This window comes from Triticum urartu, chromosome 7 (genome assembly GCF_003073215.2).
Source record: "Triticum urartu cultivar G1812 chromosome 7, Tu2.1, whole genome shotgun sequence".
Classification (NCBI taxonomy): domain Eukaryota; kingdom Viridiplantae; phylum Streptophyta; class Magnoliopsida; order Poales; family Poaceae; genus Triticum; species Triticum urartu.
Window position 1 is genome coordinate 513168013 of NC_053028.1, and position 72089 is coordinate 513240101.

The 72089-nt window shown below is 47.9% G+C and overlaps 1 long non-coding RNA gene across 3 annotated transcripts; it reads left to right on the plus strand.

The window, feature by feature from the left end:
• The first annotated feature begins 24709 nt into the window (after positions 1–24709).
• LOC125523032 lies at positions 24710–26925 on the plus strand. Of its 3 annotated transcripts, none has more exons than XR_007290086.1 (5): positions 24710–24990; positions 25109–25850; positions 26037–26192; positions 26302–26495; positions 26633–26925. It is a non-coding gene; the product is annotated as an uncharacterized LOC125523032 (long non-coding RNA). The 3 variants fall into 3 exon arrangements; XR_007290087.1 differs by having other exon boundaries at positions 24714–24990; positions 25109–25278; XR_007290085.1 differs by lacking the exon at positions 25109–25850 and having other exon boundaries at positions 24717–24990.
• Positions 26926–72089: the final 45164 nt, after the last annotated feature.

Below are 72089 nucleotides of genomic sequence, written 5' to 3' on the forward strand. Positions count from 1 at the left end.
TATTAAAAGGAGGCCTTAATATCCCTTAGTTTTCAATAGGACCCCGCTGCCACGGGTGGGTAGGACTAAAGATGTCATGGAAGTTCTTTTCCATAAGCACGTATGACTATATTTGGAATACATGCCTACATTACATTGATGAACTGGAGCTAGTTTTGTGTCACCCTATGTTATAACTGTTGCATGAGGAATCGCATCCGACATAATTATCCATCACTGATCCAATGCCTACGAGCTTTTCACATATTGATCTTTGCTTAGTTACTTTTCCATTGCCACTCTTACAATCACTACAAAACTAATAATGTTACTTTTGCCATCGTTACCGTTACTTCCGTATTACTTTGCTACTAAATACTTTCCTGCAGATATTAAGTCTTTCAGGTGAGAATATTATTTGGCTCCCCTTGTGTCGAATCAATAAATATGGGTTGAATACTCTACCCTCGATAACTGTTGACCTCCCCTATACTTGTGGGTTATCAGTCCTTGGCCCGATCCAGCTGGTCGAGAGATGACATGGTGAGTACCCCCTAGTCCAGGACACCGTCAGTAGCCCCCTGAACTGGTCTTCAAGTTGGGGATGCTCCTCGATTATTCCAAACTATTCTTCATCTTCGGTCGTCGGTCTTGAAAACTGGTTCAACAAATCTTCTCATCTTCGATCTTGAGGATCGCCAAAGTGAATCCAAAGAGTTTACACGTCGGGTATCCGAGGAGCCCCTTTAAGTTTTCGGCCTTTAGCAATGCCTTGTTATTTTTTGCGCCACACCGAGGGAGTCCTAGATTAAGGGGTCCTTGGGCGTTCGGGCTATGCAACATGGAACGGACTGATGGGCTATAAAGATACAAGACAGAAGACCTCCACCCGTGTCCGGATGGGACTCTCCTTTGCGCGGATGGCAAGCTTGGCATTCGGATACGTAGAGTCCTTCCTTTGTAAACCGACTCTGTACAACCCTAGGCCCATCCGGTGTCTATATAAACCGGAGGGTTTAGTCCGTAGAGGCAATCATAATCATATAGGCTAGACTTCTAGGGTTTAGCCACGACGATCTCGTGGTAGACCAACTCTTGTAATCCTCATACTCATCAATATCAATCAAGCAGGACGTAGGGTATTACCTCCATCAAGAGGGCCCGAACCTGGGTAAACATCGTGTCCCCTGCCTCATGTTACCATCAACCTTAGACGCACAGTTCGGGACCCCCTACCCGAGATCTGCCGGTTTTGACACCAACATTGGTACTTTCATTGAGAGTTCCGATGCGTCGTCACCAGAAGGTTCGATGGCTCTATCAATCATCTACAACAATGTTTCCCTAGGGGAGGTTTTCCTCCCCAGTCAGATCTTTGTGTTTGGCGGCTTCGCACTGCGGGCCAATTCGCCTGGCCATCTAGAGCAGATCGACAGCTACGACCCAGGTCACTAGGTCAGTTTTGGAAACTTGGATTATGTCGCTGACATCCGAGGAGACTTGATCTTCCAAGGATTCACGACCCCAACCTCCGCTCTGGCCTTAGAGCCGGAGCGCATCGCCAAGTCCGAAGACGGGATTTCTAAACCCGCGGGACTATCTGTGGCCACCAAGCCCAGTACGGGAGAGTCGGAGGAAGCAGTGTCGCTGGCAACCATCACAAAGCCGGACTCCTCCCCGGACACTAGCTCCAAACTCTCGGAGTCAGCATCGTGTGAGCTCGGCCGAGGAATCCCCTTCCCGCCGTACTCCACGGACTGTCTTCTCCCTGGCCAAACCTCGCCTTTAAGCGAGGCTCTGGACTTGATGTGATCCCTCGTCATTATGAAGGAGCAACATACGAACTACGCCCAGCCCAGACTAGGGGCCAAGAACAGGGAATTTTACGTCGCACCCACCACCCACTTCATCGCCACTGTCGAGGACTTAACTGACATGCTTGATTACGGCTCCGAAGACATCGACGGTATAGACGACGATGCTGGAGAAGAGCAGGCCCAAAACCCGCCATTTACCGGACGCTGGACGGCCACATCTTCGTATGACGTGTACATGGTGGATACACCCAAGGAGGGTGACGGCGATAATGAGAAAAATCCAGTAGAGGATAAACCTCCCGAGATACAACCAAAACACCGACGCTGCCGCTCTAAATCACGCCGCAGCAAAGACAACAATACCGGCACGAGAGACAACAATACTCCGGACGATGCCGAAGACTAAGAAAACCCCATCGAGCAAAACTCTGAACAAGATGATCGAGAGGATGGACAAGCTAGCCCTGATGAATAGGCCGCAAACAAAGACTCGGAGGATAGTAATTACCTTCCACTCTCCGAGGATGAGGTGAGCCTCGGCGACGAAGACTTTATCGTGCCTGAGAAACCTCTCGAGCAGGAGCGCTTTAAGCGCTGGCTAATTGCCACTGCAAGGAGCCTAAAAAAGAAGCAGCAACAGCTTCAAGCTGATCAAGATCTGCTCAATGATAAGTGGACTAATGTCCTGGCAGCCGAGGAATATGGCCTCGAGCACCCAATCAAAAGTTACCCGAAGCATGAACTGCTACCCCAATTTGACGGCGAGGCCCTCGAGCCCACGCCATCAGCACGTAATGCGGCTAGCCGACCACCTCGTGGCCGAGACAAAACGGCAACTAAAGCCGAGCACCAGCCCATACTACCTCGCCGTAAAAGTAGAGACATTACAGCTCATGGATATACATATGACCTACGGCAAGACCTGGACAATAGAGCAGGTCAGACCAGATCGATCTACGGATCACGGGGGCGTGCACCGATGCGTGACGATGGCTATCTAGCCAGACGTGACAAGCATAATCATGCCCGGGCCAAAAACCGTAGACGGACTCCATCCGAGCTGCGTCGCGACTTGGCCTGATATAGAGGCGTCGCACACCCCCTCTACTTCACTGATGAAGTAATGGAGCATGAATTCCCAGAAGGGTTCAAACCTATGAATATCGAATCGTATGATGGAACAACAGATCCCGCGGTATGGATTTAGGATTTTCTTCTCCATATTCATGTGGCCCGCGATGATGATCTTCATGCCATCAAATACCTCCCACTAAAATTAAAGGGACCAGCCTGGCACTGGCAAAACAGCCTCCCAGAAAACTCTATTGGCAATTGGGAAGACCTGTAAGACGCCTTTCGCGACAACTTCCAAGGTACATATGTTCGGCCTCCGGATGCTGATGACCTCAGTCACATCATCCAGCAGCACGGAGAGTCCGCCAGGAAGCTCTGGACTAGGTTCTTAATTAAAAAGAACCAAATCGTCGATTGTCCGGACGTCGAAGCCTAGCGGCTTTTAAGCACAGCATCCAAGACGAATGGCTGGCTCGTCACCTCGACCAAGAAAAACCAAAGTCTCCGGGAGCTCTTACCGCACTGATGACCCGCTTCTTCGCGGGAGAAGACAGCTGGCTGGCTCACCAAAACAATAGCACCACCGATCCTAGCACCTCTGAGGTCAGGGACGGCAATGGCAAGCCTCAACGCAATAAAAAAAGCGTCGAAACAATAACGTAGGAACCCAAGACACGGCGGTCAACGCCGGATTCAGTAGTCCCAAATCCGGTCAACGGAAGAAGCCATTCAAGGCAAACAAAGATGGCCCATCCAGTTTAGACAAGATACTGGATCGGCCCTGTCAAATTTATGGCAGCCCTGACAAAACCGCCAACCATACCAACAGAAATTGTTGGGTTTTCAAACAAGTAGGCAAGCTCAATGCCGAACACAAAGGCAAGGGGCCGCCTAGTGATAGCGAAGACGAGGAAACTCACCAGCCAAACACTGGGGAACAAAAGCAATTTACCCCCGAAGTAAAAACAGTAAACATGATATATGTGACGCATATCCCTACGAGGGAGCGCAAATGCGTACCATGAGACGACTACGCCATAAAGCCGGTCGTACCAAAATTTAACCCATGGGAAGCCCGTCCGATCACTTTTGATCGCAATGACCACTCAACATATACCCGTCACAAAGGTTCGGCAGCTTTGGTCCTCGACCCAATCATCGATGGATTCCATCTCACAAGAGTCCTTCTGGACAGCGGCAGTAGCCTTAATTTGCTCTATCAAGACACTATTCGCAAAATGGGCATTGATCCCTCAAGGATTAAGCCCACCACAACCGCCTTCAAAGGTGTAATACCTGGCGAATAAGCTCACTGTATGGGCTCAATCACACTGGAAGTCGTCTTCGGTTCGCCGGACAACTTCCGAAGCGAAGCCTTGATCTTCCATATTGTTCCATTCTACAGTGGATACCATGCATTGCTTGGGCGGACAACGTTAGCTCATTTCAATGCGGTCCCACACTACGCCTATCTAAAGCTTAAGATGCCCGGTCCACGGAGCGTGATAACGATCACTAGAAAAAAGGAACAACCCCTTCGTTCCGAGGAGTATACCACGGCCATCATAGCCGAAGTACTAAGCCAACTCGTTAAACCGCATAACTTATCAGCCATTAAGCCACCGGCCTCTACTGCACAAGACCGGTAAATTTTCGAGCTGGATTAGTAGTTCTGCCTCCATCGTTTGCCGCATATGCCAGCGAAGGTTGCATCACGCATGCATAATTATGCACTTAAAATACCTTGGTCGTCGGTGGAGGCACAATGTGGACAGACCTACGGCACGGTTCATCCTCCTACAGCTTTTCTCCCTTCCTTTTAAATTATTTCTTATCTTTTGTCACAGATGAATCAAAACCTGCTTGTCCTATGGACCTGCAAGGACTCTTTCGGAGCCCAGTTTCGTCCAGGCAACCAAAGATTGCTCCTTTGAAGGAATCCTCTTCGCTAAGGCAAAGGCAGCGCAGACGTGCGACATGAGGTCCAAAAGATTTTTTGTAGACCAAACACTCTATTTAAAACCCGATATAGCCTTTTTCCTCAACCTTCGACCCCTGGCATGTAAAATGACCCAGGTAGATGTGTTATAATCTGCAAGATTGCGCTCGACGTATCAATCATATTCCGGTGGACATAATCCGTCTTCAGTACTTATGTTTTCCTCATAGAACTGTATTTTACATTTTCGGTGGTTTCACATATACACCTCGGCACCAATCGCCAGGGGCTTGATACGACAACATATTCAAATTGCCAGCAACTCCGAATAGCTATACAGCATACTTCGGCGTCACGAGTTTTTGCCTTATATGCATCAGCTCTGAATCATGTCTTTGGTCAATAGTTGGGTTGCCCGGCTCCTATGCTTACTACCTTATGTTCCGCTCTATCGGCTAGGGTAGTAAAGGGAGAACTACTGCGATTGTGTTTCCGGTTCACCTGGTTAAGCACCTCAGTAGAGAAAGCCGAAAACTGACTATCATGATGTGGCCAGAGCTGGTCAACCACTTGGTGACTTATTAAAATCTTTTGTGTTTTTTTCCATATAACATGAAGTACCGTTTCCCGGTAACCTATGTAGCGTAGCCGTATTCGGATAACCGTGTACATACAAGGGGCTATATCGTAGACCCACCGTCAAACTCCTATCGCCAAGTGAAGGTGTTAAAGCCCAATAGTCTCATTGCCTAGTTCGCCGCGCTGACACCTCCTTCACGGACCAAGACATTGGGTCAAGTGTAGTCAGTTGCTATTCCGAACACCCCCGCATTATATGTGAGGGGGTTGAAGCCAACGATTGACAAACCTTCTGATCATATAAAAAAGGCTGCACAGGAGGAAATGCCTTTCAGGCAAAAGCCATAAATATAACACAGCCTTAATATATCATAATATTGTTATCACAATTCCGATACATTCACTCGAACATAATATTCTTCGAGCACTGACCCTCTATCAAGCAGGCACCTTCTAGGACATCTTCAAAATAATGCTCCGGCGTGCGATGGTCCTTGCCCTCGGGTGGATTGTTTGCTGCAACATCGACGGCCTTCATTTTCGCCCAGTACGTCTTGACGCGGGCAAAGGCCATCCATGCACCTTCAATACACGTCGACCATTTTATGGCATCGATACGCGGCACCGCATCAACAAGTCATTGCACGAAACTGAAATAACTGTTCAGAATTGGCTCAGTTGGCCACAGCCGAACCACGACTTCCTTCATATCAGCTCCAGACACCTTGTGGAGCTCGTCCCACTGGGCCATTTGTTCGTTCAGCAACGGACACTTTGGCACGTTGAACTGTGACCAGAAAAGCTTCTCCACTGCACATCCGTCTTGCTTTTGATAAAATTGTGCTTCATCGGCGACACTCTTCGGCAGGTCCAGGAATGAGTCTGGAGAACTCCACAATTGATCAAGCAGGGCATACTTCGGGTCACCGAATTTAGTCTGTAATAGAAAGGGCTTACCAGCCGCTACCTCCCCAGCTTGCCGGATCTCCTCCCGAGCCGCTCTAGACTCAGACCGTGCCTCTCGCGCCTCTTGTAAAGGCTTGTTGAGTTCGGCTGCCTTGGCTTTGTTATCTTTCTCAAGTGATTCACATTGGCTTTTGGCATCCTTCAGCTCTCGCACTATGGTAGATATTCTCTCCTCGCACTTGCACCGAGCAGCTTGTTCGGCCTTTAACTCAGCAGCTGCCTTCTTGACAGCCACATTGCTCACTCTGGCTTGCTCCTTGACCCAGGCAAGTTCAGCCTGAAGGGTCTCAACCGCAGCAGCACCATCTGCAATTATGCATGTCCCAGTATATAATTTTCATCTTTGTGCTAATATTAGTATACATGCATAAGATGACGGCCCCAAAACATACCTTGTGCCTCGTCGAGCCGCCTATTGATAATAGTAATGTCCTCATCCCTGACTCAAGTTTCTGCTTTAAATCTACAACTTCCGCAGCATGGGCAGTCGTCGTTGACATACCAGCCTGTTTTCAAATTAATCATGTCATTTCCTGAGCATACCTTTTTGATTCGTTGATTGCCTCCCTGTGGAGGCAGACCAGAGTCTCAAGGGCTACTATCTATACACAGGCACATTCTGCATGTAAAGAGCGGTTAAGATATTACATTACATACCCCAAAGCCTCTTAACTGGCCCGTGAAGGCTTCATTCAATCTGCTTCTTGCGGACAGAATCCTCTCAACTACCATACCCATTAAGGTACGTTGTTCCTCTGAGATGGACTCATTCTGCAACATGCCCGTTAATGTATCCGGCGCCTCCGGACTCCTGGAAGCGGCTGCAGGAGTTCGAACTCCCTTCAAAGGGATATGTTCACTCGACCCTAGAATCGTCTTCGGCTGTAAACCGGAAAGTCTAGGGCCTTTATTGTTGATCTCCATAGGGGCTGCACACCCCAGACGATTGACGACCGAAGTATCACCTTCGGGCGCTGCCTTCATTGCCCCCCGTGCCACTTGATGATCGGGGGAAACCCTCCAGGATGACACCTCGAAGTCGTCTGCCCTAAGGGGCAAGGAGGCATGTGGAGGCGTCTCGCTTTCCATCATCTCCGGAAGCAGGTCACCTAAGGAGGAGGACTGTTGAGGAAGACTGTGGGCCGGACTGCAAACATATATTTAAAAGGTTACCCTTGTGACCTGGAAAGAACGGGATATGTCTAGAATACCCTTGTTCACTTAGGATTCGGCAAAAGGCTTATCCTTATGGGGGAACTATGCGGTTACGTCGTCTTCCGAACCCGAACCATCTGACAGGGACATTTTCCCTCTCTTGGAAGCCTCCACCTTCAAATCTTCGGAGGCAGTCCTTTTCTTCCCATGGGGAGAAGGGATGTCAGCTTCTTATTCCCCTTCGTCTTCTGAAGAGGGAGTTTCGGTCTTCCCGGACATAGCGTCCGGTTTACCTTTAGAGTGGGAGTCACCCCTGGCCTTTTTGCTCTCCTCTTTGTCCTCCTTCACCGGCACTTGAGTCTTCGGGAAGTGGGGCCGAACACCTAATTCATTCTGCTTTCTTTATCCATCCCTGGTCGAAGACATGTTTCTCAGTATATTGATACAGGGTAATTAACTAAGCTGTGTTCAGGGGTCGAGTACTTACCGAGGTATCCGGATGGTTGCAGTCGAGGACGATGTCCTCGGTTGTATACGGCCACTGCTTTCGGGTCCCGAAGAACAACTTCAACATTCCTCTGTGCGTTGTGCCGAGGAAGTGTTGAAGGGTCCGTGGTCATTCCGGATTGAACTCCCACATGCGGAGAGGCCGTCGCTGGCACGACAGGACCCGGCGGACTAGCATTACCTGGATCATGTTGATGAGGCCGGTGTCCTTTTCAAGGAGGCTCCGGATACGGCTTTGTAGCGTCTGCACATCGTCAATCGATCCCCGGTCCAGCACCTTATTAATCCATGATGCGAGTTGTAATGGAGGACCAGATCGGAACACATGTGTAGCTGCCCACTTGGTACCACGGGGTTTAGTGATGTAAAACCACTCCCACTGCCATAGGTTGGAAGTTTCCGTGAAGGAGCGCTTTGGCCAAAGAGTATTGGCGAGATTGCTCACCATAGCGCCGCCACACTCCTCTTGCTCCCCATCAACTACCTTCGGCTTCACATTAAAGGTCTTGAGCCATAAGCCGAAGTGTGGGGGAATGCGGAGAAAGGCCTCGCACATGAAAATGAACACCAAGATGTGAAGAAAGGAGTCCTGGGCCAGATCGTGAAAATCTAGCCCGTAATAGAACATGAGACCACAGACGAAGGGGTGGATAGTGAACCCTAGCTCCTGGAGGAAGTGGGAGATGAATACAACCCTCTCGCCGGATCTGGGTGTAGGAATAACTTGCCCCTTAGCAGGGAGCCTGGGGAGGATTTCCCCGGTCAGGACCTTGCCGCCCGAAGCTTCGTGATATCCTCCTCTGTGACAGAGGAGGCCACCCACTGGCCTTGAAGGCTGGGTCTGGACATGAGTGGGAGGCTTGGAACGATTAAGTTGAAACCTGGGTGCTGGAGCTCGAGGTTGGAAAAGTTGAGGAAGAGGTGGGCGTAGAGGAGAAGGATGGGTCTGTGCCCCTTTATAAAGGCGATGAATATCAAACGCCTCCTCATGAGCCTTAAAACTTTCCTATTCCCTAGGAATCGTACCAACAGGGCGGTTGGATTTCCCATGCCCGTATTGATGAAAATCCCATAATAAGGGGACACAATCTCTGCTTTGACAAGACGTGCCAATAAAACCGCGTCTTGAAACATGGAACAAGAGGCTAAAAAACGGGTCAAAATAAGGATCGGGCAGGGACAAGATGTCACGCTGCAGAAACTGTCAGTAGATTGGACTCGTGAAATATTATGCTCTCTGCGATTGTGCGTGGTATTTGCTTTCTAGAGCCGGATACATTTTCTATGTTTGAAAGCTGCTTTGAAGTATTCGAAGGAGGAACCTGCCTTGCAAAGCCGAAGACAATCTGCACGCCGGACACATCGTCATTGAAGCCTAGTTCAGGGGCTACTGAGGGAGTCCTAGATTAACGGGTCCTCGGGCGTCCGGGCTATGCAACATGGGCCGGACCGATGGGCTATGAAGATACAAGACAGAAGACTACCACTCGTGTCCGGATGGGACTCTCCTCCTTGCGTGGATGGCAAGCTTGGAGTTCGGATACGTAGATTCCTTCCTTTGTAAACCGACTCAATACAACCCTAGGCCCCTCAGGTGTCTATATAAACCGGAGGGTTTAGTCCGTAGAGGCAATCATAATCATAATCATATAGGCTAGACTTCTAGGGTTTAGCCACAACGATCACGCGGTAGATCAACTCTTGTAATCCTCATACTCATCAATATCAATCAAGAAGGACGTAGGGTATTACCTCCATCAAGAGGGCCCAAACCTAGGTAAAACATTGTGTCCCCTACCTCTTGTTACCATCGACCTTAGATGCACAGTTCGGGCCTCCCTACCCGAGATCTGCCGGTTTAGACACCGACACACACCTAGGGTTTGAAGTTGTTCCCGCGCGGCGGTGTCCTCTTGCGTCCGAGCTCCAAGGCCGGACTGCATCTGAGGTATCTTTTGCAGCCGAACACCAATGCCGGACCGCTTCCGAGCTCCAACGCTGGAATGTATCTGAGCTCCAACGCTGGACCATATTCAAAGTGTCATGGATTACCTCGTGTTCGAAAAAGTTTGAAGGAGGTTACCCGAGCTTAACACTAAAAAAGTTCTCTATGGAGCCGGTCGCTCGTAGCCGAGTTTTATGCCGGACTGCTTCCGAGGTGATGTACCACCTCGGGCTTGGGCTAATTGTTTGCAGAATTTATTTACGATTGATGCAATTTATTTACTGACGAGATATATAGCCATGAGCCCTCAAGGTGTGTGTCGGGCTAAAATCCGAGATGCACATTAGAGGAGATAGTGATCGGCGGACGAGCCCTTGAGAGAGGGTTTTGAGAAGTCACCATAATATATTAGCTTGACGTCGGATAAGTCTTCGATGGTACCTATTGTTCTCCGAAGACGTGTTTGCCCATAGTTCGGTCAAGGTGAACACTAAGCACTTTGAATTTTCTGCATTGAATAGGCAATGCAGTAACCCCCGAGACACTGGTCGGGTGGCAACACCAGATCAGGGGATCAATGTGCCCCTTTAATATTAGTAAATGATAAGCCTGAAGCCCAGTAGCCCTCGAGCTTTAATGTGGACATGAGTGGTCGAATTAAGGATCGATATCCAGAGTAAAATCATAAATTATGTGTAATGATTCTATGTATCCAAGTACTCTACATCATTAATGCTCGGATCCGCATTGTACAAAACTTTGTTGACCGACAATCGGCTTCAACCTCCTCGACCAGTAGTCGAGGAGTGTTTGTCCTACTTTATAAAGCCTTTATGAGGGCAAAGATTTACGGCAAACAAGGCAATCCGGTCATATGGTTTTATAAACAAAGGTACACAGAGAGGTATGTTATATTAAACCATCTTCCAAAGAAAATAGTCCCGCTGTCCGTTCCTTTCTTTGGGTTGTCATGCTGATCATGATCATGAAACCTCACCTCCGATCAATGTGGGAGGAAAATATCGAGGATTTAGTGTGGGGAAACTTTCTGAACTAATGAACCGAAATTTTCACTTCTGTCATTGCCGACCAATTATATTCTTAAGATAGCTAGCTTTCAGCTTCACCCAGTCTGAGGTACTAATCCAGATGACCCGGTAGTAACAATCACAGAGGTGCTCCCTTTACCCCCTAGCTAAACAATTGGGAGCGTAGGGTTAAACACAGGAGCCAGGCAACCCAGCTTGGCCAAAATCTTAAGTCAAATTTGATGCATATTTATGGCTTTATAACAATAACTACGGAAGGAAGCGCTTGTATACTGAATACAAACAATGATGATATATGCTTACTCTGATTCCGTTGCGACTGTTTATCAGTTGAAAGTGGCCCATCGTCGGCTTCTACCCCTTTGTAGATACTACGCGGGGTGTTTCTGCAGTAACAAGACAACCCTTAGCCGACGTCTCGGTGCCCGGAGGCGGTTGTGTTAGCAGAAACAACGCAATCGAATATGCGGGCTTTATAACTTTCACTTAGTCATATGAGCTTTAAACTGGGGAAACTAGCTACGAGCCCCCGGTTAGTGTTCGGCACCGACCAAAGTCTAGCCATTAACACTTCGGCCAATGTTATGAAATGCCCATCGTCTAACACGGGGTAATCAGTATCCATCTATAGTTTGACACCGTCATCGGATCACTGGCCAGTTTACGTCCATTGTGACAGACAGTTTTCGGCTTTCTCCACTGAGGTGCTTAACCATTTGAGTTGGAAGCACAATTGCAGTGGTTCTCCCTTTGCACACCTAGTCGAACAAAGCAAAACGTAGGAGGCAAGAACATGAGCCAGGAAACCCAACTATTGACCGAAGACACAATTCAAAACCGATGCATGTATAGCAATATACGAGAGTGTTTTTGCCAAATCTCTAAAGGTGTCCGGCGTTGCACTGCGAGACTTATGCTGGAAACACACAAATAGTTTAAAAGTGCCATAGGCTTGGAAAACCAAAAACTTCAATAAAAACTTTACGCCTGAACTAAATCAAGTCATCTGGTGTCAATTCGAAAATTGGTCTTATTTTTGTTCTTGTGTCCTGCATTAATATGACACATCCGATCTCAAGACTTCAAGCGGGTCAGCCCATGGCTGCAACCTCCTATCCCGAAGGCGGAGTACTGCTCATTAGGCCAGTTTAGAGAACTAAAATCGAGCGGCATTAAAGAGAAAATAGGCTATCCGGCTATTAACCACACACTCGAGTCGAGAAAGAAGTGGTAGAAAAAGACTTTGCAACGACTAGGAAGAAACCAATTATTATAGAATGGCTCGTACAAATTTAAGAGCCCCCAATTAACTTGGGTAAAGGAAGTTTTTTTAACAAATAATGTTTTTAACAAACTAAGTTTTTTGTTTAACATAAACATAAAGTTTGGTCGAACCGAACGAGAATTAAAAAAATTGAGCACGGAAGCGACTTAGCTGGTTAACGTGCTCGGTGTCGATGCGCGGCCCGAGCTTACAGCGGGACGAGGTCCCAGCCCCCAAGCCGGTCCCGAGGTGGCGGAGCAAAGAGCTCGGCATTCCAAAGTGGTGGCATAGCACGACCAATGTGGCAAGGTGGAACCCCCAGTCCGATTGAGGCGACGGAGCAGGCCGGCAGTATGACGCCGAAGTCCCCGGCGTGAGTTAATGAAGTGATGACGAAGCCACCGGTCCAGTCGAGGTGGCATGATACGTCGGTACACCAAGGTGAGAGTGCTGCCCAACCCGGATCATGTACCTGTGCACAGAAAATAGAGCAAGCCGAAGATAATAGTAATAATAGTAAATTAAAAAAACTCGTTGCATAATTAATAATTTATGCCAAGCGAGTAATAAAACAAATATGGCCCGTGTGCCGAACACTCGATGAGGTAGAGCTCTCTCAGTGATGTCGACATCCCCGAGGCAACCGAACATGTCAGTATGGCAATTCGACCAACAAGGTGATCACGCGAGCCGATTTATGCCGATTGGGACGATGATGTCGGCTTGCCGAAGTGACCGCGTGACGCAGTCGAAGTCGATTACCTACACGTGTAAAATAGTGCAGTAAAAAAATATAAATATATCAAAAAATCCTCGCATAATTAATTTATGCAAATTAATTTTTAAAGAGATGTGGCATGGCGTCGAAGCCAATGTCGATGCAGGGCGTCGGTCTAGCAAAGCCTGAATTCACAGGGCATTCCTAGTTCCCGATGTGGCATTCGCCGAATTGTGGACGGGAAACTGACCGAATCATCGCGCAGCCATCGTTAATGCGGCCAACATTTGCCAGTCCTGTGTACAAAGGATGGAACAAACCAGAGTAATATTCCTCAGAAAAAATAAGCCCATGCAAGCAAAAAAATAGTAGGAATAATAGCACCTGGTTTATTTATTGTAGCAATCCAAAGAGACACACGTGTGTGTTCATGGATTTACATCTAGTAACAGTACTAGTGCCAGTGCTAGCTTGATGTTGTGTGCACGTGCTCGGCCGGGACGCGGCGAAGCGATGCCCCCGGTCCAGCTAACGTGACGAAGCTGGTCGGCTGGTGACGCCGAAGTCTCCGGATTAGGTTGATGAAGAGATGGCGAAGCTCCCGGTCCAGCCGAGGTGACGGAGCAGGTCGATAAGGTGACGTTGCAGCCGCCGTGCCAGCCGAGGTGTTGTAGCGGTTTGGCGTGGCAGACATTGGTTTGAAGAACCTACGGCTCGGCCATGCCGACGCTGGTCATAACTTGTGGCGCGGTCAATGCCGGATTGATGAAGTGAACGAGCGGTGATGTCGGCGCGCCTGACCCGTGCAATCCGTGGGGCGATGGTGTTGGTGATGATTTAGCCTTCGCGATGTTGAACTCTTGTTCGGCTTGCCGAGCTTCAAAAAGGAGCAAAATTTGTGAGCATGTGTTCGGAACCAAAACACAATACCCTAAGGAGAGATTCTTCCAAAAAGGTTGTCCAATATCCCATTCATGAAGAAAGATGAACTCAGGTCGGATTCATATTCGCGCAGAAAATAGATCCAAAAAGTGATGCACTAATCGGAAGGTTTCCGGAGTTTGAACGGTTGGATCGAGCTGAAATTTTGAGAGGAGGTAGATATCGAAATTCCGCAGAAAATGAACGGTTGGATATTCCAAATAACCTCCGAGCTAGGCTCTACAGACCATGCCCTAAACTTGTCCAGATTCCCGTCCAGACTCGACAAGACTCTGGTATATCATAGATCGCCGGGGATTTCTCCATCGGAAGGCGACGAAATTTTACAGGGTTGTTGTATACTCAATTCCGCACAATTCCACCAAAGGGTTCGTCAAATCGACTCCCAAGGAGACGGTGGCAGTGAAAACAAGTCTGTTGTACAAAAAAACTGTGCGATCGCACGAGGGCAATGTTGACGATGAGCCCCCAGGCTCCATGGACGACTTTTCCATGGTCTCGGTTGAGATTTGAGCTGATGATGATGAAAGTACCCGTCTGATCTTGATGATCTGATGTGGAGCACGGTCTTGAGTCCAGCCGAGGTGACCAGTCAAGCCGATGACAAAGATGCTGACATCGACTATAAAGCTTGGCTCTGATGCGTAGATCACGCCGGAGACGATCTGAATTCCCATCGCACCATGGTGACTGTCTGCAGGCTCTTCATGAAAGCACCAATGTCGGTTCTATATCCGGCATATCTCATAGTGGGGGTCCTAAGCTAGGCATCTTGGAGCAATGGTAACATGGACACAGGATTTTACCCAGGTTCGGGCTCTCTTGAAGAGATAATACCCTACGTCCTACTTTTGATTGTATTGATACGAGGATAGTACATAGTATAGGTATCTACCATGAGATTATAGTAATGAATGTCAGATGTTATATTGACTAGCCTGGCCTCAGTTTATATAACTCACCAGAGGCCTAGGGTTTAGAGGAGTCCTTGTCTTGTGTATCCTCCTTGTATGCGGCATGGACTGCTCGAAGTGGCCCATAAGTGAACCGTCATGGACATCCGCGGAGACTTGATCTTCGACGGGTTCAAGACTGCGGCAGTAGCCGCTCCCTGTCACCACGATGAACATGGCCTAAATCTGTCATCGAACTACACCCAGGAGATAGAACCTACAACTGCTTCGGCTCTAGATCTAGAGCAGGTCACGCCATCCGAGGACAAGAGGCTCAACTCCGCCACGGAGGCTACAGACTCAGCGGCAATTGAGTCGCACACAAACCCAACCTCAAGTAAGATCTGTGTTGCCAAAACCTCGGACACGCTTCGGGCTACAGGTTTCGGAGCATGTGCGTCCTCTCACGACAAGCTTAACCGGGCGTCGATCGTCGAATTCAGATCCATGGACATCTTCCAAACTCATTAAAAACACTCTCCTTAGTGGGGGGCTCACGACCGAATTATATCCGGTTCAAACTGGAGGATGATGACGAATTTCGCTTCCCACACCCGCCCACTTAATAGCCACTATCGAAGACTTAACTGACATGCTCGATTACGGCTCCGACGACATCGATGGTATGGACGATGATGCCGGAGAAGAAGAGGCCCAAAACCCACCGTTTACCGGATGCTGGACGGCCACTTCCTCGTATGACGTATACATGGTGGATGCACCAAAAGAGAATAGCGGCGATGACAAGGAAGATCCAGTTGAGGATAAACCTCCTGAGGTACAACCAAAGCACTGGCATCTGCGGCGCTGCTCTAAGTCACGCCGCAGCAAGGACAACAACACCGGCACAGGAGAAGATAACACTCCGGACGGTGCCAAGGATAATGAAGACCCCATTGAGGCAACTGTCGAACAAAATGAATGGGAAGACGGGCAAGTTAGCCCTGGTGAATAGGCCATGCACGAAGATTCCAAGGACATTAATTATCTTCCGCTCTCCGAGGATGAGGCGAGCCTCGGCACCGAGGATTTTATTGTGCCTAAGGAACCTCTCGAGCAGGAGTGCTTCAAGCGCCAGGTAATAGCCACTACAAGGAGCCTGAAAAAGAAGCAGCAACAGCTTCAAGCTGATCAAGACCTCCTCAATGACAGATGGGCTAACGTCCTGGAAGCCAAGGAATAGGGCCTCAAGCGACCACTCAAAAGTTACCCGAAGCGCAAATTATTACCTCAATTCGATGACGAGGCATTGGAGCCCGTGCCATCAGCACACAATGCGACTGACCGACTACCACGTGGTCGGGACAAATCAACAACCCAAGCCGAACACGAGCCCATACCACCTCACCATAAAGACAAAACTGTTCAGAGATACACATATGATCTCTGGCAGGGCCTGAAGAATAAAGCAGGTCCGGCCAGATCGATCTATGTATCATGGGGGCATGCCCCGACGCGCGATGATGGCTATCGAGCCGAACATGGCAAGTATAGTTACGTCCGAGCCGAAAATCGCAGACGGACTCCATCCGAAGTACGTCGCAACCTGGCCCGACATAGAGGCGTCGCACACCCCCTCTACTTCACTGATGAAGTACTGGAACATGAATTCCCAGAAGGGTTCAAACCCGTCAATATCGAATCATATGATGGAACAACATATCCTACGGTATGGATTGAAGACTTTATCCTCCATATTCACATGGCGCGTGGCGATGATCTTCATGCCATCAAATACCTACCCCTAAAACTCAAGGGGCCAGCCTGACACTGGCTGAACAGCCTACCTGGAAACTCTATTGGCAGCTGGGAGGACTTGGAAGAAGCCTTCCTTAACAACTTCCAAGGTACATATGTTCGACCTTCGGATGCCGACGACTTAAGTCACATAATCCAACAGCCAGGAAATTCTGGACTAGATTCTTAACCAAAAAGAACCAGATCGTCGACTATCTGAACGCCAAAGCCCTAGCGGCATTTAAACATAACATACGGGACGAATGGCTCGCTCGACACCTTGGCCAAGAAAAGCCGAAGTCTATGGCAGCCCTCACGGCACTCATGACCCGCTTTTGTGCGGGCGAAGATAGTTGGCTAGCCCGTAGTAATAACAATACAAGCGAACCTGGCACTTCGGAAGCCAGAAACAGCAACGGCAAGCCCCGACACAACGAACATAGACGATGAGGCAACGGTGATAATACCGAGGACACGGCGGTCAATGCCGGATTCAGTGGCTCCAAGTCTGGTCAGCGGAAGAAGTCGTATAAATGAAATAATCAGGGCCCTTCCAGCCTGGACCGCATACTCGATTACCCATGTCAGATCCACGGCACCCCTGATAAACCAGCCAATCATACCCACAGGAGTTATTGGGTCTTCAAACAGGCCGGCAAGTTAAATGTCGAAGACAAATAGAATGGGTTGCAAAGCGAGAACGACGAGGAGGAGCCCTGTCCACCAAACACAGGGGGACAGAAGAAGTAAATGCGTTCTCAGGGACGTCTATGCGATAGAGCCAGTCGCCCCAAAATTCAACCCATGGTCGTCATGCCCGATCACTTTCGATCGTAGGGATCATCCGACCAGTATCTGTCATGGCGGGTCAGCCGCACTGGTCCTCGATCCAATAATGGATGTATTTCATCTCACACGAGTCCTCATGGACGGCGGCAACAGCCTCAACCTGCTTTACCAGGATACAATGCGCAAAATGGGCATCGACCCATCAAGGATCAATCCCATCAACACCACCTTTAAAGGAGTTATACGAGGGGTAGAGGCCCACTGCTCGTGCTCAATCACATTGGAGGTCGTCTTCGGATCTCCGGACAACTTCCAAAGCAAGGAGTTAATCTTCGATATAGTCCCCTTCCGCAGTGGCTATCATGCACTGCTCGGACGAACTGCGTTTGCCTGATTCAATGTGGTGCTGCACTATGCTTATCTCAAGCTCAAGATGCCCGGTCCACGCGGTGTCGTAACAGTCAATGGAAATACGGAGCGCTCCCTCCGTATCGAGGAGCACACCACTGCCCTGGCAGCAGAACTACAGAGCGGCCTCCGCAAACAGAACCTTAATTTGGCAGCCGTACTCCCGGACACTGTCAAACGAGTCTGAACTACCATGCTCCAGGACAACCCAGCTTGTCAAGAGCTCAACTAGCAATTCGGCCTCCGTCCCAAACCACACCAAGTGGCGGCGTCCGCGCCGCACGTACATAACTACGCACTCAAAATACCATGGGCATAGACAGAGGCATAACTAGATTGTGATCCATAATAAGGCTCAACCACCCTTGGACACGCATACTTTCACTTTTTCTTTTTTCCCTCCTCAGGTTTCCTTTCCGCAGGTCCCTCTCGCCGGCTTCATAATCGGTCCTTTCAAAGAACGGACACACCAAGGTGGCAAGTAGCACAGACGTGTGGGGGAATCTCTAGATGTCCCTCTTGGCGATCACTCTACCTATTTTCAGGACCCGTACGCAGCTCCTCCTTGGTCTTGGCATGTCAAATAGCCACTGTCATTTCTTGTAATTTTTTGTTCACGTACGCTCTAACGTATTAATTGAAATTGCAATGGAACAGTTTGTGGCTCAACATACGTGGCACCTTCTTTTTCTTTATTTTCATTTTTTCTATTTTAATCTGCATCCGTACACCTTGGTACGCCGTAATCCGCCAGGGGCTTTATTGCACCCCACACTATGGCAACAAGTCCGAACACTTTTACAGTATAGTTCGGCACCCCAAATTTAGCATTATATGCATTGGCTCCGAATCATGTCTTTGGTCAATAGTTGGGTTGCCCGGCTCCTGTGCTTACTACCTTACGTTCCGCAATATCAGCTAAGGTAGTAAAGGGAGAACTACTGCGATTGTGTCCCGGTTTATCCGGATGAGCACCTCAGTAGAGAAAGCCGAAAACTGACTGTCATGATGCGGCGTGAGCCGTTCAGCTCTTCGGAGGTTTCAAATCTTTAGCGATTTTTCCCGCATTACGTGACGAATTGGTTCTCATCCGATCAAGTGTTTACAACACCCTAGTCTGGACATAGGGGTTGCGCCTATATTTTCATTATCAAACTCCTATGGCTAAGTGAGGGTAATAAAGCCACATAGTCCAATTGTCTGGTTCATTGTGTTAAACACCTCCTTTAAGGACCAAAATCTTGGATAAAGAGTGTTTAGATTCATCCCGAACACCCCCGTACTACCTATGTGGGGGCTGAAGCCAATGACTGGCCAACTCTTAGTTTTGATAAAAACGGCCGCTCAGGAGGTAAAAATTTTAACTAAAAAACAGCAAAGCATTGTATTACATATCAAGCCTTGTTTTTATCATACAGGGTGGGATTACATGAATGTATTCATTAGAAAATTATGTCCTTAGCACATTGCTCCACCACAATACGGGATCCCTTCAGTAAATCTTCAAAATACCGCTCGAGCGTGCGGTGCTCCTTGCCCGCAGGCGGTCCTTCGGTCGCAAGCTTGACAGCATCCATCTTCGCCCATTGTATCTTGACGCGGGCAAAAGCCATCCGCGCACCTTCTATGCAGACTGACCGCTTGATGGCATCAAGCCGCGGGCAGGCATTGACCAGCCGCTTCACGAGGCCAAAGTAGCTGTCGGGTATAGCTTCTGCAGGCCACAGCCAGATTATTAAATCCTTCATGGCTAGTTTGGCCACCCTATGCAGCTCGGCCAACTGTTTTAGCTGGTCGCTAAAGGGCACCGGATGTTCTGGTGCAAGGTATTGCGACTAGAATAGCTTCTCCGTTGAGCTCCCCTCTTCGGCCCAGAAGAATTCCGCAGCGTCAGAAACACTGCGCGGCAAATCCGCAAACACCCCTGGAGAACTCCAAATCAGAGTTAGTAAGAGATACCTCGGGCTCACATACTTGCTTTGCATAATGAAAGCCTTACCCGCCGCGATCTTCTTGGCCTCCTAGATCTCCTGGAGGGCGCCTTGGGCTTCAGCTCGGGCCTCTTGTGTGCTTTGGTGGGCCTTAGCGAGTTCGGACTCTTGGTCCGCATTTTGGCGCTCCAAGGATTCACATTTCTTTATTGCGTCCTGGAGCTCCTGCTGGACCTCACCAACCCTGGCCTCATGTTTCTCTCGGGCGGCCTTTTCATTTACCGCTCTCTCCTCGGCCTCGGTCAGTGCCTTTTTGAGGGCCTCTACCTTAGTCGCCGCCCCTAATAAATGTCATGGCATTGTGATCAGCCCACATTAATCATCCCTTCTGGACATACACAATATCATCACATACCTTGGGTATTCTCCAGCTGGTTTTTCGCACAGCCGAGCTCTTCCTCGGTTCGTTCCAGCTTCCGCTTCAGTTCGGAGACTTCGGCAGCATGAGAAGTCGCGGCCAGCAGCGACGCCTGCTCACTCACAAAGACATGTATGGTTAGTTTCCTGCGGATGGCTATTTGATCCTCTGTTCGGCTTTTCTTCCCGAACACCGGACAAAGTCTCAGGGGCTACTGTATATGCTATAACTTTCTTTTCACATAAATGCAGCGCTTACCTCAAAGCCTGTTAGAAGGCTCACACGGGCTTCGGTCAGTCCTCTCTTCGTGGACTGAATCTTCTCAATCACCGCACCCATGAGGGTACGGTGTTCCTCAATGATGGAAGCGCTTCGCAGCGCCTCTAGTAGAGTATCTAGCGCCTCTGGTTGGACAGAGGTCACCGGTGGAATGGACACACCTCCTTCCAATGAAGGAGGCTGCTGGCCGGATTCCGGAGTCGTATGTCTCCGGGACTGCATCCGGCTGGGGGCCGAATTGGACATAGCCCCCATCGTTGGTCTCCATGGGGATTTGCTCCCCCATGTGTTCGGCGGCCGAGGTCTCGCCCTCTGGCGTTGTCTTGACGACCTCCTGCTTCTCTCCCTGGCCGGGGGTCCTTCGGGACAACACCTCGGCTCGTCCGTAGCCTTGGGAGAGGAGGCCATTGGGAGGGAGCCGTTGTCCATCACATTTGGATCCAGCGAGTTCCCCGTAGACGAGGATCGCTCGAGGGGGGAATGAGTTGGACTGCAAATACATGATTCAACATGTTAGAATTATGAGGTGAAAGAGGAGGATGTATGAATACTTCAGGATCTCCGGATACTCACGATTCGGCCAGGGGCTTGTTTCGAGGGCGCCGCTCTGGGCTGCTATCGATGACCCACGGAGAGCTATCCGCGAGGGAAGCCTTTCCCTTCTTGGACGCCTCCGCCTCCAGATCTGTGGAGGCCGCCCTCTTCCCCCCCCCCCCCCCCCCCCCGCTCGGGGAGGGGGAAGTTGCTTTCTTCCTCCTCTTCCTCCTCCTCGTCGTCTTCGGCGGCGGAGTGATTTTCGGCATCTTCGGACGCCACGTCCGAAGTACTCTTGGGACGGAGGCCTCCTCTGGTCCCCTTGGCCTTCTTTTTTGCCATCTTCTTTGGTGCCACGTAGGGCGTCGGAACCAGCATCGTTGTCAAAAGTGGGATGGCTGGTTCCTCGGGCAGCGGAGCCGAACACCGAATCCGCTCTGCCTTCTTCTTCCAACCCTGAAAAGGCAAAATAGGGAAGTTGGGACATCCTCCTTGAGCAAGCCATAAAGAGATACACCTTGAAGCATGGAATACTTACCGAACTGGCGGAATGGGCCAGATCGTGTTCGCAGTCCTCGGTTGTCTCCGGCTACGTCTCGTTGGCCTTGAAGAGCACCTTCCAGATATCCTTGTGCATAGTTCCGAAGAAGTGTCGCAGGGTCTTGTGCTTGGCCGGATTGAACTCCCATAGATGGCAAGCCCGGTTCTAGCATGGAAGGATCTGGAGAATTAGCATCACCTGAATCACATCGACGAGCTTGACATTCTTGTCCATCATGCTCCTGATGCGCGTCTGAAGCGTAGTCAACACATCCGACGAAGGCCAATCCAGGCCCTTCTCCTGCGAGGAGGTAAGCCGCATTGGGGCCCCAGTCTTGAATTCGGGAGCCGTGGCCCAGGCAGCGTCGCGGGGCTTAGTGACATAGAACCACAGCTTCTGCCACCCCTTGACGGTCTCCATGAAGGTGCATTTGGGCCACAGGACGTTGGACATTTTGCTCACCATGGCGCATCCACATTCTGCGTGTTCACCGCCCACCACCTTTGGCTTCACATTAAAGGTCCTCAGCCACAGTCCGAAGTGGGGAGGGACGCGGAGGAAGGCCTCACACACGACGATAAACGCCGAGATGTTGAGGAAGGAATTGGGGGCCAGATCATGGAAATCCAGCCCATAGTAGAACATGAGTCCGCGAACGAATGGGTGGAGGAAATCCCATCCCGCGGACGAAATGAGGGACGAACACGACCCTCTCATGGGGTTCCGGAGTGGGGACGATCTGTCCCTTAGCAGGAATCTGATGGGAGATCTCCCTGGACAAATATCCGGCCTCCCGAAGTTGGGTGATGTCCTTCTCCTTGACGGTGGAGGCCATCCACTTGCCCTGCGCTCCAGTCATGGTTGGAGTGCTTTCTTGGGGGAGGAAGGATGAGAACTTGGGCGCTGGAGCTTGAGAGTGGGTAGGCGGAAGGAGAGAAGGCGTGGGTGGAAGAGATGACTCCTTATCTCCATATAAAGACGGTGAATATCAAAACGCCTCCTCACTTGCCATGAAACTCGCCTATTCCCTAGGGGGCGTGCAGGCGGCACGGTTGGATTACCCATACCCGTATTTATGAGGGTCCCGCAATAAGGGGACACGATCTCTGCTATTACAAGACGTGCCAATAAAACCGTATCTCAAAATATGAAGCGGCAGGCCGAAAAATGGTTCGAAATAATAATCGGGCAGGGATGTGATATCACGTTACAAAAAGTTGTCAGCAGATGGGACTCATGAAATATTATACTCTCTGCAGGGGTGTGTGGTACTTGTTTTGTAGATCCGGACACGTTCGTTGTTCGAAGACTATATTCGTCGGAGTATTCGGAGAAGGAACCCGCCTTGCAATGCTGAAGACAATTTGCACGTCGAACACCTCGTCATTGAAGCCAGGTTCAGGGGCTACTAAGGGAGTCCTGGACAAGGGGGTCCTCGGGCGTCCAGACTGTTGATATGGGCCGGACTATTGGGCCATGAAGATACAATATAGAGGCTTTCTCTCGTGTCCGGATAGGACTCTCCTTTGCGTGGATGACAAGCTAGGCGGCCGGATGTATAATTTCCTTTCTATGTAATCGACTTTGTACGACCCTAGTCCCCTCCGGTTTCTATATAAACCAGAGGGGTTGGTCCGTAGAGGGACTAGACAATCATAATGAGATAGGCTGGACTTCTAGGGTTTTAGCCATTACGATCTTGTGGTAGATCAACTCTTGTAACCCCATACTCATCAATATTAATCTAGCAGGACGTAGGGTTTTACCTCCATCGAGAGGGCCCGAACCTGGGTAAACATCGTTTTCCATGTCTCCTATTACCATCAACCTTAGACGCACAGTTCGGGACCCCCTACCCGAGATTCGTCGGTTTTGACATCGACAGGGGTCCTCAGCCCGATCTAGCTGGTCGGAAGACGGCATGGTGAGTACCCCCTAGTCTAAGACACTGTCACCCACCCATAAGGCATGTTGAATAAAGTAGAGCGCGGGGCAAAGAAATATAAACTACAACAAAAATGTTTGAAAACTGAATATAGAAACGTTCAAATACGTGTTCCCAGGCAATAATTTTAAATCCAAAAATAAAAATAATTTTAGCTCTGCACCATGGATGATAAAAAAGGAAAAATATACGATAGCAAAACAACGAAACTTTAAAAAGCGGAGAACTTAATAGGCTATCTGTTAAATGTACATAATTTAAACCAGCTATTTAAATATTACTTTCAAATTCAACTACTAAAATGCAAGAAGTTCAAATAAATATTGTTTGTCAATTCTACTAAATTTCTTATTTATATAAAGTCTGACTAGAGCTCACCTAACAATTTCGTCGTAAATAATCTCAATCCCAAACAAAACTCAGTTCAAACATATATATGACATCAGTACTACAAAACCAGGAAGGGTCAGGCCACTCATGCTACATCCACACACCACCGTGACACCAATTTTAAAAACCTTACGCTGTATGAAATTACAATTCAGTACCCACAACACTAAACCATAAGTACACTAAAAAGAAAGTACAAAAACTATAAAGGTCTAACTTAGGTGAAAAATGCGTTTGGTGGACGCGCTACAGGCAGGCCGCTATCCCTGCCGTCGCGCCACCATCTAGATTCCCGCTGCCAGTGTATAGAGGGTGTATTCGATTTATTTTTGGCTTGTATTCGCCCAGCGCTGGCCCACCCACATGCAAAGCACCTAGGGGCTCTTACAGCCCGTCTGACATGTACGCACAAGTCTTGACTTTCACAATGATGCTCCACACTTTCACAGATGTGTACCACACGGTCATGGCCCTCGTGGTCAAGTCCTGGCCAGATGAGAGCAAATGGAGGCAGAAGTGTAATCGTGGCACATCCCTGACCAGCGGAATCACCCAGGAGTGTTTCGAGAGCCCCTAATTAATCATTGTTAATGAAGTTTTTCACATTTTTGATGTCTTGACGATGGTGTTTTCAGAGGGTTGTATAATGAATCTATCGTGTTTTTCATGTGTCATAGCATCATTTAGCAGATTTCAGCAACTTAATTTCGTGTTCATTGTTGAACTGTTCTAAGTAGTCAGGTAACCACGCACTAAACCATGGTACACATGCACGATAATTTAAACTGTCCCTAATTAGCATTGGGTGCAGCAGAGATTATCGGAGCTGTGGTACAACTACCCGCCGTGCTATGTGTCCCACCTTTCCAGTCGTGTCACGTCTGGAAAATTACTATCCCCTCACATCACCCCCACCCTGTTGTCATCTACCTCCACCCGACCTAACGCAGCTCTGTGTCCCTCTGTTCTTCTCATCGGAAGGAGCTCGGCTCCCACAGAACCAGGTGCGGCAGCATGTTCCTCGCCGCCCGAGTTTCCCTACCACGGCGAGCCCCCTCATCCTCCGGTGCTGGGCGAGGACAGTCGGCGGGGAGCGAGGCTAGCCGGTGGGGATCCGGACCACAGGAAGAGGTATCGAGCGCCAATCCCCTAACATCTCAGTTTTCTCGCCGTCGGCATGGCCGTTCTTTGCACTTGTTTTGCTTGTATTCGTCCCCAATCTAAGTCGCCCTATATGTCTCATGGGCAGCATTTTTAGGCGGGGACGGATAAAATGTCAGGGCTTTTTAGTGGAGTACAAGCTGCGATGGTTATCAATCGGGTAGAAAACAGTGAGCAATCTCCTGAAGATTGGAATAGCGATGGTGATGGTTCAGGCTGTTCAACCGGAGTAGCTGGCACACCATGTTTCACCTCTAGGTTATCACTGCTCAAGGCTGGTTCAGTAATAGCACAATTTAATGAATTCAAGCGGCAGTTAGTTAGGGAAACCGGTTTTGGAGGAATGCTAGAGTTGAAGTCATGGCAGAAGATTAACTTGAAATATAGTGCTTTTTTGATGGATAGAGTTGATTTAGATTCCTGCTCCTTGAATCTGGAGGCACAGGGTGTGTTGGATTTGGTTGACAGGGATATGAACTATGTCTTTGGCATCCCATGTGGCAATCTAACCATTAAAGGGGAAGGCGTTGAGCCATCTGAAGCTTGTATTAAGTACACGCGTGTAGCAGCATCATTTAGCGAGAAAGGCACACACACAGCCTAAAAGCCGCTGAATCATTCTTGCTTGCACCCATATTAGAAGAATCAACAGAAACAAAGAAGGATTGTTTCAAAATTGCCTTCGTGATTTTCATCATTGGACACGTGCTCGCGCCGACCGCCAAACATGATTACATATCAGTAGATTTCTGGGCTGCACTCAACGATGTCAGCAAGATCAAAGATTGGAATTGGGGGGTGCTTATGTATGGAAGCATCTGTTACAAGCGGTGAGGAAGTTCAAAACCGATGTTTCAAAGCGGAATCAAACTATACACATAGTCGGATGTCATATGTTCCTGCAGGCACGGTTTTTTATAACCGAAACAAAAATACTTTATATATGAAGTAAACATTTTTTTCATGCATTTTTGCTCATGGGTCTTTTCTGACCACCCTCATTGGCTGCAAAACAGGTTTTTGTTCTCGACATGTTAGAGCTGGGTGTACTAAACAAGCCCCAAGGAGTAACACCAAGAATAGGCTTGTATGACTATGAGTCGATGAAAAAGATGCTCGAGCAAATCACGGTTAACTTCCCCGGTGGAGAAGTCACTTTCAACGGTGGCAAGGTAATTTTGAATTTCGCCTAGTCTACACTTTCCCAGCGGCACACACACTCAACACAACAATTTGTGTTCATCTTAACCCTGAAGGAGCTATCATGTTTTCAAAAAATAGGTCACGAGCGGTACGTCTGCGGGAGGGGGGGCTCGAGGCACATGGAAATGATCCGGCAAAAGAAAAAAATCGCTAAGCCAGCTATAGCCCCAAAAAGAGCAAGCACTCCATGCTCACCAATGCTACGATCTACTTACACCAAGAATGGCCCGCAGGAATTTTCAAATTATATACGCTCGCGGTACCCTAGCATAGTAAGCATTCCGATCGAACTTTTTTCCGTTTTGTGACAGATAATTCTGTTTTGTCAACAAAACCTGGTGCCAATTTGTTAGCAGCAAGCCCACACACTCACCACTTGATTTTTCCTTGTTTGTACTAAACTCTTCAGTCAGCACAGAAGCTTGGCATGATTCTTCGGCAACAAAATGCACATGGCCTAGCAAACATATCGCAAATGCGACAAGCGTTCCAATCAAACATGTTCACCTGACAAGCTAATGGTGTACCTCGGAGAAATGTGTACATGCTGTAAGGCACGTGGACGGAAAAGTGTATCCTGAAGTGTGAAGACACACAACCATCCACGCCCCGCCTCCTGATACGTCTCCAACGTATCTATAATTTTTGATTGCTTCATGCTATATTATCTACTGTTCTGGACTATATTGGGCTTATTTTTCACTTTTATATTATTTTTGAGACTAACCTATTAATCGGAGGCCTAGCCCAGAATTGCTGTTTTTTGCCTATTTCAGTGTTTCGGAGAAACAGAATATCAAACAGAGTCCAAACGGAATAAAACCTTCGGGAACGTGATTTTCTCACTGAACGTGATCCGGGAGACTTGGACCCTACTCCAAGGAGTCAAAGAGGAGGTCACGAGGGTGGGGGGCGCCCCCCCAGGGCGCACCCCTACCTCGTGGGCCCCTCGGTGCTCCACCGACGTACTTCTTCCTCCTATATATACATACGTACCCTCAAACGATCAGAACAGGAGCCAAAAAGCTAATTCCACCGCCGCAACTTTCTATATCCACGAGATCCCATCTTGGGGCCTGTTCCGGAGCTCCGCTGAAAGAGGGCCGTCATCACGAAGGGCTTCTACATCATCCTAGCCCCTCCGATGAAGTGTGAGTAGTTTACCTCAGACCTTCGGGTCCATAGTTAGTAGCTAGATGGCTTCTTCTCTCTTTTTGGATCTCAATACAAAGTTCTCCCCCTCTCTTGTGGAGATCTATTCGATATAATCTTCTTTTTGCGGTGTGTTTGTTGAGACCGATGAATTATGGGTTTATGATCAAGTCTATCTATGAATAATATTTGAATCTTCTATGAATTCTTTTATGTATGATTGGTTATCTTTGCAAGTCTCTTCGAATTATCCGTTTGGTTTGGCCAACTAGATTGGTAGTTCTTGCCATGGGAGAAGTGCTTAGCTTTGGGTTCGATCTTGCGGTGTCCTTTCCCAGTGACAGAAGGGGCACCAAGGCACGTATTGCATCATTGCCATCGAGGATAACAAGATGGGGTTTATTTCATATTGCATGAATTTATCTCTCTACATCATGTCATCTTGCTTAAGGCGTTACTCTGTTTTTAACTTAATACTCTAGATGCATGCTGGATAGTGGTCGATGAGTGGAGTAATAGTAGTAGATGCAGAATCGTTTCGGTCTACTTGTCACGGACGTGATGCCTATATACATGATCATGCCTAGATATTCTCATAACTATGCTCAATTCTGTCAATTGCTCAATAGTAATTTGTTCACCCACTGTAGAATACTTATGCTCTTGAGAGAAGCCACTAGTGAAACCTATGGCCCCCGGGTCTATTCTCATCATATCAATCTCCATCACTTTAATCTTGATTTGCCTTTTACTTTGCTTTTACTTTTTACTTTGCATCTTTATACCAAAAATATTATATCTATCAGATCTCACTCTCGTAAGTGACCGTGAAGGGATTGACAACCCCTAATCGCGTTGGTTGTGAGTAGCTATCGTTTTGTGCAGGTACGAGGGACTTGAGCGTGGCCTCCTACTGGATTGATACTTTGGTTCTCAAAAACTAAGAGAAATACTTACGCTACTCTGCTGCATCATCCCTTCCTCTTCGGGGAAAACCAACGCAAGCTCAAGACGTAGCAAGAAGGATTTCTAGCGCCGTTGCCGGGGAGTCTACGCAAAAAGTCAACATACCAAGTACCCATCACAATCCCTATCTCTCGCATTACATTATTTTTCATTTGCCTCTTGTTTTCCTCTCCCCCACTTCACCCTTGCCGTTTTATTCGCCCTCTCTCTCTATCCTCCATCTCTATTTGCCTCTTTTGCATGCTTGCCTTTTTGTTTGCTCGTGTGTTAGTTTGCTTGTTTGTCGCGATGGCTCAAGATACTACCAAATTGTGTGACTTCACCAATACCAATAATAATGATTTCCTTAGCACTTTGATTGCTCCTCTTGCTAATACCGAATTTTGTGAAATCAATGCTGCTTTGTTGAATCTTGTTATGAAAGATCAATTCACCGGCCTTTCTAGCGAAGATGCCGCTACTCATCTGAATAGCTTCGTTGATTTATGTGATATGCAAAAGAAAAAAGATGTCGATAATGATGTCGTTAAATTGAAGCTATTTCCTTTTTCGCTTAGAGATCGTGCTAAAGCTTGGTTTTCGTCTTTGCCTAAGAATAGTATTGATTCTTGGAACAAGTGCAAAGATGCTTTTATCTCTAAGTATTTCCCTCCCGCTAAGATCATCTCTCTTAGAAACGGTATTATGAATTTTAAGCAACTTGATCATGAACATGTTGCACAAGCTTGGGAGAGAATGAAATTAATGATACGTAATTGCCCTACTCATGGTTTGAATTTGTGGATGATTATACAAAAAATTTATGTTGGATTGAATTTTACTTCTAGAAATTTTTTAGATTCGGCCGCAGGAGGCAATTTTATGAAAATCACTTTAGGAGATGCTGCTAAACTCCTAGATAATATTATGGTTAATTATTCTCAATGGCATACTGAAAGGTCTTCTAATAAAAAAGTGCATGCGATAGATGAAATCAATTTTTTGAGTGGAAAGATGGATGAACTTATGAAATTATTTGCTACTAAGAGTGTTTCTTCTGATCCTATTGATATGCCTTTGTCTACTTTGATTGAGAATAACAATGAATCTATGGATGTGAATTTTGTTGGTAGGAATAATTTTGGTAACAACGCTTATAGAGGAAATTTTAATCCTAGGCCATATCCTAGTAATCCTTCTAATAATTATGGGAATTCCTACAACAACTCTTATGGAAATTATAATAAGATGCCCTCTGAATTTGAGAATAGTGTTAAAGAGTTTATGAATTCACAAAAGAATTTTAATGCTTTGCTTGAAGAGAAATTGCTTAAAGTTGATGATTTGGCTAGAAACGTTGACAGAATTTCTCTTGAGATTGACTCTTTAAAGCTTAGATCTATTCCTCATAAGCATGATATCAATGAGTCTCTCAAAGCCATGAGAATTTCCATTGATGAGTGCAAGGAAAGAACCGCTAGGATGCGTGCTTCCAAAGATGCCTTTATTAAAGCGTGTTCTTCCAATTCCTATGAAAATCAAGATGAAGATCTAAAAGTTATTGATGTGTCCCCTATTAAATCTTTGTTTTGCAATATGAATCTTGATGAAACTGAATATGACCTTTCTTTACCTAGAAGGCGTTCTAAAAATTCGGAGTATTTAGATCTTTATGATGAAATTGATGAAAGTGGGATTGAAAGAAATAAAAATCTAGATGTTGCTAAACCCACTATATTGGATTTCAAGGAATTTATTTATGAAAGTTGCTCTTTAATTGATTGTATTTCCTTGTTGCAATCCGTACTAAATTCTCCACATGCTTATAGTCAAAATAAAGCCTTCACCGAACATATTGTTGATGCCTTGATGCAATCTTATGAAGAAAAACTTGAGTTGAAAGTTTCTATCCCTAGAAAACTCTATGATGAGTGGGAACCAACTATTAAAATTAAAATTAAATATCATGAGTTTTATGCTTTGTGTGATTTGGGTGCTAGTGTCTCCACTATTCCCAAAACTTTATGTGATTTGCTAGATTTCCGTAATTTTGATGATTGCTCTGTAAACTTGCATCTTGTGGATTCTACTATTAAGAAACCTATGGGAATGATTAATGATGTTCTTATTGTTGCAAATAGGAATTATGTGCTCGTAGATTTCATTGTTCTTGATATAGATTGCAATCCTTCTAGCCCTATTATTCTTGGTAGACCTTTCCTTAGAACGGTTGGTGCGATTATTGATATGAAGGAAGGGAATATTAGATTTCAATTTCCATTCAAAAAGGGCATACAACACTTTCCAAGAAATAAAATAAAATTACCATATGAACCTATCATGAGAGCCACTTATGGATTGCCTACGAAAGATGGCAATACTTAGATCTATCCTCGCTTTTATGCCTAGTTAGGGGCGTTAAACGATAGCGCTTGTTGAGAGGAAACCCAATTTTATTTTTATTCCTTGATTTTTGCTCCTGCTTAGTAATAAATAAATTATTTAGCCTCTGTTTTGGTTGTGTTTTTGTGTTTAATTAGTGTTTGTGCCAAGTAGAACCGTTGGGAAGACTTGGGGAAAGTCTTGTTGAACTTGCTGTAAAAAACAGAAACTTTAGCGCTCACGAGAACTGCTGTAATTTTTATTTGAAGAGTGATATTTAGTTAATTATTTTTGCAGATGATTAATAGATAAATTCCTCATGTCCAGAAATTTATTTTATAATTTTTGGGGTTCCAGATCTTACGCTAGCTACAGATTACTACAGACTGTTCTGTTTTTGACAGATTCTGTTTTTCGTGTGTTGTTTGCTTATTTTGATGAATCTATGGTTAGTAAAATAGTTTATAATCCATAGAGAAGTTCGAATACAGTAGGTTTAACACCAATATAAATACATAATAAGTTCATTACAGTACCTTGAAGTGGTCTTTTTTTTCTTTCGCTAATGGAGCTCATGAGTTTTCTATTTTGAGTTTTGTGTTGTGAAGTTTTCAAGTTTTGGGTGAATTCTTGTGATGGATTATGGAACAAGGAGTGGCAAGAGCCTAAGCTTGGGGATGCCCATGGAACCCCCAAGATAATCCAAGGACACTAAAAAGTCAAATCTTGGGGATGCCCCGGAAGGCATCCCCTCTTTCGTCCACTTCCATCGGTAATTTACTTGGAGCTATATTTTTATTCACCAACATGATATGTGTTTTGCTTGGAGCGTCTTGTATTATTTGTGTCTTTGTGTCTTAGTATGCCACAATCATCCTTGCTGTACACACCTTTTGAGAGAGCCATACGTGAATTAAAATTTGATAGAATACTCTATGTGCTTCACTTATATCTTTTGAGCTAAGTAGTTTTGCTCTATGTGCTTCACTTATATCTTTTGAGCTAAGTAGTTTTGCTCTATGTGCTTCACTTATATCTTTTGAGCGTTATAATTTTGCTCTATGTGCTTCACTTAGATCTTTTAGAGCGCGGTGGTGGATTTTTTTAAGAAACTATTGATCTCTCATGCTTCACTTAAATTATTTTGAGAGTCTCTTAATAGCATGGTAATTTGCTTAATAATAATATGCTTGGTATTCAAGATTTGTGAAACTTTCTTTTGAGTGTGTTGAATACTAAGAAAAGATTGAAGCTTGATAATTGTTTTGAGATATGGAGGTGATAATATTAAAGTTATGCTAGTTGAGTAGTTGTGAATTTAAAGAATACTTGTGTTAAAGTTTGTGATTCCCGTAGCATGCACGTATGGTGAACCGTTATGTGATGAAGTCGGAGCATGATTTATTTATTGATTGTCTTCCTTATGAGTGGCGGTCGGGGACGAGCGATGGTCTTTTCCTACCAATCTATCCCCTTAGGAGCATGCGTGTAATACTTTGCTTTGATAACTTCTAGATTTTTGCAATAAGTATATGAGTTCTTTATGACTAATGTTGAGTCCATGGATCATATGCACTCTCACCCTTCCACTTTTGCTAGCCTCTCTAATACTGCGCACCATTCGCCGGTATCATAGACCTACCATATACCTTCCTCAAAACAGCCACCATACCTACCTATTATGGCATTTCCATAGCCATTCCGAGATATATTGTCATGCAACTTTCCACCATCTAATTCATCATGACACATTCATCATTGTCATATTGCTTAGCATGATCATGTAGTTGACATAGTATTTGTGGCAAAGCCACCGTTCATAATTTCTTCATACTTGTCACTCTTGATTCATTGCATATCCCGGTACACCGCCGGAGGCATCCATATAGAGTCATACTTTGTCTTAGAATCGAGTTGTAATCATTGAGTTGTAAATAAATAAAAGTGTGATGATCATCATTTAATAGAGCATTGTCCCAAAAAAAAGATAAAGGCCAAAGAAAAAAAAGAAGGCCCCCCAAAAGATAAAATAAATAAAAATGGGCAATGCTACTATCCTTTTACCACACTTGTGCTTCAAAGTAGCACCATGATCTTCATAGTAGAGAGTCTCTCATGTTATCACTTTCTTATGCTAGTGGGAACTTTACATTATAGAACTTGGCTTGTATATTCCAATGATGGGCTTCCTCAAATTGCCCTAGGTCTTCATGAGCAAGCAAGTTGGATGCACACCCACTAGTTTCTTTTGTTGAGCCTTCATACATTTATAGCTCTAGTGCATCCGTTGCATGGCAATCCCTACTCACTCACATTGATATCTATTGATGGGCATCTCCATAGCCCGTTGATATTCCTAGTTGATGTGAGACTATCTTCCCCACCTTTTTGTCTTCTCCACAACCACCATTCTATTCCACCTATAGTGCTAAATCCATGGCTCACGCTCATGTATTGCGTGAAGATTGAAAAAGTTTTGAAAAAGTTAGAGTATGAAACAATTGCTTGGCTTGTCATCGGGGTTGTGCATGATTTAAATACTTTGTGTGGTGAAGATAGAGCATAGCCAGACTATATGATTTTGTAGGGATAACTTTCTTTGGCCATGTTATTTTGAGAAGACATAATTGCTTTGTTAGTATGCTTGAAGTATTATTATTTTTATGTCAATATAAACTTTTGTATTAAATCTTTCGAATCTGAATATTCATATCACAATTAAGAAGATTTGCATTGAAATTATGCCAAGTAGCACTCCGCATCAAAAATTCTCTTTTTATCATTTACCTACTCGAGGACGGGCAGGAATTAAGCTTGGGGATGCCTGATACGTCTCCAACGTATCTATAATTTTTGATTGCTCCATGCTATATTATCTACTGTTTTGGACTATATTGGGCTTTATTTTCGACTTTTATATTATTTTTGGGACTAACCTATTAACTGGAGGCCCAGCCCAGAATTGTTGTTTTTTACCTATTTCAGTGTTTCGGAGAAACAGAATATCAAATGGAGTCCAAACGGAATAAAACCTTCGGGAACGTGATTTTCTCACCGAACGTGATCCAGGAGACTTGGACCCTACTCCAAGGAGTCAAAGAGGAGGTCACGAGGGCGGGGGGCGCCCCCCCCCCCGGGCGCGCCCCCTACCTCGCGGGCCCCTCGGTGCTCCACCGACGTACTTCTTCCTCCTATATATACATACGTACCCCCAAACGATCAGAACAGGAGCCAAAAAGCTAATTCCACCGCTGCAACTTTCTATATCCACGAGATCCCATCTTGGGGCCTGTTCCGGAGCTCCGCCGAAAGAGGGCCGTCATCACGGAGGGCTTCTACATCATCCTAGCCCCTCCGATGAAGTGTGAGTAGTTTACCTCAGACCTTCGGGTCCATAGTTAGTAGCTAGATGGCTTCTTCTCTCTTTTTGGATCTCAATACAAAGTTCTCCCCCTCTCTTGTGGAGATCTATTCGATGTAATCTTCTTTTTGCGGTGTGTTCGTTGAGACCGATGAATTGTGGGTTTATGATCAAGTCTATCTATGAATAATATTTGAATCTTCTATGAATTCTTTTATGTATGATTGGTTATCTTTGCAAGTCTCTTCGAATTATCCATTTGGTTTGGCTAACTAGATTGGTAGTTCTTTCCATGGGAGAAGTGCTTAGCTTTGGGTTCGATCTTGCGGTGTCCTTTCCGAGTGACAGAAGGGGCAGCAAGGCACGTATTGCATCGTTGCCATCGAGGATAACAAGATGGGGTTTATTTCATATTGCATGAATTTATCTCTCTACATCATGTCATCTTGCTTAAGGCGTTACTCTGTTTTTAACTTAATACTCTAGATGCATGCTGGATAGCGGTCGATGAGTGGAGTAATAGTAGTAGATGCAGAATCGTTTCAGTCTACTTGTCACGGACGTGATGCCTATATACATGATCATGCCTAGATATTCTCATAACTATGCTCAATTCTGTCAATTGCTCAACAGTAATTTGTTCACCCACCGTAGAATACTTATGCTCTTGAGAGAAGCCACTAGTGAAACCTATGGCCCCCGGGTCTATTCTCATCATATCAATCTCCATCACTTTAATCTTGATTTGCCTTTTACTTTGCTTTTACTTTTTACTTTGCATCTTTATACCAAAAATATTATATCTATCAGATCTCACTCTCGTAAGTGAACGTGAAGGGATTGACAACCCCTAATCACATTGGTTGCGAGTAGCTATCGTTTTGTGCAGGTACGAGGGACTTGAGCATGGCCTCCTACTGGATTGATACCTTGGTTCTCAAAAATTGAGGGAAATACTTACGCTACTCTGCTGCATCATCCCTTCCTCTTCGGGGAAAACCAACGCAAGCTCAAGACGTAGCACCTCCCACTCCATCAATTGACCAGCTAAGCACCCCACTAGTCAGCAAGACTGGACCACGCCTTCCTGCACCAGGGATGCATGAAGGTGTGTTTTTTCATACTCTTTCAATTATCTCAAGCCAAATCAATTTTCCATATGTACCAACCCGTGTTCTTACACATTTTTTACAGGTGCGTTGTCTGCCAGTAGTTCAGTCTCGAGGAAAAGGGATGGAAGCTTATCATCAAGTATACAATCTGGTTCATCGAAGAGGCTTTGTTTAGCCCCCCCCCCCCCTTGCAGAAGATGTCCTTGGGCAAAAACAGAAACCAATAGCCTAGGATTAGAGGGTTATGGAGATTTCCAGCAGCATCCTATCAATGCATGATGATCTAACAACCATCCTTGTCACTTATTATGCTGAGATTCGGCCACCCCCCATGGACATCTTGTTTGGCGCAACAACAGATGGAGCACCTGTGAAGATTGACCTCGCACAGTGCAACTTTTGTAGGGACCCATGGGTCACGGGTTCTGTCCCCCCGCCTCCCCCTAGAAAATGCCCTTAGGGCTATAAGAGACTGGATGTCAGCATCGTCCATGGAAAACCTGCAGAGGTAAGATAAAGCCAAACGCAACACATCAATTATCCTATCACCCCTCCATACTTTTTTTGGTATATCCTAACTACACGTCTTTTGTGAATGCTCCCATAGGACTTGGATTCTACACATTAAGCCAAGACTCATATCAATCGAAGGGGTCGAAATTCAATGGCAACTTGCATCTGGAGGCCCAATGTCACATGAGTTATGTACTGCCATTTTTCGGAGGCTTGCCCAACTGGATCAGGCATGCTCGAAGGACACACCCGGTAACATCTAGAGGAAGTACATAGAGCCTGACTTTGCTGTGAAACCCCCAATTGGCCCCGCACACTATACTAAATGTTTGAAGTATCTTTTCCATACTTGCATGGTTCAATTTACTTAGACGTAACCTTTTTCTCATGGTCGCAGACAACTATTTTGTCGAACACCGATCCATTGATTGTTCAATCTATCCGCACGGGGTTCCAAGAAGGAACACGTGTTTGCAACCCGGCTTCATGCCGAATGGTACGTCACACATTTTTATCTATTGGATTCTCCATGTTTGAAGGGTTAACATACCTAACCACTTTTTCATTATGTAGTGGTTCATCCTAGCTATACTCCCAGATGGGTGGGCTGTCGATATGTTTGATATGATGTCGAAACGGATCATTGTGTTAGACCCAGCAGTCGGCCCATTTGGGTATAGCAATCGCCGTGTAAGCATGCATGTGTTTGTAAGCAACAAACTGCATGCTGCCCTATTCAACTATCTACATAATTTCTTCAGCTCTTGGCATTGCGAATCCACTAACTGGGGATGCACATTCCCTATCATAATGCGGGAAAAATAGGAAAGTAAGTCTTCCTTTTTCTCTATGGCCACTTCATTTGATTTTCATGTCTCCATTTTGCCCTACTGATGGTCCGTCTATGTACCCATTTCCCCAGAGATGAAAATGGCTTGGGGGCTACGTTCTTTGCAAGGAATTACGATGGTGACAGGCTACAAATCCCATTGACAGAAGTAAATACACGTTTTTGCCCAACAAACGCAAGACATCTACATTTTGGTTCACTTTTCCCTGTGCTAATACACTATCCCCCTTGCAGGAGACATTGGCATCACATAGGAACGTCATGCTTTACGAGCTGATGCGGATGCAAGGGAACCAAACAAAGGCGGCACCGGATTCACTCGAAGCAATCAAAGGAACGTTCCTTGTTCTGTAGGGGAGCTTGAAGGACGAGCAGATATCCAAATCAGCAACAAATCATGTTTACCATCCCAGCTATGTCAATAACTTCCCTGTGGGACTCTTTGTCCCTACTAGATGTACCCTTTTAAGTATTTCAGAGATGAAGAAAACATTGTACTGCATGAAAACTAATATCTTAATTATGGGGAGTTTATGGGACGCTTTTCCCCCTGAAACAAGTACACTACTTCATCTCTCACATCTCGGCAAGGTAAGTCTGATTGAGGCAAGGATAAATTCTTGATAAAGCATCAGAAAATAGATCTAGGCAGTTGTTGCTGCCAACTAATCTGCATCTACAAGCAGAACACTTTGTACACAAGTGCTAGCACAAGAACGCACACAAAAATTTTCATCACATATGCACCATTGTGGCTGGCAAGGTTTGGCGCCGGCACTTGCTGTGCAACCTGCTGCCTGGTTTCTTGGAAATCTTGCATCACCCTTGCTTCCGAACGGAGCTCGTCATTCATCCGTTCAAGCAGATGCACCTTGTCCCGCAGATCGATCAACAATTGTTTCAGGTATCCATCTTCAATAGGATCATCATGCCAATCAAAGAATTCACACCCCCCATCTGCAAGAACATTTTGCCGCAAACCAAGTTGACATACCAAGAATCAAGCCCTCATACTAAAAGAAATGGATTTTTGGAAACACTAACCCTTGCCCTGGCGCACGTGTAGTACCTCCTCCCTGGATTCTCGTCGCTCCAGGAGATCCACATGGCTTCCTTTGGCTTGTGCTTACACGAGCAAGGCACAACTGGCTGGTAGTTCAATGGGCCAACTCTGTACCTCACCAGAGACCTTAGGCTCCCAGCGTTCGCACGCCTTGCGGAAGAAGACGCCCTAGAGTTTGAAGAATTGGAAGAAGACATGGATCACTGATCTGTCCATTGCTAGCTTGAAGGGGTCAATCATTATATAGTACAGGCCCGAACCCAATGGCTACTTTTGCGGGAGAGGATGCGGGCGCACCAACTTAGCTTGGAATTCAATTTTGCTATAGGCCCCCCCCACCGTCCCACATGCGCAGTGGGTGACTGATGACCCACAAGTGTAGGGGATCTATCGTAGCCTTTTCGATAAGTAAGAGTGCCGAACCCAACGAGGAGCAGAAGGAAATGATAAGCGGTTTTCAGCAAGGTATTTTCTGCAAGCACTGAAATTATCGGTAACAGATAGTTTTGTGATAAGGTAATTGGTAACGGGTAACAAATAGTAAAAGTAAATAAGGTGCAGCAAGATGGCCCAATCCTTTTTGTAGCAAAGGACAAGCCTGGACAAACTCTTATATAAAGGAAAGCGCTCCCGGGGACACATGGGAATTATCGTCAAGCTAGTTTTCATCATGCTCATATGATTCGCGTTCGGTACTTTGATAATTTGATATGTGGGTGGACCGGTGCTTGGGTACTGTCCTTCCTTGTACAAGCATCCCACTTATGATTAAGCCCTATTGCAAGCATCCGCAACTACAACAAAAGTATTAAGGTAAACCTAACCATAGCATGAAACATATGGATACAAATGAGCCCCTTACGAAGCAACGCATAAACTAGGGTTTAAGCTTTTGTCACTCTAGCAACCCATCATCTACTTATTACTTCCCAATGCCTTCCTCTAGGCCCAAACAATGGTGAAGTGTCATGTAGTCGACGTTCACATGACACCACTAGAGGAGAGACAACATACATCTCATCAAAATATCGAACGAATACCAAATTCACATGACTACTTATAGCAAAACTTCTCCCATGTCCTCAGGAACAAACGTAACTACTCACAAATCATATTCATGTTCATAATCAGAGGGGTATTAATATGCATAATGGATCTAAACATATGATCTTCCACCAAGTTAACCAACTAGCATCAACTACAAGGAGTAATCCACACTACTAGCAACCCACAGGTACCAATCTGAGGCTTTGGGACAAAGATTGGATACAAGAGATCAACTAGGGTTTGAGATGAGATGGTGTCGGTGAAGATGTTGATGGATATTGACCCCCTCCCGATGAGAGGATCGTTGGTGATGACGATGGTGATGATTTCCCCCTCCCGGAGGGAAGTTTCCCCGGCAGAACAGCTCCGCCGGAGCCCTAGATTGGTTCCGCCAAGGTTCCGCCTCGTGGCGGCGGAGTTTCTTCCCGAAAGCTTGCTTATGATTTTTTTCTCCACGAAAGACTCCATATAGCCAAATATGGGCGTCAGAGGGCCGCCAGGGGGCCCACGAGGCAGGGGGCACGCCCAGGGGGGTAGGGCGCACCCCCCACCCTCGTGGACGGTGGGTGGCCCCCCTCTGGTACTTCTTTCGCCCAATATTTTTTATATATTCTGAAACATGCTCCCGTGAAGTTTCAGGACTTTTGGAGTTGTGCAAAATAGGTCTCTAATATTTGCTCCTCTTTCAGCCCAGAATTCCAGCTGCCGGCATTCCCTCTCTTCATGTAAACCTTGTCAAATAAGAGAGAATAGGCATAAGTATTGTGACATAATGTGTAATAACATCCCATAATGCAATAAATATCGATATAAAAGTATGATGCAAAATGGACGTATCAACTTCCCAAGCTTAGACCTCGATTGTCCTCAAGCGAAAGCCGATATCGATAAATATTCCACATGTTTAGAGATAGAGGTGTCGATAAAATAAAATGCAGACATGAGGGCATCATGATCATTCTCAGAACAGCAACATATACATATATTGTCATATGATGTCTTATGCTAAAGTAACAATTCAATCACAATTTCAAGTATAAATCAGAAACTTCATGAGAACCAACATATACATATATAAATATTGGCATATGATTTCTTATGCTAAAGTAACAATTCATTCACAATTTCAAGTATGAATCAGAAAGTTCATTGAAAACTAACAAACTATAATCTCAGTCACTGAGGCAATTGCAATTTATCATAACATCAGAAAGAGTCAATAAGAGCTTTTCAGCAAGTCCACATACTCAACCATCATCTAGTCTTTCACAATTGCTAACACTCACGTGATATTTTGGTTATGAAGTTTTAATTGGACAAAGAGAAAGATAGGGGCTTATAGTTTTGCCTCCCAACCTCTTGCCTCAAGGGTAATGTCGACAAAATAGTTCATGAGAACTCACATCCAATTAACTATATATATCAGGATCTTTCCAACACATTGTGCTTGCCAAAGGATAAAATGTAAAAAAGGAAAGGTGAAGATCACCGTGACTCTTGCATGAAGTATAAGACAAGAATAGAAGATAGGCCCTTCTCAGAGGGAAGCAGAGGTTGTCATGTTCTTTTATGGTTGGATGCACAAAATCTTAATGCGAAAGAACGTCACTTTATATTGCCACTTGTGATATAGACCTTTATTATGCAGTCCGTCGCTTTTATTTCTTCCACATCACAAGATCGTACAAAGCTTATTTTCTCCACACTAATAAATCATACATATTTAGAGAGCAATTTTTATTGCTTGCAATGATGACAACTTACTTGAAGGATCTTACTCAATCCATAGGTAGATATGGTGGACTCTCATGGCAAAACTGGGTTTAAGGATATTTGGAAGCACAAGTAGTATCTCTACTTGGTGCAAAGAATTTGGCTAGCATGAGAGGGAAAGGCAAGCTCAACATGTTGGATGATCCATGACAATACAATTTACTTCAGATGTAAGAAAACATAACCCATTACGTTGTCTTCCTTGTCCAACATCAACTCTTTAGCATGTCATATTTTAATGAGTACTCGCAATCATAAAAGATGTCCAAGATAGTATATTTATATGTGAGAACCTCTCTTTCCTTATTACTTCCTATTAATTGCAACGATGACCAAAACTATGCTTGTCAACTCTCAACAACTTTTATTCATCATACTCTTTATATGTGAAGTCATTACTCTCCATAAAGATCCACATGATCCCTTTATTTCTTTTTATTCTTTTTCTTTCATTTTATTCCCTCAAGATCATAGCAAGATAATCAAGCCCTTGTCTCAACACTAATCTTTATTATATAGCTCACGGACTCGATTTCATATAAGGATCATAAAGCAAAACTCAAAACTAAATCATACTAAAACTTTATTCTACTAGATCAAGATATTACCAAAAGGATCAAAGTAAGAAAAACAGTAAAGATAAAAGTGTGATGGTGATATGATACCGGGGCACTGCCAAGGGAAGTGCCCATACCCATGTGTTTATGTCTCCTTCCTCGGAGGTGGTGATGATGGAGTTGTTGATGGCATGTGCTTCTTCCTCAATTTGCGCTGGAGGATAGAATTTTGCTCCCTTCAACAAAATATTTTCACTTGTCAGATACTTGTTTTGAATACGAGCTAACTCAATCATCTTGAAAGCCTCAATCTCCGTTGGGGTAAAGAGATTGTGGTGAGGTTGAAGGATGTCTTCTTCTGCTACTGCCGGAACTTGGTCCCCCATGGCCTTCCTGATCCCATCATCCTTGTTGGTCTCCCTGGGCTCTTCTCTCTTCAGCTCTATCTTCATTAGCCAAACGTTGCTGCCCTCATTGTTGGAGGAGGAGGGAGATGACATGATGCCTGGCCTTGACAACCCTGGCAGAAAACAGCTCGAAACAAAAATAGGAGATATTTGCGTGATACGGTGGTCAAAACCTTCGGGAGATTATATAATGAATTTTTACCGACCAATAGAAGTATCATGCAAGAAAACGGAGTTCGGAGAGCGCACGAGGTGCCCACGAGGCAGGGGGCGCGCCTACGGGGGTAGGGCGCGCCCTCCACCCTCGTGGAAGCCTCGTGTCCCTTCTGGACTACTTCTTATTTTCCTATATTCTTAAATATTCTAAAACGGAGAAAATTGCTATTAGAACTGTTTTGGAGTCGGTTTACATACCGTACCTCATACCTCTTCCTTTCTGAGTCTTAAACGTTTTGGAAAAGTGTCCCTTATGTATTCCTCCGGGGTTACGGTTTCAATAACATTAGTTTCAACATTTTTAGGATTACCTGAGATATAATGTTTGATTCTTTGACCGTTCACCACCCTCGGATTTGTGCCTTCGAAGTTGTTGATTTTTATAGCACTAGAATGATAGGCTTCCACAATGACGTAAGGACCTTCCCATTTTGAGAGGAGTTTGCTTGCAAAAAATCTTAAACGAGAGTTGTATAACAATACATAATCACCTACATTAAACTCACGTTTTTGTATCCTTTTATCATGCCATCTTTTAAATTTTTCTTTAAACAGTTTGGCATTCTCGTAGGCCTGGGTTCTCCATTCATCAAGTGAGCTAATGTCAAAAAGCCTCTTCTCACCGGCAAGTTTGAAGTCATAGTTGAGCTCTTTAATGGCCCAATATGCCTTATGTTCTAGTTAGAGAGGTAAGTTACAAGCTTTACCATAAACCATCTTATACGGAGACATACCCATAGGATTTTTATATGCAGTTCTATAAGCCCATAATGCATCATCAAGTTTCTTGGACCAATTCTTTCTAGATCTATTAGTAGTCTTTTGCAAAATTAATTTAAGCTCTCTATTGCTCAATTCTACTTGACCACTAGACTGTGGATGATATGGAGATGCAATTCTATGATTAACATCATACTTAGCAAGCATTTTACGAAGAGCACCATGAATAAAATGTGAACCACCATCAGTCATTAAATATCTAGGGACTCCAAACCTCGTAAAAATAACTTCTTTAAGCATCTTAATAGAGGTGTTATGATCAACACTACTAGTTGGAATAGCTTCTACCCACTTAGTAACGTAATCAACAACAACTAAAATATGTGTATACCCATTAGAGGAAGGAAATTGTCCCATATAATCAAAGCCCCAGACATCAAATGGTTCAATAACAAGTGAATAATTCATAGGCATTTCTTGACGTCTACTAATATTACCAATTCTTTGGCATTCATCACAGGACAAGACAAACTTATGGGCATCCTTGAAGAGAGTAAGCCAATAAAAACCGGATTGCAATACCTTATGTGCAGTTTTGTCTCCAGCATGGTGTCCTCCATAAGCCTCGGAGTGACACTTGCGTAGGATCTGTTCCTGTTCATGCTCAGGTACATAACGTCTAATAACACCATCTACTCCTTCTTTATAAAGACGTGGGTCATCCCAGAAGTAATATCTCAAATCATAGAAGAACGTTTTCTTTTGCTGGTATGTGAAACTAGGTGGTATAAACTGAGCAACAATATAATTAGCATAATCAGCATACCATGGAGCAGTACGAGAAGTATTTATGACAGCTAATTGTTCATCAGGAAAGATATCATCAATAGGTAGTGGGTCATCAAGAACATTCTCTAACCTAGACAAGTTGTCTGCAACAGGGTTCTCAGCTCCCTTTCTATCAATAATATGCAAATCAAATTATTTTAGCAAGAGAACCCATCTAATAAGTCTAGGTTTAGCATCTCTATTTTCCATAAGATATTTAATAGTAGCATGATCAGTGTGAATAGTTACTTTAGAATCAACAATATAAGGTCTGAACTTATCACAAGCAAATACAACTGCTAAAAATTCTTTTTCAGTAGTAGCATAATTTCTTTGAGCACTGTCTAGAGTTTTACTAGCATATTGAATAACATTTAATTTCTTATCAACTCTTTGTCCTAGAACATCCCCTACAGCATAATCACTAGCATCACACATGATTTCAAATGGTCAATTCCAATCAGGAGGCTGAACAATAGGTGCGGAAATCAAAGCTTTGTTAAGTATTTCAAAGGCTTCTACACAATCATCATCAAAGACAAGAGGAACATCTTTTTGTAAGAGATTAGTCAGAGGCCGAGAAATTTTAGAGAAGTCCTTAATGAACCTCCTATAAAAACTGGCATGACCAAGGAAACTTCTTATACCTTTAATGTCCTTAGGACACGGCATCTTTTCAATAGCATCAACTTTAGCTTTATCAACTTCAATACCTCTTTCAGAAATTTTATGCCCCAAGACAATACCTTCATTAACCATAAAGTGGCACTTCTCCCAATTCAAGACAAGATTAGTTTCTTCACATCTCTGCAAAACTCGATCAAGGTTGCTTAAGCAATCATCAAAAGAAGTTCCATATACGGAGAAATCATCCATGAAAACCTTAACAATCTTTTCACAAAAGTCAGAGAATATAGCAGTCATACATCTTTGAAAGGTAGCATGTGCATTGCATAAACCAAAAGGCATACGTCTATAAGCAAAGGTACCGAAAGGGCAAGTAAAACTTGTCTTTTATTGATCCTCTTTTGACACCGATATTTGAGAGAAACCAGAATAACCATCTAGAAAGAAAAAATGAATATGTTTAGATAATCTTTCTAGAATTTTATCAATAAAAGGTAAAGGGTAATGATCCTTTTTAGTAGCATTATTTAATTTGCGGAAATCAATTACCATTCTATAACCTGTAACAATTCTTTGTCGGATCAATTCATCTTTATAATTAGGAACAACAGTGATACCTCCCTTCTTAGGGACACAATGGACAAGACTTACCCACTGACTATCAGCAACGGGATAAATTATACCTGCCTCCAGAAGCTTTAGTATTTCTTTTCTTACCACTTCTTTCATTTTAGGATTTAACCGTCGTTGGTGATCAACAACCGGTTCCGCGTCTTTCTCCAATTTTATTTTGTGCTGGCATAGAGTGGGACTAATGCCCTTAAGATCATCAAGAGTATATCCAATAGCAGCACGGTGCTTCTTCAGAGTTTTCAATAATTTCTTTTCTTCATGCTCTGAAAGGTTAGCACTAATAATAACAGGATATATCTCTTTCTCATCAAGATAAGCATATTTAAGAGTATCAGGTAAAGGTTTAAGCTCAAACACGGGATCACCCTTGGGTGGAGGAGGATCCCCTAGAATTTCAACAGGCAAGTGATGTTTTAAAATAGATCCCTGTTTAAAGAATACTTCATCTATTTCCCTTCTTTCATTCTTAAACATATCATTTTCATGGTCTAGCAAATATTGTTCTAAAGGATCAGTAGGAGGCACGGCAATAGAAGCAAGAACAATAATTTCATCTTTACTAGGCAATTCTTTATCATGGGGTTGTCTATGAAATTTAGCAAAATTAAACTCATGAGACATATCCCCAACACCAATAGAAACAATATCTTTTTATTGCAGTCTATCTTAGCATTAATAGTATTCAAGAAGGGTCTACCAAATATAATGGGACAAAAGTCATCTTGTGGGGAACCAAGAACAAGTAAATCAGCAGGATATTTAACATTCCCACACAAGACTTCAACATCTCTAACAATCCCAACGGGTGAAATAGTATCTCTATTAGCAAGCTTAATTGTAACATCAATTTCTTCTAACTCAGCAGGTGCAATATCATGCATAATTTCTTTGTATAAGGAATGAGGTATTGCACTTGCACTAGCACCCATATCACATAAGCCATGACAGCAATGATCTCCTATTTTAACAGAAATAACAGGCATGTCTACAACAGGTCTATGTTTATTTTTATTACCGGGTCTAGCAATTCTAGCGGCTTCATCACAGAAGTAAATAACATGCCCATCAATATTATCAACCAAGAGATCTTTAACCATAGCAACACTAGGTTCAACTTTAATTTGCTCAGAGGGAGTAGGTGTTCTAGTATTACTCTTACGAACCACAGTTAAAGCTTTAGCATGATCCTTTATTCTAATAGGGAAAGGTGGTTTCTCAATATAAGCAGTAGGAACAACAGGATCATTATGAGTGATAGTTTTTTCTTCAACTTTAATAGGTGCAACTACTTTTACTTCAATGGGACGATTATATTTAAATCACTTCTCCTTAGGGAGATCAACATGAGTAGCAAAGGATTCACAGAAAGAAGCTACTATCTCAGAGTCAAGTCTATATTTAGTGCTAAATTCACGGAAAGCATATGTATCCATAAAAGATTTAACACAATCAAACTTAGGTGTTATACCTGACTCCTTACCTTCGTCGAGGTCTCAATCTTCAGAGTTGCGGTTAATTCTTTCCAATAAATCCCATTTGAATTCAATAGTCTTCATCATAAAAGATCCAGTACAAGAAGTATCGAGCATGGAGCGATTATCGAGAGAAAGCCGAGCATAAATTTTTTGAATAATAATTTCTCTTGAGAGCTAATGATTGGGGCATGAATATAACATTGACTTAAGCCTCCCCCAAGCTTGAGCGATGATTTCTCCTTCACGAGGCTAAAAATTATATATATAATTACGATCACGATGAACAAGATGCATAGGATAAAACTTTTGATGAAATTCCAATTTCAATCGGTTGTGGTTCCATGATCCCATATCATCACATAGCCTAAACCATGTCAATGCCTCTCCTTTCAAAGATAAAGGGAAGACCTTCTTATTGATAACATCCTCGGGCATACCTTCAAGATTAAATAATCCAAAAACTTCATCCACATAAATTAGGTGCAAATCGGGATGTAATGTTCCATCACCTATGAAAGGATTAGCTAGCAGTTTCTCTATCATACCCGAAGGAATTTCAAAGTAAACATTTTCAGTAGGTTGAGGAGCAACTCTTTGCTCTACTGGTTGTGGTGAAGATACCCCGAACAAGCCCCTCAAAGGATTATGTTCCATAGTAACAAGTGATAGTATATTTCAGCACACTATATAAATTTTTCCTTACCAAATTCCACCTACCAAAGGTACTTCACTCCTCAGCAACGGCGCCAGAAAAGAGTATTGATGACCCACAAGTGTAGGCGATCTATCGTAGCCTTTTTGATAAGTAAGAGTGTCAAACACAACGAGGAGTAGAAGGAAATGATAAGCAGTTTTCAGCAAGGTATTTTCTGCAAGCACTAAAATTATCGCTAAAAGATAGTTTTGTGATAAGGTAATTGGTAACGGGTAACAAATAGTAAAAGTAAATAAGGTGCATCAAGATGGCCCAATCCTTTTTGTAGCAAAGGACAAGCCTGGACAAACTCTTATATAAAGGAAAGCGCTCCCGGGGACACATGGGAATTATCGTCAAGCTAGTTTTCATCATGCTCATATGATTCGCGTTCGGTACTTTGATAATTTGATATGTTGGTGGACCGGTGCTTGGGTACTGTCCTTCCTTGTACAAGCATCCCACTTATGATTAAGCCCTATTGCAAGCATCCGCAACTACAACAAAAGTATTAAGGTAAACCTAACCATAGCATGAAACATATGGATACAAATGAGCCCCTTACGAAGCAACGCATAAACTAGGGTTTAAGCTTCTGTCACTCTAGCAACCCATCATCTACTTATTACTTCCCAATGCCTTCCTCTAGGCCCAAACAATGGTGAAGTGTCATGTAGTCAACGTTCACATGACACCACTAGAGGAGAGACAACATACATCTCATCAAAATATCAAACGAATACCAAATTCACATGACTACTTATAGCAAGACTTCTCCCATGTCCTCAGGAACAAACGTAACTACTCACAAATCATATTCATGTTCATAATCATAGGGGTATTAATATGCATAATGGATCTGAACATATGATCTTCCACCAAGTAAACCAACTAGCATCAACTACAAGGAGTAATCAACACTACTAGCAACCCACAGGTACCAATCTGAGGCTTTGGGACAAAGATTGGATACAAGAGATGAACTAGGGTTTGATATGAGATGGTGCTGGTGAAGATGTTGATGGATATTGACTCCCTCCCGATGAGAGGATCGTTGGTGATGACGATGGTGATGATTTCCCCCTCCCGGAGGGAAGTTTCCCCGGCAGAACAGCTCCGCTGGAGCCCTAGATTGGTTCCGCCAAGGTTTCTCCTCGTGGCGGCGGAGTTTCTTCGCGAAAGCTTGCTTATGATTTTTTTCTCCATGAAAGACTCCATATAGCCAAATATGGGCGTCAGAGGGCTGCCAGGGGCCCACGAGGTAGGGGGCGGGCCCAGGGGGTAGGGCGCGCCTCCCACCCTCGTGGACGGTGGGTGGCCCCCTCTGGTACTTCTTTCGCCCAATATTTTTTATATATTCTGAAACGTGCTCCCGTGAAGTTTCAGGACTTTTGGAGTTGCGCAGAATAGGTCTCTAATATTTGCTCCTCTTTTAGCCCAGAATTCCAACTGCCGGCATTCCCCCTCTTCATGTAAACCTTGTAAAATAAGAGAGATTAGGCATAAGTATTGTGATATAATGTGTAATAACAGCCCATAATGCAATAAATATCGATATAAAAGCATGATGCAAAATGGACGTTTCAGTGACATAACACTTCACTTGTGCCACTGCTCTCTTCTCATCTACATTAATCACTTTTTCCAAACCAAAATAGGGCACACGTACACGTAGGCAGTGCAGGGGGTCAATACTGATTAGCAACCAAAAGTGGTGTTTACAAAACAGAGTTATCCACGTGGAGGGCAACACACGCCATACATAATTACAAACTAAGCAGTTCCATCAACATCTCTAATGTCAATCCCAGTACAACTCATGGGATGATAGAACCGGCTGCAAGCCAGCTACAAAAAATGGCACACTTTGTCACGAACGAATTGCCCCCCGCATGACGCAATGCTTTGATCCAAATCTATTCTTGCTCTTCCTCAACTATCTCCATAATGCCTGGGCGAGGAGCAATGTTGCCTTGGCATGCAAGGGTCTCGTAAGGCATTCTCTTATGCCGCTGTTGAAGCCCATGCTGTTCTCCCACATGAAAACCAAGATAGGCAAATGATGTTAAGCAAACGGTAATAGACGGAACCACGGAAAATGCAATAATCAACGGAGAGAACTTACTTTTGGAACATCCTCCTCAAGGCCGAACTCGTTGTAGTTGTCAGCATAGTATGCAATGTACCCCGGTGACTCACCACTGTCAATAGTTTGGTACATGTAGCAAGTTCTATTAGCTGCCTACAAAATAAATGAAGGAACATAAGCAATGGATAAGCACGGCTGCTCCCCTATGGCAAGCAACATGCATGCCCTTGTTGTACACCACCGTCCCGGAGGAAGAGCGCCTTTCTCTTCTCGAGCTCCCTGCTACCGATCCAGAGGAGAAGAAAGCCAAGGTCAAGGACGTGAAGTTCAAGGGAGTAGCCGTGGTCACGGCGGAGCTTGACACGAAGCGCGGCTAGGACCACCCCGAGTCGTCCAAGAGCAGCCATCCATTCTGCACCTTCCACAACGTACACAGCCACAACACCAACGATTGCCAAGAGCTCAGGGCCATCCAAGATGGACGCTTCGGTCGACGCCCCAAGCGTAATGACCGGGGCTACGGTCGAGGAGGAGGAGGAGGTGGAGGATGCTGGGACAACCGCGGCCCCGCCAGGAGTGGCGGGACCGGCCTCGTGAGGACAAATGGAAGGAGCAGCCTCGTGAGGGTGCCTGGCACAACCAGCCTCGCGAGGACCGTCCTCAGGGAAATCTTGGCCTCCCTCCGCTGCCGCCACCACCAAGAAGGAACAACGACCACCATTAGGACGAGGGGGCTGGGGGCTTCCAGGAGCCACGCGCCATCGCTTGCATCTTGGGTGGTGCTCAGGCCCAGGCTTCCCAGCGCATCTTCAAGCAGTTTGCTCGTGAGATGAATGCATCCCTCCCCAGGCTCGAGGCCACGCGCCCGCTCAGGTGGTCCAAGTATGCCATCACCTTTAGCTCGGCGGACCAGCTCAAATGCGCGGTGACCGCCGACGTCCTCCTGATGCTCTATTCACCCATCACCAGCAATGTCCAAGTCACCAAGACCATCCTCGACGGCGGCACGGGGCTCAGTGTCCTATCTGTTGAGACATTCAACAGCCTTCGACTACCCTATGATCAGCTATAGCCTACCAAGCCTTTCTCAGGAGTGACCGATGGCTCCACCACCCCGATAGGGCAGGTTCGCCTCCCTGTCACCTTCGGCCAACGCAACAACTACCACACCGATCTCATCGACTTCGACGTCGCCCACATTCATCTGCCATAAAACGCCATCCTTGGGTACCCAGCATTAGCCAAGTTCATGGCAGTGACCCACCATGGCTACAACGCCTCAAGATGCTAGGAAGCGGCGAAATCATCACAGTCCCCTACGAAGAAAGAGATGTGGTGAGCTCCCTCAAGCACGCCTTCCAAGCTACAACAATCGAATACCCTGACAACGAGGGCACATAGTACTCTCCTGAGGCCATCCCCAAGAAGAAGAAGCAACTACTCCGCACAGGTCCTCAGGAGAGCGGCACCTTCAGCGGCGCCGCCTCAGGATCAGCGCTCGCACCTGGGGCGCCTCCCTCCCTCGCATAGGAAGGCACACTCGCCGCCCTCCTCGGGTGAGGCTCGGGGGCTCTCTTCTGGAGGGCCTCAGACCTGGCCAACATCACGAGGGAGGCGCTCGGGAACCACGTGGAGGTGTGATTTGTGGCACGTTTCCCTCAGGAGGGCACCGGGCAAGGAGCACCTGGTGCTCAGGAGTTCATCATCAAGGCCACCAAGGAGCTTCAAGAAGCAAGGGCTATGCACGGCGACCGCCGCCCACCTAGTGCAGCTCCCCATCCAGGCGAGGGTGGCGGGTTACCCGTCTGCATCGACATCCCAGGGATCAACAGGGCCGCATCTCAGGAGCACTTCTGGCCTTCCCGCGTTGGGCAGTGCGAGGGTCCACCTCACAGCTATGTTTGCATGCCATTTGGCCTACCGAGCGTGGCACCCACCTTCTAGTGCAACCTATGGAGCATCCTGGAAACTTAGGAGGCCCGGCATCATGCGGTCCTGGCAGAGATGGATACGGTCCTCAACGAACCACGTGAGCCCCCAGAGCCTCCCGAGGCTCAGGGTCTTGGCGTCCCATGAGGAGCGACTTCTTCAGCACACGCCTTTAGCTACCCCAACACTCCTTCGGCAACGAAACAAGGTGACATTTTCCAAGTTTATTCAGCTGGGAGCGCCCCTCGGGCTGCATTATTCCTAGGTCGCACGGGCCTGTCCATGCGTCATGTATCCTTATGCATCTTTAGCTTACTCTACTAGGGGCGCCTGAGGGAGTCCTGGATTAGGGGGTCTCCTGACAGTCGGACTATAACCTTTGGCCGGATTGTTGGACTATGAAGATACAAGATTGAAGACTTCGTCTCGTGTCCGGATGGGACTCTACTTGGCGTGGAAGGCAAGCTAGGCAATACGGATATGTATATCTCCTCCTTTGTAACCCACCTTGTGTAACCCTAACCCTCTCCGGTGTCTATATAAACCGGAGGGTTTTAGTCCGTAGGACACAACAACAATAACATACAATCATACCATAGGCTAGCTTCTAGGGTTTAGCCTCTCTGATCTCGTGGTAGATCTACTCTTGTACTACCCATATCATCAATATTAATCAAGCAGGACATAGGGTTTTACCTCCATCAAGAGGGCCCGAACCTGGGTAAAACTTCGTGTCCCCTGCCTCCTGTTACCACCTGCCTAGACGCACAGTTCGGGACCCCCTACCCGAGATCCGCCGGTTTTGACACCGACATTGGTGCTCTTGTTGAGAGTTCCTCTGTGTCGTCGCCGTTAGGCTTGATGGCTCCTACTATCATCGATAGCGATGCAGTCCAGGGTGAGACTTTTCTCCCCGGACAGATTTTTGTATTTAGCGGCTTTGCACTGCGGGCCAATTCGCTTGGCCATTTGTAGCAGATTGAAAGCCACTCCGCTGGCCATCAGGTCAGGATTGGAAGCTTAAACTACACGGCGGATATCCGCGGAGACTTGATCTTCGACGGATTCGAGCCTCTGCCTTGTGCGTCACGCGGTCATGATGAGTACGATTTAGCTCTACCACTCGGCAGTGTTCAGGAGATCGCACCGGCAGCCGCTCCGACCCTCAATTCGGAGCCAGTTGCGCCGTCCATGGACGGGTGGATGGACCCCGCCATGAAGGCCTTACCCCCATCGGCGATCGAGCCAAACATCGACCTTACTCTGCACGAGAGCCGTGTTGTCAGACTGCCGGATCGCTCTCCGGCCGCGGACTCCGAACCGCCTGCGCCTGTTCCTAGCGAATCCAATTGGGCGCCGATCATGGAGTTTACCTCCGCGGATATTTTTCAGCACTCGCCCCTTGGCGGCATACTGAACTCATTAAGGTCTCTCTCCTTGTTAGGAGGACCCTGGCCGAACTACGTCCGGCAGGATTGGGATGCGGATGGCGTCAAAATTCACCGCCCACCCACCACCCACTTAGTAGCCACTGTCGATGACCTAACTGACATGCTCGACTTCGACTCCGAAGACATCGACGGTATGGACAACGATGCAGGAGACGAACAGGTACCACTGCCCATAGGGCACTGGACGCCCACTTCATCACATGACGTATACATGGTGGACACACCAAAAGAAAACGACCACGAGGAACAGAAGGACGCAATGAAGGGTTGTCCCCTCGAGAAGCAGTCAAAGCGGCGGCGTAAGCGCCGCTCCAAAGCCCGCCTCGGCAGAAACAACGATCATACAGACCAAGTGTTAGAGCAGGGTGAACCATTGCCGGACCACGACAACACAGAGAATCAAACCGAACAACCCGATTCTATCAAAGATAACAGTCCGGATGACATCACACCGGACAGACACCCGGAGCAACAGAATGCGCGTCAAAGGCTCGTTTCCACCGCAAGGAGTCTAAAAAAGCAGAAGCAAAGGCTCAAGGCTGCGCAAGACACACTTAAAATCAGATGGAGCAAAGTACTCAATACAGCAGCGAGGTACGGCGGTAATTACCCCACCAAGAGCTACCCGAAGCGGAAGTTGCTACCTTAATTCGATGAGGAGGTCTTAGATCCCCCACAGCCAAAAACCAAAACGGCCACCTAGCCGGATAGACGACCTCACGGCCAACATAGAGCGGCAAACAACTCCGCACATAAGCCAATACGCGATCCACGCGAGGGCTCGCATCAAAAGGACGGCACAACCAGATCCATCTATGGACCACGCAAGCGCGCTCCAACATACGATGCAAAACAACAAACATCCGAACACCACGATAAACCCAGATACAGGGGTGCCGCACACCCCCTATGTTTCACCGATGAGGTGCTGGACCATGAATTTCCATAGGGATTCAAACCCGTAAACATAGAGCAATACGACGGAACAACAGACCCTGGGGTCTGGCTTGAGGACTATATCCTCCATATCCATATGGCTCGAGGAGATGATCTCCACGCCATCAAGTACTTACCCCTCAAGCTCAAAGGGCCAGCTCGGCACTGGCTTAAAAGCCTCCCCGAAAACTCCATTGGAAGCTGGGAAGAGCTCGAAGATGCTTTTCGGGCAAATTTTGAAGGGACTTATGTCCGACCACCGGATGCGGATGATTTGAGTCATATAACTCAACAGCGCAGAGAGTCAGCCTAAAAGCTTTGGAACAGATTTCTTACTAAAAAGAACCAAATAGTCGACTGTCTGGATGCCGAAGCCTTGGCAGCTTTTAAGCATAGCGTCCACGACGAATGGCTTGCCAGACATCTCGGCCAAGAAAAGCCGAGAACAATGGCAGCATTAACAAGCCTCATGACCCGCTTTTGCGCGGGTGAGGACAGCTGGCTAGCCAGATGCAGCACCAGCGACCCAAGTACATCCAAAGTTAGAGATGAAAAGGGGAAATCACGACGCGACAAAAATAATAAGCGCCGGAATAAAGAAGACAGCATGAAGAGCACGGCAGTAAACGCCGGATTCAGAATCTCTCGGCCAGGTCAGCAAAAGCCACCCCCTATAGGCGCCAGAGATGAACTGTTCAGCCTGAACAAAATTCGGGACCAAATATGTCAGATCCATAGCACCCCTGGTAAACCCGCTAATCATACCCACAGAGAATGTTGGGTCTTCAAGCAGTCCGGCAAGCTGAACATCGTACACAAGGGGGAGGATACACCAAGCGAAGACGAGGATGAGCCTCTCAAGCAAGACACTGGGGAACAAAAGAAATTTCCACCAGAAGTCAAAACAGTAGACATGTTACACGTAATCAAGGGGAGAAATAAAGCGGCACTCCTAGAGAAATATGCCCAAGGGCCTATCACCGTGGAGTCCTGCCACTGGTCGGCTCAACCGATCACTTTCGACCATCGAGATTACTCAGCAAATATCCGGCATACAGGATGGGCTGCCTTGGTATTAGACCCAATAATTGATGGATACCATTTCACACGAGTCCTGATGGACGGTGGCAGCAGGCTAAACCTGATATGTCAGGACACAATCCGCAAAATGGGGATAGACCCAACGAAAATTCGCCACAGCAATACTACCTTTAAAGGAGTAATGCCAGGCCTAGGGGCTCACTGCACGGGCTCCCTACTACAAGAAGTTATATTCGGCTTCCCCGATAACTTCCGTCGCGAAAATTTAACCTTCCACATTGCTCCGTTCCAAAGTGGCTATCAAGCACTACTTGGACGCGAAGCTTTCGCTCGCTTTAACGCAATACCGCACTACGCTTCCCTCATGCTTAAGATGCCCGGTCCACGTGGCATCATTGCAGTAAATGGAAATATGGAGCGATCCCTGCGTGCCGAAGAGAATGCACCTGCCTGGGCAGCCGCACACTAAAACGGTCTCACCAACTAAAGTATTCGATAGGTCGTCAAGACCACGGACATGGTTAGACGAGTCCGACGCAGCTGTATGTAATTCGTACAGGTTTGATGGCCACACCCCTATCACAAATACAAGGGGCTCAATGCACGCAGACAAGTGGCAATTTTTACTCACCTTGAATTATACGTTGTTTTTTCAAAAAACCTACCTTTTTGCACGACAACTTTTCACCTAAGTTCCTCTCTTTTACAGATGACCACCGTGCTACACCCGTCCAGGATACGGCACAACGGAGATACGGGCGCAGACGTGCTGCAGGGACCCGTTCCAAGGATTCTTTTTAGATTAAGACCCTGCGTCAACCTTTTTTACTGTCTCTTGTTGATACACATCCCTCGGATTCTCAGTACAATTGAGAAGGATGCTGGCATCTTGGAATGTGGCCACGTCAGAATAATGCACGTACCTGAACACCAGAGGCTTCTTACAAAGGGCACTGATTAGGCCCGGTTCATACCATAAAGACCGAATACCTTAGGGAGTGTTCGTCGTCGTGAGTTTGGCCCTATATGCATCAGCTCTGAATCATGTCTTTGGTCAAATGTTGGGTTTGCCCGGCTCCTATGTTTTGGTACCTTACGTTCCGCTCTATCGTCTAAGGTAGCACTAGGAGAACTACTGCGACTGTGCCCCGGGTCATCCGGACGAGAACCTCAGTAGAGAAAGCCGAAAACTGACTGTCATGATATAGCGTGAGACTGGTCAACCACTCGATGACCTATCAGAATGTTAGCATTTCTCCGCCTTAACGAAGGGCCGTTTCCCGGCCAGGCATGTACGCACCCCGAATTCAGGAGAGTGCGGAGCCACCAAGGGCTATATAGTAGCCCCACCGTCAAACTCCTATGGCTAAGTGAAAGTGTTAAAGCATCATAGTCCGGTTGCCTCGTTCGCTGCGCTATCACCTCCTTAATAGGACCAAGATGTTGGGTTAAGTGTGAACACGCGTCTTCTGTGAACACCCCCGCATTCTATGGGGGCTGAAGCCGACGACTGCAATCTTTCAGGTTATACACATGTATACATAAACGGCCGCACAGGAGGCATCATATTACTTTCAGGCAAAAGTATAAACACATCCTTAATAAATTTCGTAAAAACATTGTGTTTACAATGGGAATACATGTCACTCAAACATAATATTCTTCGAGCACTGGGCCTCTATCAAACGAGCACCCTCGAGAACCTCTTCGAAATAGTGCTCGGCAGCCACTCGGCCTATGGTCGAACCCTGCGACGCAACAGTGGTAGCATCCATCTCCGCCCAGTATGCTTTAACACGGGCAAGGTCCATCCGCGAGCCTTCTATGCACGCCGACCTCTTCATCGCATTGATGCGCAGCACCACACCAAGGAACTACTGCACTAAGCTGAAATAGTTGTTCGGCTTCGGCTTTTCCGGCCACAGCTGATCCATGATAGACCTCATGGCGAGTCCAAACAACCTATTGAGTTCGGCCCATTCGGCTAGCTGATCAGTCAATGGAAGCGGACGCTCTGGAACGTTAAATTGCGACCAGAACAGCTTGTCCACTTCACGATCTGTTTGATCTTGGAAGTATTTGGCCGCATCAACAGCGCTCGCCGCCAAGTCCATGTATGCATCTGCCGAACTCCATAGCCGATCCAGAGGGGCATACCGTGGATCTCCGAACTTCCTCCGCGGCATAAAGGGCTTCCCAGCCGCAATATCCCCGGCTTCACGCAGCTCCTCCTTCTTCGCTCTCGTAGCAGAGCGGGTGCCTTTGTTCGCCATCGTGGCCTTTTCAAGGTCCGTTGCCTTCGCTCGGTTTTCTTTTTCAAGGAACTGGCAACGGTCAGCAGTGTCTTTTAACTTTACGACCATCTTGGCCATCTTCTCTTTGCTCTCGCAATGCGCAGCCTTCTCAGTTTTCAACTCTTCGGCCGCCTTCACAGCAGCCGCATTACTAATCCTTGCTTGTTCTTTGGCTCGGGCAAGTTCCGCCCGCAGGGTTTCCACGGTGGCAGCTCCATCTGCAGTCACAACATATTAAAGATACTGGCATCATGCTGCTCTTACTATGTGGCATTCTCCAGAAAATACCACTTACCCTGTGCCTCGTCAAGCCTCTTGTTAACAAGCTCGATGTCGGCATCCGCCGCATCCAGTTGCCGCTTCAGCTCGGCAAACTGATGAGTCCGGCTAGCCACCGGAGCTCCCACTACCTGCACATTAAAGCGGTATGGTTATTACCTGGGACTACGATCCTCTGTTTTCTGCCGTTCTCGGCGACAACCAGAGTCTCAGGGGCTACTATCTACACATGGCACACCTAAAAATGTGCTGTACCATCACAAATGTACATCATTTTACGTACCTCAAAGCCCGTCAGTAGACTCATAAAGGCGTCATGCAACCCGCTTTCGGCAGATGAAATCCTTTCCATCACCGTACCCATCAATGTCCGGTGTTCTTCTGAGATGGCTGCTCGCTCCAACAGCTCTCTCAGTATGTCCGGCCGCATACCAGACGGTGCCGGACTCTTTTGTTTGCTCTCTTCGAGAGCCGGACGCTGGGCACTTCGGGTGACTATAGGATTATCTTCTGGCCTCACCGGATCCGGAGAGGCCCTCTGTGACGACACTTCAAGGTCGCCCGCCTCTTGAGCGGAGGAGTCCGGGGGAGGCGTTTCGCTCTCCATCATCTCCGAAAGAAGATCCCCCGAAGACGAGCTCTGCTGAGAAGGGCTAAGATCCAAACTGCAAGATAAATACTTCGGTTATTTTCCTCAGAGGTAAGGTAATATATCTTCACTATTAAAGTACTTTTTAATTGCTTACAGCTCGTTAGAGGGATGATCCCCACGCGGACTTTGTGCGGCAAGAGCACCCTCCAAGGCAGGACCCTCTGGTGGAGATTTCTTCTCCCGCTTAGAAACCTTGGTTTCCGGATCTTCAGAGGAAGTCCTCTTCCTTCCCCGGGGTGAGAGAATGTCAGATTCCTCCCCTCGGTTATCCTCCCTCACGGAGGCGCTCGTTCCCTCAGTCGAAATAGGTAGCGGTGGAGGCCCGCTCTTGCCCTCATTATTCCCCCCTTTGTCTTCCTTTGAGGGCTCCGGGCAAGGTGCTAGTTCGAGCATCTTTTCCAGTACCGGATTTTCCAAACCCTCAGGAAGGGGGGCCGAACACTGAATCATCTTCGCCTTTGTTATCCAGTCCTGGTCAAAGAGCGATTTCTCAAAATAACATCATGATAAATGAAAGACGGTGTGTTCGTCTAGAGGATAACTTACTTGGTCGGTGGTGCGGTTGCTGCTCAGGCCCACGTCCTCGGTAGTATCCGGACACTCTATTTGGGGTCCGAAGAATGATCTATACATCTCCTCGTGCGTCAGGCCAAGGAAATTCTGAATAGCGTGCAGTCCTTCTGGGTTGAACTCCCACATACGAAGCGGCCGGCGTTTGCATGGCTGGATTCGTCGAACCAGCATGACTTGCATTACCATAATCAAACTGAAATCTCCTTTGAAGAGATTTATAGAAGCCCTGGTCCTCTCCCCAATTATTGAGTGGGAAGGGAGCCAACAACGGCCAATTTGAAAGGGGACAGCTAGTACAGCTTATCCTGACAAAAGTAGTCTTCGCCTACCAAAGGCCCTGGTGGTGACACCGTCTTGGGCTCCACGGTGACCTCCGCCTTGCCGTCCTGCTGGTCTTGGTCTTGTTGCACCGATATGGAAACCTTTGCTTGACGCCTCGGTACTCCGCGCATGTGCCTGCTTCCTTAGCACCAAAGAGGAAATAAGGACACTGTGCGCGCTGGTGCCCGCCTGGCGCCCGCCTGGTCTCGATCATCATGGCTCACGTCATTGGAACCTCGCGAGGTTTGCCTTGCCTTGGTCTCCCCGCCCCTCGTGGGCCAGCCTGGTGAGGCCGCTCCTGAGGAGGTCTTGTGTCGTCCGCCTTGCGAGGCTTGGCCCCTCGCGAGGGTCTTGAGCGCTTGTTAGTGAAGATGGGCCGTACGGGCCCGCTCGCAGAGCCACGCCATGGGCCGCAGGTAGGAAAGTCTGGGGACCCCCATTCCCAGAATGCCGACGGTAGCCCCCGGGCCCAAGGCGCGCTTGGGCTTGGCTTCAAGGCGAAGCCAAATGTCAAGTGTGGAGCACCACGGGCCCCAATATCCTGCGGCCTTGGTCGGCGCGTGGCAGTTGATTGGATGTGGGTGTCTTCGCTTCCCCATGCTGCCTCGGCAACTACCCGACTTGACAAGTCCCTGTTGCATGCAAGGAAAAACCATCATTATTACCTTAGATCATGGAGGCCGGCGGTTGGCCTCCCCTTGGCTATAAATGGGAGGTGGGGGAGCCCCATCACCCGTCTCTTCTCTACCTCTCCCGCTTCTTCTCCTTCCTCGCTCCACTCCTTGCTGGTGCAGTCATGGCGCCGATTCGGAGGTTCTCGGCCATAGAGAAGGGCAAGGCTCCCCTCAACAAGCCCGACCTGCTCCCGCTGAAGAAGAGGAGGTCTCATCACCGCGAGATGGTCGTGAGGCCAGTGGTGCAAGTGAAGGCGACGCCACCCAGGAGGGGGCACCTCTTGCAGGTACCGGCGGTGTCGAGGGATGACTGGCTTGTGGCTCCTTTCCTGTTGAAACTCCTGCAGCATGTAGCGTGCCTCGTGGAGGCGTTTAAACTTGTGTTTGATATTCAGAGAGCAATATATCTTGTAATATTTGCTTTGAGATTTTGCGATTTTCTTCCTATTTGCTTTATGTTCTACGTCGGCAGAGCCCGACCCCGCGCATACCTCAACCAGTGTTCGACCGACCGGAGACCAGGACGGACCCAAGGAGTGAGGGGCTATGTGACCAGTTAGGATCCTGAGTTGCGATGCTCATGAGTCCCCCTTGACACGCAAATAGCTTGTAGGAAAGAGACGCGGGGATAGATCTAGTGTTCTACGTCGGTAGGGCCCGACTGCATGCATACATCAACCGCCGTTGGGCCGACCGGAGACCAGGACGGGCCAAGGAGTGAGGGGCTACGTGGTCAGTTAGGCTCCTGAGTCGCGATGCTCAAGAGTCCCCCTTGACGTTCAAACAACCTTCATACCTTTGTCCTCGCCGAGGCTCGGCTTAGGAGGGGCGCGCAACGACTAGGTCCGAGGGACCTGGCGGGGTGGCGTACGCTTGGGCATGACCCGAGCGCAGCCCCCGTGCCCAGCCCCCTCGCGCGGCTCTCCCGAGGGGAGGCATTGCGACGAGGCCAGACACCGAGCCCGGAGGCTCCCTGAGGTTGATACGGCCGTGAGGCCGCCCTCGGTTGTTTATCACCAGGACGGACCATGGCGCTTCCGCACTTGCATGGGCATAGCCGCTCCTCGGCAATGTCGACTGCCAGCGCGGAGCATGGTGCTTCCACTGGTACGTGGGAGGGGACTCCCTACTGCGGAGAGCCCCTGGGGCGTGTACAGCCCTGCCCTGACACGTGGCTTGCACGGCAGGGCTAGACGAGGTGTGTCTGGGCACTCGTGAGCCAGCGCGGGACTCACGAGGCCCTACCTCAAGGCGGGTTGCGCCTGGTCTTGATTCTTGTTCGCTGTGGTGGTCCTGCGAGGTGGTTAGACAACCTGCGCCGAATGAATCTCCTGAGGTTATCGCGTGAGAAACGCAAGCACCAACGACCCCAGGAGGTGACATGAACGGGGCCGGCCCGCCAGACAGAGCTCAGCCGTTGGATTTATCGACGCTGCAGGGACGGGCCCGAGCATAGACGCCGTGCCTAACCTTCTCAAGCGAAGGGTCCTGAAGAAAGACGACCGGCGCGCGTCTCCCGCGATGGGCGACAATCAAGCAGGTGATAGTCATAGATAGATTAAGCACGAAATGAAAATTGGCTTAGGTAAATATAGGGAAGATACGTGCCACTGGGTCAGGCCCGAGCGGCTTGGGGATGATGCAGCCCGAGGGGCGCACCCAGCGAGGTAAGCTAAAGACATAAAAAGGGATACATGCCATAGGGACGGACCCACGCGGCCTGGGAATGATGCAGCCCTGAGGGTGCTCCCAGCTAAATGAACTTGGAAAATGTCACCTGGTTCCGTTGATGAAGGAGTGTTGAGGCAGCTGAAGGTACACGGTGAAGGGGTTGCTCCTCACGAGCCATCGGGGCCCTGAGCCCCGGGAGGCTCTGGGGGTCCAGGCGGTTCCTTGAGAACCATCGCCATCTCCGCCAGGACTGCGTGGTGCCTGGCCTCCTTACCCGCCATGACGCTCCGGAGGTTGCGTTGGAAGGCAACAGCCACGCTCGGCAGGCTGAACGACATGCGAACGTAGCTATGAGGTGGGCCCTCGCAGCGCCCAACACGCGAAGGCTAGAAGGGCTCCTGAGATGCGGCTCGGTTGAGCCCTAGGATGTCGATGTAGACGCGTAGCTCACCACCCTCGCCGGGGTGGGGAGCAGCGCCAGGTGGGCGGCGGTCGCTGCATATTGCTCTTGCTTCCTGAAGCTCCTGAGATACCTTGGTGATGAACTCCTGGGCACCGGGAGCTCCTTGCCCAGCGTCCTCCTGAGGGAGACATGCTGTGAAGTACGCCTCCAAGTGGTGCCCGAGCGCCTCCCTCATGACGTTTGCAAGGTCTGAGGCCCTCCAGAAGAGAGCCCCCGAGCCCTACCCGAGGAGGGCGCCGGGCGCGCCTTCCTATGCGATGGAGGGAGGCGCCCCAGGTGCAGGCTCTCATCCTGATGAGATGCCACTTGCGGTGTTGCCCTCCTGAGGTCCGGCACGGAGTAGCTGCTTCTTCTTTTTGGGGACGACCCCAGGAGGGTACCGAGATGCGTTGTTGTCGGGTTCTTCGATTGACGCTGCTTGGAAGGCGCGCTCGAGGGAGCACACCGCATCTCTTTCTTCGCAGGGGACTGTGATGACCCCGCCGCTTCCTGGCATCTTCAGGACATTGTAGCCGTGGTGTGTCACGGCCATGAACTTGGCCAAGGCCGGATACCCAAGGATGGCATTGTACAGCAGACGAATGTGGGCTACGTCGAAGTCGATGAGCTCGGTGCGGTAGTTGTCGCGCTGTCCGAAGGTGACGGGGAGGAGGACCTACCCGGTCGGGGTGGTGGAGCTATCGGTCACTCCTGAGAAAGGCTTGGTGGGCTGAAGCTGATCATACGGCACTTGGAGGTTGTCGAACATGTCGACGGACAGGACGTTGAGCCCTGCGCCGCTGTCGATGAGGGTCTTGGTGACTTGCTCGTTGCTGATGGCAGGTGAACAAAGCATTGGGAGAGCGCCAGCGGTGGCCGCGCACTTGAGCTGATCTGCTGAACTGAAATAGATGGCACACTTTGACCATCTGAGCGGGCGCGTGGCCTCGAGCTTGGGGAGGACTGCGTTCACTTCATGAGCAAACTGTTTGAAGATACACTGAGGCTGGGGCTTGAGCTCCGCCCAAGATGCAGGCGATGGCACGCGGCTCCTGGAAGCCCCCAGCCCCCTCATCTTGATGGTGGTCGTCATTCCTTCTTGGTGGTGGCGGTAGTGGAGGGAGACCGGAGTTGCCCTAAGGACGATCCTCATGAGGCTGATCCCTCCAGGCGCCCTCGCGAGACTGATCCTGCCAGCGGTCCTCACAAGGCCGGTCGCGCCACTCCTAGTGCGGGCCACGGTCATCCCAGCGTCCGCCACCATGTCCTCATCCTCGGTCGTAGCTCCGGTCGTTGCGCTCGGGGAGTCGACCGAAGCATCCTTCTCGAATGGCTCTGAGCTCTTGACAGTCGCTGGTGTTGTGGCTATGCAGGTTATTAAAGGCGCAGAACAGTCGGTTGCTCTTGGAGGACTCGGGCTAGTCCCTGCCGCGCTTGGTGTCCGGCTCCGCCACGAGCACGGCTGCTCCCTTGCACCTCACATCCTTGGCCTTGGCTTTCTTCTCCTCCGGGTCCATAACCGGGAGCTCGAGGAGGGTGAGGCGCCCCTCCTCAGCCCTTGCGCACTTGGTCGCCAGGTTGAATAGCTCCAGAGACGGGCACAGCTCCTCCTTCATCTTGATGTCGTGGACGCCATCGGAGAACGCGGAGATGATGGCCTCATCCGTCACCTTGGGGATCTTGAGGAGAACGTTGTTGAAGCGCTAGATGTACTTCTGGAGGGTCTCTCCTGGTTGTTGCTTGACGCATCATAGGTCACTCGCAGCCGGTGGGCGGTCATGAGTGCCCTGGAAGTTGGTGAAGAAACGGTCGCGCATCTCGTTCAAGGAGGAGATCGAGCCTGGAGGCAGGTTCAGGAGCCAGGAGTAGGCGCCATCCTTGAGAGCCGTGGGGAAGCAGTTCACCATGACTTTCTCGTCGCCGTTGGCCGCCTCGATGCTCAGCTCGTAGAGCTGCAGGAACTTCGCAGGGTCGGGGTGTCGTCATAGTGAGGAGGCAGATCCGGCTTGAACTTGCCCGGCCAAGCGACGCTACGCAGCTCAAGGGCAAAGGCACGGCAGCCTGCCATGGTCACCGGGACTCGGCGCTGGTGGAGAACTTGTCCTTGATGCGGTCTGCGCACTGCCGCCGCAGGCGACACGCAGTCTTGCCGTGGTGGCGCAGGGTGCGCGGGGGAGTTTTCTCGTGGCCGAGGGACTTCTTGGCAGATTCTTTCTTCTTGCGCGGGCGCCGGACGTGGCAGGTCGCGTCGTGGGGCCACACATCGAGGTGGTGGAGGCGCTCCATGGGCCACGCCGCTCGCGGTTGGCGGAGGGCGAGGTAGCGAGAGGGATGGCGTAGGGGAGCCCCCTGTGGCGTTGACGAGCTCGGCGATGTGGTCGAGCTAGTCCTCGTAGAGGTCGCCGACGGGGTTGTAGCGCAGGAGCTCGCGCACCATGCATAGAGTGGCCTGCGCGTCCACGGGAGCGCGATGAGCGTGGGATGACGAACCGGCCGGGGTCAGCGATGGAGTGGCGGTGCGGCCGTCCCGCCGCACCGAGGGGTGCCGCGAGGATGCTTGCTGCTCGTTCCTCGCCGGGCCGGTGCGGCGTTGGCGGCAGGCGGCAGAGAACGACGGGGTGGCCCGCCGACGGGAGCCGTCTTAGCAACGCGGGCGGCGAGGGCAGCCCGACGCTCAGCGCGAGCGTGGCGAGCGTCCGCAATGGAGACAATGAAGCAATGGGACGTGGAGCGACGGAAGGGAAGCTTCGGTGCACCCCTACCTGGCACGCCAAATGTCGGATCTCGGGTTCCGGCAAAACCCTTAAGGTTCTAGCACTGGGGTGCGCGCGAAGATCTCCCCCTACCGATCCACGTCCTAGCTTCGCTAAGATCTCAAGGGCTAACTCGACGAACTCGCAACACAAAGGACACAAGATTTATACTGGTTCAGGCCACCGTTGTGGTGTAATACCCTACTCCAGTGTGGTGGTGGTGGATTGCCTCTTGGGCTGAGGATGAACAGTACAAAGGGAAGAACAGCCTCCTGAGGAGAGGTGTTCTTGTGCTTGGTGAACTTGTGGTTGTTCGGGTCTCTTCTCTCTGATTAGTTGCGGTGGGTGTGAGGATGAACTGAATCCGTCCCCCTAGCTATGGTGGCTAATCCTATTTATAGAAGCCCTGGTCCTCTCCCCAAATATTGAGCGGGAAGGGAGCCAACAACGGCCAATTTGATATGGGACAGCTAGTACAACTTATCCTGACAAAAGTAGTCTTCGCATGCCAAAGGCTCTGGTGGTGACGCCGTCTTGGGCTCCACAGTGACCTCCGCCTTGTCGTCCTGCTGGTCTTGGTCTCGTAGCACCGATATGGAAACCTTTGCTTGACGCCTCGGTACTCCGCACCTGCGCCTGCTTCCTTAGCACCAAAGAGGAAACAAGGACACTATGTGCGCTGGCGCCCGCCTAGTCTCGATCGTCATGGCTCACGTCATTGGAACCTCACGAGGTTTGCCTTGCCTTGGTCTCTCCGCCCCTCGCGAGCCAGCCTGGTGAGGCCGCTCCTGAGGAGGTCTTGTGTCGTCCGCCTTGCGAGGCTTGGCCCCTCCCGAGGGTCTTGAGCGCTTGTTGGTGAAGATGGACCGTACGGGCGCGCTCGCAGAGCCATGCCGTGGGCCGCAGGCAGGCAAGTCTGGGGACCCCCGTTCCCAGAATGCCGACAGCAGTAGAAGCAAGAACAAGGCAGGACGATAATACTTACTGATCCACCGCGGCGTAGTCTCTCCGCTTCCTAAGCTTGAATACTGAGAGCCTCGCAGCTTGAGGCATGGGTGCACGGGCTCCAGGAACAGAAGAGGGGGCAGCAGATAGGCCGGAAGCAGCTCCAGGCAGCGTGAGAACGGGGGCGCCATCTTGGGAGATCTACGCCGACCTTCCCCTCGTCAGAACCTTGGCCAGTGACCTCCTCCAGGGACTTACCTTGGACCTCGTGGAGACCCCTGCTGCGTGTAGCTCCCCCCTTCCCAGGGGGACATCGGCCTCGTCATCGTCATCGGGCAGGATGCGGAGGATGTCGGCCTTGCGCAAAGGGAGGTCTCCCCCACCCCTTCGCGGGTCACCTCCGGGTCGCGCTCCTCCTCCTCCTCTTCCTCCTCTTCCTCCCCCCGAGACTCTTCGGGAGACACGTCCACCGGGGTCGTCACCACCGAGACATTCGAGGGCGCAGGCGGCGCAAGCCCACGCCCGTCGAAGACGGGCATGGCAGCCCTAGCCTCCGCCCCATCTGAGCGGCAGAACAAGGGAACGAAGGAGTCCTACGGGCACCCATGGTCGTCCCCAACCAAGGAGCGGAGGGATGAGCGCAGCTCCTCATCAAAAAGGGCCTCCGGGCGCAGGCGGAGGTCGTCCCCTTCGTCTCCTAGCTTCCACAAGGGGCACGGGTGCGCCTGAAGGGGAGCCATGCGCTGCTTCATGAATTCTTTGACGATCATGGCCCCCGTCAGATTCGCCGCCCTTGAGTCACCAGGCCTCAGGTCGGCGGTCATCCTCTCCAACACCTGCGCCGCCTGGGAGTCGGTGAGCTTCGCGCAAAGCCACCCCTCTTGGGATACAGGCATCTCCGTCGGCAGCACCAGCCGGGGGTGGGAGCACTTGGCATCCATCAAGACCCACTTGCTCCTGAAGCCCTCGTCCTTCTTCCCGGCCTTCGAGATGGCGTTGGTCTTGTTGGCCGCGACGAAGCCAACGCACCCAGAGCAGTGGCCCTCCTTGATCCAGAGGAAGAAGAAGTGACGCAGCAACGCCACGGACGATATCACTCCAACATACGCCTCGTAGTAGAAGGCGAAGATCGACAGGAGGAGGATGGAGTTGGGATGAAGATGGAGAGCGTGGATCTTGTAATGGCTAGGACGGAGTAGAAGAAGTCGGAGAAGGGGGGAACCAGCCCGGCGACGATGCTGCTCATAAAGAAGGGGTAGAAGGTGCTGCCTGAGGCCTCCGGCTTGGTGGAGCCAGCCCGGAGCATAGTCTTCCTCTTCTCATCACCCTCCACCGTCATCAGGAGCACGGCGGCAAGGTTCTTCTCCGAAACGCTCAGCGCATCGAGCGCCGGCTCGTACCAAGACGACGAGGGAGTGGCCCGAGCTTTCTTGGGCGCCATTGGCGGTAGACTTGAAGGAGGATCCGGGCGGATCTGGAGTCTCTGGAAGCAAGTAGGGAGAAAGGAGATCTGGAGCAAGGCGATGGAAAGCAATGAAGGCAAATGCAGCCCGCGCCAGCCTTTTGTCAGTCAGGCAGTTGCCGAGGCAGCATGGGGAAGCGGAGACGCCCACGTCCCATCAATCGCGGTGCGTCAACCGAGGCCACGGGCTGTTGGGGCCCGCGGCGCTCCGCATTTGCCCCTTGGCTTCGCCTCGAAGCCAAGTCCGAGCACGCCTTGGGCCTGGGCGCTACTGTCGGTGTCCTGGGAACGGGGGTCTCGAGACTTGCCTGTCTGCAGCCCACGGCGTGGCTCCACCAGCGGCCTTGTACGGCCCACCTTCAGCAGCGAACACTCAAGACCCTCGCGAGGGGCCAAGCCTCGTGAGGCGGATGACACAGGACTTCCTCGGGGGCAGCCTCACCAGGCTGGCTCGCGAGGGGTGGAGAGATCAAGACGAGGGGCACCTCGTGAGGTCCCTTTGATGCAAGCCATGCGACCAAGGCCAGGCGGGCGCCAGCGCGCGTAGTGTACTCGTTTCCTCTTTGGTGCTAAAGAGGCAAGCGCAGGCGAGGAATCCCGAGGCATCAGGAAAAGGTTTCCATATCGATGCAACAAGACCAAGACCAGCAGGACAGAGGTCACCATGGAGCCCAGGACGGCGTCACCACCAGAGCCTTTGGCAGGCGAAGACCACCTTTTGTCAGGATAACTTTTACTAGTTGTCTCCCTTCAACTTTCGTCGTTGTTGGATCCCTTCCCTCCTACATTTGGGAAGAGGACCAGGGCCTCTATAAATAGGACTAGCCACCACAGTAGGAATGGGAAAGGAAAACTGATCTTGTACCATTCAGATCATCCTCAACCACACAAGCTCATCGAGCTCAAGGACACCTCTCCTCAGGAGGTTGTTCTTCCCTTGTACTCGTTCATCCTCAGCCAAAGAGGCAATCCACCACACCACACTGGAGTAGGGTATTACACCACAACGGTGGCCCAAACAAGTATAAAACTTGTGTCCTTTGTTCTGCGAGTTCGACGTGCTGAGCTTTGAGATTGTGGTGAGAGCGTGAGCTAGGGGGAGGAGAGATCTTCGTGCGCACCCCAAAGTTCGAACCTCAAGGGTTTTGCCGGAACCCGAAATCTGACAGCAACTGCATCTGCTTCGGGCACTGGATCAACAGTTAACAATTAGCTTTTGCAATCTACAATAATTTTGACATGGGAAATGCTTCGATAATCCCAACCAAACACACCAGGTTGCTCACTCGCTCCCTCATTACGGACCACAACAGCCATGAGAGATCGCGCTGCCTCACGTGAAGTTGCTGCAAGATTGGTGACAATGTCTATTTCAAATAAAACAAACGGATTAGATGCCTGGTTGTTAACGACCAGGTCCTAAACAGAGATAGCGACGTACTAGAATAACTAGTGCATGGAAACACATGGCCCACCCCCATACAAACTCGTGACACATACCGCATGCATGCCACACTAAACCGGGCATGGCCCACCTTTTCTTCAGCACACACATTCTAAACAAAACACACCAGCACTATGCATGCACCCTCCTATGCACTCTACAGTGAATTTATTTACCCATAATAGAAAATAAACTTTTCTCAGGCGCGTGATGTCCACTACACAACCTTCTTCTTGTAGACGTTGTTGGGCCTCCAAGTGCAGAGGTTTGTAGGACAGTAGCAAATTTCCCTCAAGTGGATGACCTAAGGTTTATCAATCCGTGGGAGGCGTAGGATGAAGATGGTCTCTCTCAAACAACACTGCAACCAAATAACAAAGAGTCTCTTGTGTCCCCAACACACCCAATACAATGGTAAATTGTATAGGTGCACTAGTTCGCCGAAGAGATGGTGATACAAGTGCAATAATGATGGTAGATATAGGTTTTTGTAATCTGAAAATATAAAAACAGCAAGGTAGAAAATGATAAAGGTGAGCACAAACGTTATTGCAATGCTAGGAAACAAGGCCTAGGGTTCATACTTTCACTAGTGCAAGTTCTCTCAACAATAATAACATAATTGGATCATATAACTATCCCTCAACATGCAACAAAGAGTCACTCCAAAGTCACTAATAGCGGAGAACAAACGAAGAGATTATTGTAGGGTACGAAACCACCTCAAAGTTATCCTTTCGGATCGTTCTATTCAAGAGCCCGTAGTAAAATAACATGAAGCTATTCTTTCCGTTCGATCTATCATAGAGTTCGAACTAGAATAACACCTTAATACATAAATTAACCAAAACCCTAATGTCACCAAGATACTCCAATGTCACCTCAATTATCCGTGGGTATGATTATACGATATGCATCACACAATCTCAGATTCATCTATTCAACCAACACAAAGAACTTCAAAGAGTGCCCCAAAGTTTCTACCGGAGAGTCAAGACGAAAACGTGTGCCAACCCCTATGCATAAGTTCACGAGGTCACGGAACTCGCAAGTTGATCACCAAAACATACATCAAGTGGATCATGTGATATCCCATTGTCACCACAGATAAGCACATGCAAGACATACATCAAGTGTTCTCAAATCCTTAAAGACTCAATCCGATAAGATAACTTCAAAGGGAAAACTCAATTCATCGCAAGAGGGTAGAGGGGGAGAAACATCATAAGATCCAACTATAATAGAAAAAGCTCGCGGTACATCAAGGTCGTACCACCTCCAGAACACGAGAGAGAGAGATCAAACACATAGCTACTGGTACATACCCTCAGCCCCGAGGGTGAACTACTCCCTCCTCGTCATGGAGAGCATCGGCATGATGAAGATAGCCACCGAAGAGGGATTCCCCCCTCCGGCAGGGTGCCGGAACGGGTCTAGATTGGTTTTCGGTGGCTACGGAGGCTTCTGGCAGCGGAAATCCTGATCTAGGTTTCTTTCCAGAAGTTTTGGGTTATATAAGAGGTGTTGGAGTTGGGAACAAGGCAGGGGGGTCTCCGGGATGTCCACGAGGTAGGGAGGTGCGCCCAGGGGGGTGAGCGCGCCCCCCACCCTCGTGGGCAGCCCGGGACTCTTCTGGCCCAACTCTTTTACTCTGTGTCCTTCTTCTAGTCCAAAATAAGTTCCGTGGAGTTTCGGGTCAATTGGACTCTGTTTGGTTTTCCTTTTTGCGATACTCAAAAACAAGGAAAAAACAAAAACTGACACTGGGCTCTAGGTTAATAGGTTAGTCCCAAAAATCATATAAACTAGCATATAAATGCATATAAAACATCAAAGGTTGATAATATAATAGCATGGAACAATCAAAAATTATAGATACATTGGAGACGTATCAGCACGCACCTGTCATCCTTCTTGGAACATGCGAGCTCTGGCTGATATTAGGGAATGTCGCAGCTACCGGAGCTTGCCTCTTAACCCTTTCCATGAAATCCTCAAGTGTTTCCTCTAAATCTCTCTGTTGTTTTGCAACTGACTTTGTGCGTATTTCTTCCAGTACATTCTCCTTCACCTCATCAACCATCTTGACAAACGCCTCCTCGTGTTTCCTGAACTGGTGCTCCACTGCTTCCCTTAGCGCCGCTAGAATCTACACGTGCACACGCACAGACAAGTCAGTCTACTTTCATTGGGGGATCGACAAAAAGCTACTAGAAGGACAATTTTTGTCAGAAACAAACAAGAAAGTTGATACACACATGTGGATCCACCACCTTTTCATGGGTCACGCCAAATCCAGCAGGAAGAGCATGCACACCAGGGCTTGGCGTGTTCAAGGTTTGGGCTGGAGCTGCACTCCCGGAAGCAACACTGAATGCGGGAGATCTTGGGATATCTAAAGCCTGCAGACGAACAATCAAAGGGAATTTATTAAGCCAGCAGTTCCAGCGTAATAAATGATAGAATTTGCATTTAAATAACATAATGTTCTCTAGTGCTGTCACCTCAAAGCCAGCATCCACCCCATTCCTCGTTGCATGCTTCTTGATTTGGAGCGTGATGAATGTGTCCGAGTAGTGAGCCAGCCTAGGCAGCGGCAAACCCTCACGCCCTTGCATCCCATGCTCGTGGTAGTCGCAGAAAATCATCTATGATTTCATGTTTGCAAATGAACAACAAGCAAAACTTGTCATTGCTAGCAGGGCCACATCAAATGCTCACAAATAAAAAAATAGAAACCATAACAAGCACTAAATCTAACCTGTGGTACCAGGAGACACCCCTGAAGCATTAGCTGAGAAGGGTCATGGAGAAGATCCTCCCTCAGCTTGGTTGCAGCCTCTCTCAACCCCTCGACGACATAATCACATAAATCGTAGTCTGATATGTGACTTGGATCAGCAAGCACAGGCAGCAGCTTGTCGGAAATTTTGGGATGAGCTCCTCTAGGAACAAGAAAAGTGGAAGTGGTTATGATTGTACAGGCTGCCATCATCTTCTCCTTCTCAGCGCCAACTATTGCTACCTTGCTTGCATTTTGCACTATGTTCTTTACTCTCACAATCGGGATCTTGCACGACTTGTGCATTTTTGTATGTAAAATTTCATGCAATCTTGCTAGCAAGGCTCCTCGGTCTACCAAACAAGCAGCATCGGGAATATCTATCTTCCTACCACATGGCTCTAGCCCGAGGCATTTCGAAACCTCCCTACCATTTATCACTACAAAGTTACCATCACCCATGTCCATTTTCATGTTTTGGGGGTCTATCCGTGCTAGAAGACACATTGAGAAGATACGGTTGTTATTGCCTAGGAGCTTGATTTTACATAACTCATCCATCCTCGCTCCCCTAAACACACCCTTCATGTTTGGGTTCCACTCCCCCGCGATGGAGTGAAGCATACCAGTTTGGTAGGCTGTGTTGCGGACGGGGACCTTCTTCGTAGCCACCATGGTCGAGGAAGACGGCACGTCCGGCGGCAGTGTAGGCGAGTAGTACTTTGGTCTCCGGCCCATCTTCGATCCAAATCTGTTTCAAGAACACCACGACCGTAAGAAGACCAAGAAAAATGAGAGAGGAGCGAATGTGAAATGGGGAGGAGATAGAAGACGAACAACTAGCACTTGTTGTTAGCTTTCAGTTCCTCCTCCTCCGCCCAGCTTGTGAAGATGTGCTTCGTTTGCTTTCGTTGAATGCATCTCTCTGCCGCTAGCACTGCATATATAGACATGCACCGCCCACATGGCACCATGTGCCTCCAATTGTATTTTAACCGAATGGCCACCAATGTGTCCACGCTTGTAGCCATCCACATCCACTAGCGCGGAGCCGGATTGTTTTATTCACCTGCTTCCATTCAACAAATGAGAGAGCGACACCTCACCTCATTGAACAAATTTGATTAACATCAATTCTCCCGATCCACTAATCACTACATGTTAACCTCACAACAATGGAGGCAAGAGTGCTTTTTTTACGTCACATCGATAATTGACTAGCCAGAAAGGGTTTCAAACAGAACACATGACAACGTGGTTACACAAATCATGACATAAACCATGACTAACACTAACCACTATGTACGCACACGTACATCTTGCAAAGTGCCTAACTAATCTAGGTTTTGGGACGCTTGCATGGAGGGCTCTCAGCGTCATCTTCTTCAACACCATTCTCGGCAGTGCCAGTAGCTGACATGTGATCCCCATCGTCCAGGGCGCATGCAATGATTTGTGTTGCATGTGCCATGCAAGGATCGAAGTCTGCGTACTCCTCTTTCAAGCAGCAAAACGACACTTCCACGGTAAGATCAACCTGCTTAAAAAAGTTGTAGATTCAGTTATCTACTGCAATAAGAGCTAGCTATCGAAATCCCTATGGCATAATAAAACTGCCAACGAAAACATCACTCACTTTTCCAACAATCTCCTGGTGACCCATCGGGATCGGCGGCCCTTGCCCCATAATGCTAGCCTGAAAAATAGCAACAAGATGGAGTTTACAATCACTCTCCACACGCAAAAACTTAACATTTTTATGGAAAGTTGGTG